The sequence below is a fragment of the Ranitomeya imitator genome, chromosome 4 (assembly GCF_032444005.1).
Source record: "Ranitomeya imitator isolate aRanImi1 chromosome 4, aRanImi1.pri, whole genome shotgun sequence".
In the NCBI taxonomy this organism is placed as follows: domain Eukaryota; kingdom Metazoa; phylum Chordata; class Amphibia; order Anura; family Dendrobatidae; genus Ranitomeya; species Ranitomeya imitator.
In genome coordinates, this window is record NC_091285.1 from 393590424 (window position 1) to 393662512 (window position 72089).

Here is a 72089-nt window from a genome sequence, read left to right on the forward strand (position 1 = left end):
CTACCAGTAGCCATCAAATGTGTATGAGGGTGTCCTGGTTCTCACCTAGCTGAATAAATTTGGGAAAGAAAAGTATGTTATGCAATTTTCAATATGCTTGATTATGTTGATTTTGAAGGCCACTATACACTATATTTATTTATAGTGTAGGGGATTTATTATGATGGAATATAGGCTGAACTGGATGGACAAATGTCTTTTTTCGGCCTTACTAACTATGTTACTATGTTACTATATATATTAAATTTGTCTTAACCTACCTATATTGGCTAACTGTCTAATATGTATGGGGCCATCAAATTCTCCCTCAACAGATGATGTCAGGGAAGAGATCGATTCAACCCATTAGATTTCGAAATTCCGATCCTTTGGATCTCTCTTAGATAAGCAGCTACTAGAGGAGTCTGACAGCATCTCTCTCAGAGTTGAACATTCCTGTGATTGAGAAATAGCTGGTAAAGTTGGAATATATAGCTAACGTCTAGATTTTTTTAGTTACAATGTACAGACAGCCTTAAGACTTCCATAAACATCAGATTACAGTTGGGCTGCCAATATTGAAAGAATGGGCCAAGCATCTAATGTGCATGAGAACTTTTTTCAATCTCCCCTGACTGATCATGTTAAAGACGATAAGGGTAGGGCAGTTTGAACTCAAACACTTGACCCTTTTGTTTTTTGGAAGATAAGCTTCTGCCAAGCTGTCTGGCAGTGTCTTTTTCCACTTTCTCCATTGACAATACATGAACACTCAATCAAGCCAAATGTTCTTATCTATGGGAAATTTGCAAGAGATAGCTGTTGGCTATCTTGGGTTTGGATGTAGCGTTGAGCCAACAGCTAGTGCAGCGCCACAGAGACCTGGTCGTTGCAGTAATGTTGCTCTGCCACTAAGGGGAGTGATGATATGTCTGATGGCACTAAAGGAGTTCACCTGACCAGGTATCACAGTCACACACTACACTTCACACTCCGGCCACTGTGGGGAGAAAAAGGTTCTATTTATTAGGCCACTCCTCACACTTTGGTAAAACTGGGGGTTGGATAGGAAGTTAGTGAGAAGCTGGCTGGGTTTTGTCCAGGCAACATCCCGTGGCAGGGGGTGTTGCGGGGAAGATTCAGAGGGGTCCCTATCAGGCGTGGGAACCTGGCAGTGACTTACCGACAAGGACAGATCGTTACAGAGCCGCGCCTGCACTACCTTGCGGCGGCATCTAAAGGAAGGACACGAAGTGAAGTATATTGTGGAGAAGTGAGAAACGAGATCAAAGCACAAAGGAGAACCAGTAGGAGTCGTGCCCCGAGATCGGCAACATCATACTGAGGCGCGTAGCCGGTGGCCAGAACGCCGAGGAAGTAACTGACTCCAAGCATTACTTCAAACAGAGGCAGGACAGTTGATTATAGGTTGGCTGTCTAACATACATCACCTAAGAAGACATAGGGGGCAAGCGTGGAGAGGGGCATCTCTAGGGTCCCAGAATAGCTCCGAGCCTACCCGTCATACGGGTGCGTCCTAGCCATAACAAACTGGGGGACGAAGCAGAACATCAGAATAGAAATGACAGTTGTGAGGACTATCCCGAATGCTCAGCAGGGAAGGACTACAACACACAGGTGCTAGTTGGTAGGCACTGATTTCCACCTGCAAAGGGAACTCTGGATGTGCCTTCGGACCGGCCGGTCTCAGACAGCCCTGTTAACAGTGCTCTGGATTGAGGATCCTGAAGTCACCAGTAAAGAGGTAAAGAGACTGCAACCCTGTGTCCTCGTTATTAACTGCGCCTCACACCATCACCACCTACGCCACTGGGAAGCCCTGGGGATCTACTTCACCTGTGGGAAGGTATACCATCTAGCTGCCTTTCCATCACCCCAGTGGACCCCAAGCAGCGTCGGTCACTCTGACGGAATACCACAGGTGGCGTCACAAACACCTAACAACTTTTACCACCCTTTCATTGGGCGCCCCTTAGCAGGGTCACGGACCGGGTCCAGCCACCGTGACAATCCTAGGACTGAGACAGAGAGGACCGGTACCGAGAGAACCTGTAGCCCTGTGTCTGGGGGCGCTCCACTAGCCTTTGTGTATGGCCAGCTTAAATTGTAGCACATTATCCTCAAAGTATAGTAGGAATGCAAAGAAAAAGTAAAAAGATGCTATTTCCATTCAATGTTCTGTATTAACCTTGCTTAAATACCAAGGGTGAAGATCTGAAACAGCATATACATAATTAGTAGACCTATCTATATCTGGAGTAAATGATTAGAACAATGTGTCAAATTTAAAGGTAAATTGTATGGAGCATCAGTAGAAAAGGCAGCTTGGCAGAACAGAGTCTGAACACAATGCACATAGTCTAATAAACTTGCAGAGCAGCAGATTTCATTACAGATTAGAAAAAGGGACAGACATATAAAGGTTCCATGTACAGGCAAAGCAGCATACCAAACACCATTTGTGCAAGCTTATGCAACAAATTAAAATATCAAGCCTTCAAACTGATTTTAACAATTTTGTCAGCTTTATTGTCATTCTATCATGTGCCCTCCTTTGCCTGGCAGATAATATAGTGTTTGCAACTTTGTTAATTTACACAGCCTTTAAATCTAATCTCGGAAGCCAGCCTAAAGGGTTTCTTCAGCCATTCAAATGCCAATATAATTGAAATTGTCTACAAAAGGCAGCCACGCAGTAATGAGTATTTCACTGTGCTGATTGCATGTCAGGGGTATGTGTGGAGGTGTGAACTGAATTAATTCTAGGACACCATATAGTTAAATCTCCCTAGCGTGGCTATGCACTAAACTTGTGTACAATATTTAATGTGTCCTCTATTCAATGATCTTCCAAACTAGCTGACACCCACCAATCTGCTACTACTGTGTCCTTTTCTAAGAAACCTGATTATTGTAAGTCCCCAAAGATAAAATAAAGTCTGGGAAAATTGGAATATGAATGTTTCCTTTTAGAAAGCAACAAAACAAATTAGAGTTAAAGAAGACAAAGTATAACAAAGAGACTTTTGTTGGAACTGTGACTTCCGTGTATAAGGCTGGTCTCTTGGCTCAATACTATTGTACTCTTTGCAGTGCCACATTGATCAATGGAGGGAAGTGATTTCACAGAGTGACTTATATCGGCCACTAGAGACCAGCTATAAAATACTGCCACTGTTTAAAAATGCTATTAGTGATGTAAATCTGAGAACATAAATTATGACATCAGCATGTTGGTGTGACACTCCTCTGTGACTTGTATATGGGAAGCATTTTCTATCGTGGCAGAACTTTCCCAGTAGGGCATTTGTATTAAAATATATATATATATTTTCCTGTCATTATTCCACACACTTGGAAGCCCCATTGGGAATGGATGGAGTGGCATTTGAGCATGCAATCTTTCATTCTATTTAAATGGGGATAAAAATGTCCAATTGTGCTCAATGGTGTGGATTTCCAGTAAAAACGTGGATAGGTGAAAACTTGTTTTCACTGGTGATCCCTTTAAGTTACACCTCCTTCACTACTAAATTTGATACATTTGCAATTTAATATTTCACAAGGTTTCTAGATGTGCTACTGTATTGGAACCTACTCCTGAGTCCTGAGCTGTCTCACAGTACGGCAGTTGCAGTGAATATGCTCCTTTTCCAGTTTAACGCCTTCACTACCTATGTTGTATAGGTATGTCATAAGTTGTGTGCCTCGTTTGATACGGGCTCCAGCGCTGAACCGGTAACTTTCTGGGCGTATGACAGATGATTTGATCAGCTGCCATGTGCCCCTAACAGCCGGGGATGGAATCGTGATCCACCCATGGTTGTTAACATATTAAATTCTGCTGTGAATTTGGGACAGCGTCTTGTATCTTTCACAAACCGGATGCATGTCACAAACCATGCCCATCGGCGCCCCATCACGTGACGCTGATGGGTTGGCAGGACATATAGGTTTCTGCAGAAGACCCAGGGCCGGTGTCAGCACCCGGTGCACCCGGGCAAGTGCTGTTGCCCTGAGCAGGTAGGGAGCCCACTCGCCGTCTGGGACACTGGTGCATTTTAGTGCCGGCCCCAGCGAGTGGACCCCCGCCTGCTCCGGGTCCCTGCACTTGCGATACTTACCTCTCCCGGTTCCAAGGCTGCAGCGTCTTCCATCCTCTGACTGTGACGTTCAGGTCAGAGGGTGCGATGACATCACCAGTGCGCGCCCTCTGCCTGAGCAGTCGCAGCACAGAGAGCAGAAAGACACCTACGGTGAGGAGTCCAGAGCAGAGCAGCGTCAAGAAACGAGAGGTATTTCATTTTTTTTGATATTTCTAGCAATATATGGGGACCATCAGAAGGGGCCCATATATGGAGCATTATATGGGGCTAATTCTATATGGAGTATCTTATGGGGCCAATAATATTGGGAGCATCTTATGAGGCCAATTCTATAGGGAGCATTATATGGGGCCAATATAATATGGAGCATCTTATGGGGCCAATTCAATATGGAGCAGTATATGGGGCCAATTACATATCGCCGCAGTATATGGGGCCAATAATATATGAAGCATCTTATGGGACTAATTATATATGGAGCATTATATGGGGCCCATTATACATGGAGCATCTTATGGGGCCAATTATTTTTGGAGCATTATACGGGACCCATTCTGTAAGGAGTACTATAAGGGCCCATTCTGTATGGAGCATTATATAGGCCCCATTCTGTATGGAGCAATGTATGGGACTCAGTATACTGTATGGGGCCAATCATATACTGTATGGAGCATTATATGAGGCCCATTATATATGGAGCAATAGATGGGGCCCATCATATACTGTATGGAGAATTATATGTGGCTCACTATACTGTATGGAGCATTATATGGGGTCAATTCCGTATGGAGAAATTTATGCGGCTCATTCTGTATGGAGCACTCTGTGGTGCCCATTATAGTGTATGGAGCATTACATGAGGCGCATTATTCTGTTTGGAGCAATATATGGGGCTCATTATTCTGTATAGAAGACTATGTGGTGTGAATTATACTGTATGGATCACTATATGGGGCCATTATACTGTATGGGGCAATATATGGGGCTCATTGCTCTGTTTGGCGCAATATATGGGGCTCATTATTCTGTATAGAGGACTATACTGTCCGGTTTCTGAGCTAATGTAGAATGTACAATAGATATCACTCATGTAATGTAAGAAGTAAGTGAAATCTTTGGCATTGTACTATACCTTTATTGCTGTATTGGTGCATTATGAATTGTGGTATGTGTTAAAGGGGCCCACTGGGACTCTTTCCCCCAGGGCCCATGAAAACCTGGAGCCGGCCCTGAGAAGACCCCAGTGCTTGTCATTACGGATCTCTGGATATACTAAGCAATCACCCCCTCCATGAACTGGCAGGCTGTGAGTGGTTGTCTTATCAGTATTTTTCACCTGTGTGGCCACCATCTTTACTACATGGCTTTGCTTCATCCTGAGAGTTCATTCGTTCAGAGACCTGGACAGGAAAGCACTGCTGCCCCTTACCTGCTGTATTGATTCTTGAATTTTTGGAGTATTTTTAGTCCTCTCTTTGTGGCTTTGCTATTAAGTTCATTGCAGATCTCGTATGAAGCTCAGATGGTCATTTTAATACACATAGCAGGGATTAAGTCATGCTATGTGTAGCACAAGCGCTCAGACAATTGCAGCTTCTAGTTTTGCATGGAGACTACTGAAGCAAGTAAAAGTGATAAAAAAACTTTTTAAAATATATTTAAAAAATTAAAAATATAAAGGTTCAAGTAACCCCATTTTGCATCATTAAAAGAACAATAAAAATACACATATTTGGTATCCATACATTTTAGTCCAAAAAAACTTTCAACCAAAGGTCCCACATCATAGAATCACACCCTGGATAAAACCCAAAGTCAGGAAGTGTCTATCAAAAATAGGGGATTGCCTAACAAACAGGCATTCCTCACATGAATTCAGCCTGTCTAACAGCCACAAATCACGCAGCTGCGGCAATGAAAACTAAATCTCTGAGCACGCCAAAATACTCGGAGACCACCCGAGCGTGCTCTGGGAAGCCCTGGCAACGAGTATACTTGCTCATCACTACAAATAACATAAAACAGATTAAAGAAAGATTCCTCATGTCAAAAAAGGGAAGCAGCAACACATATTATAGAATAAAAAAATACACATGATAAATTGTATCAATATGTAATTTAAACCAACTGTATTGTTCCATAGAGAATGATTCTGTGGTAATACTTGTTAAATTTCTATCAGAAATAAATCCGAAATAAATTAGGAATATCACAAGACCAAGTGCTGACGCGCGTTTCGTCCCCAAAGAATATAGGCGAAACACTTCTTGGTGAGGGACGCAGCTGATATTCCGGCTCCTATGGATTTTACTAGGTAAATCCTGACCATGGTGATTCATTGAACTCACATCCATTAGCACTTTGGTTTCTATGGGTGTGTTTCCTCCCATACTTTAAATACATAAGAGTTAAATATTTAGCCTTTTTTGCTATCTATGTGAAGATATGCACTGGCATAATTCACAATATGATATATTAACCCTATTTGCTGCATCTTATCGCTAGCATGTATTCTTTATTCATAACACTGCACTGTCCCATGGAGAGTGTTTATTGACATTTGTATATATTTTCTGACTGTTGGTTGGATTTATATATATATATCCCCTTTTGATTAAAAAGCACTGAAGTACCTTTTGGCAGTCAGCACAGTGATTGTGACCCTGTGAAAATATTATATGTACATTATTAGTTGACAGAAAACACTTGGTCTTTTGATATTCCTAATTCATTTTGTATTTACCCCTCATTGAAATGTAACATCCAGGGTGTTAGGGCTGGCGGATCGAACCAAACAATATTTAGGAAGATATACGGTGCGGTCGCAGCCCCGGGTCCACCGCGCAGAGATGACAACTGCTGCTCGGTAGATGGCGGTATAATTTGAACACACAGGGGTTAGCTCCACCCGGTATTTAAGGAGGTGAACCCTGTTGCGTCACAGGGGCGCAATACCGCAGAGAGAACGCTAGTGTTAGACCACAGAACTCTACCCCAAGGACACAGGGTTAGAGTCCCTCTAGACTCACTAGTGCTTGGCGCCGCAACTGCAGTGCCAAGAGTAAACTAAAAGCTAATAAATTTAGCGCACTAGGTGCATGCAGCGCCACTCTGGCGGACGCCACTAACTACCTTAACTAGGTCCTGGAAAGCGCACTGGTTGTGCACGGCGTTGCACTGGTGAACGCTGCTGAAATGATTCAGTATTTCGTGCTCTTGTGCTGGATGGCAGTCTCTGGCACTAGTCAGCTCCAAACACCCAACCACATACAACAACACTAGGGAAAGGGATCATTAGGAGCTTTCACCAGAACACATACAAGCATCCACAAACACACGATATTATGTTTATACTAGCGCATGGCCGAGCGGCCATGCCAACCTTTTATAGCTGTGTCTTTCTGGGTCCAATCAGGGTCGCTTCAGGAACTGAACATGTGACCCCTGACCTCCAATGAGAGGTCATCCCACGGGCATGCTGAGTTGACCGAAAGCAGGACTTTGTCCCTGGAGCATCTGCTTGACGCTGATTACTGCTAGTTACAATAGCTGAACCTGGGAGGACAGTAGTAACCAGATGCTCAGCATCAGCTTGAGCAAGATGCTGGGAGCAATGTCTCTGCTGAGCAGGCTCCTCTGCGGCTGGGGAACAATGGGAGACTACAGAGGACATGGTTTGAGATTCCCCCTATGCAGCTGTAGGAACTTGGACATGGTTTGAGATTCCCCCTATGCAGCTGTAGGAACTTGATACCTAGCACAGGGTCTGTTTCTAGAATACATATTTGGTATTGCTGCGTTCATAAATGTCTGATCTACCAAAATATTAAAACAATCTGATCAGTAAATGGCATAATGAGAAATAAAATCAAAATGTCAGAATTATGTTTACTTGTTTACTATAACATTGCAATAACAGGTGATCAAAACATTATACTAACCCCAAAATGGAATCAATAAAGACATCAGCTCGACGTGCAAAAAATAAGCCCCATCCAGCCCAAGATCCTGAAAAATGGAGTCGCTACGGGTCTCGGAAAACAGCACCATTTTATTTTTTCTTACAAATTTTAGATTTTTTTTCACTAATTAAATAAAAAAGAACCTTTACGTTTGGTATCTATGAACTCATAATGACCTGGAGAATCATAATGGCAGGACAGTTTTAGTAATAACAAAAAAACAATTGTGGAATTGCACTTTTTTTGGCAATTTCACCACACTTGGAATTCTTTTCTTGTTTTCCAGTCCTTTATATGGTAAAATCAAAAGTTTTGTTCAAAACTACAACTCGTCCCACATAAAACAAGCCCTCACATGGCCATATATTTTTTGTTATTGCTTTGTGTGACTTGTGTAGAACATGTTTGACAGAACATCTATAAGGATTAACAGGGGACAATAGGGGCAGTCAAAGATTGGGGGGGGCGCTATTTTTTGAGTTGCTTTTGTTTCTTGTGGCCAGGAAGGACAGTTATCGAGGGCCTTACAGGTATACCATAGTAGGCATTCTCATCTCCACGTGTGAATAGATAGATAGATAGATAGATATACACATATATATATATATATACAGTATATATATATATATATATATATATATATATATACAGTACAGACAAAAAGTTTGGACACACCGTCTCATTTAAAGATTTTTCTGTATTTTCATGACTATGAAAATTGTACATTCACACTGAAGGCATCAAAACTATGAATTAACACGAGTCGAATTATATACTTAACAAAAAAGTGTGAAACAACTGAAAATATGTCTTATATTCTAGATTCTTCAAAGTGGCCACCTTTTGCTTTGATGACTGCTTTACACACTCTTGGCATTCTCTTGATGAACTTCAAGAGGTAGTCACCAGGAATGGTCTTCCAACAATCTTGAAGGAGTTCCCAGAGATGCTTAGCACTTGTTGGCTCTTTTGCCTTCACTCTACGGTCCAGCTCACCCCAAACCATCTCAATTAAGTTCAGGTCTGGTGACTGTGGAGGCCAGATCATCTTGCATAGCACCCCATCACTCTCCTTCTTGGTCAAATAGCCCTTACACAGACTGGAGGTTTGGGGTCATTGTCCTGTTGAAAAATAAATGATGGTCCAACTAAACGCAAACCGGATGGAATAGCATGCCGCTGCAAGATGCTGTGGTAGCCATGCTGGTTCAGTATGCCTTCAATTTTGAATAAATCCCCAACAGTGTCACCAGCAAAGCACCCCCACACCGTCACACCTCCCCCTCCATGCTTCACGGTGGGAACCAGGCATGTAGAGTCCATCCGTTCACCTTTTCTGCGTCTCACAAAAACACGGTGGTTGTAACCAAAGATCTCAAATTTGGACTCATCAGACCAAAGCACAGATTTCCACTGGTCTAATGTCCATTCGTTGTGTTCTTTAGCTCAAACAAGTCTCTTCTGTTTGTTGCCTGTCCTTAGCAGTGGTTTCCTAGCAGTTATTTTACATGAAGGCCTGCTGCACAAAGTCTCCTCTTAAGGGCTCCTTTCCACTTGCGAGATAAACGTCCATGTCTCGCATGTGAAAATCAAGCTCTCATGCAGGCACCTGGGAGCGGAGCGTGCGGCTGCATGCATTTCTATGCAGCCGCACGCTCGGCTCTGGAGTGTCGGCGCCACTGCTTGTTTTTCACATGCGAGACACTGTCATTTATCTCGCAAGTGGAAAGGAACCCTAACAGTTGTGATAGAGATGTGTCTGCTGCTAGAACTCTGTGTGGCATTGACCTGGTCTCTAATCTGAGCTGCTGTTAACCTGCGATTTCTGAGGCTGGTGACTCGGATAAACTTATCCTTAGAAGCAGAGGTGACTCTTGGTCTTCCTTTCCTGGGGCAGTCCTCATGTGAGCCAGCTTCTTTGTAGCGCTTGATGGTTTTTGCCACTGTACTTGGGGACACTTTCAAAGTTTTCCCAATTTTTCGGACTGACTGACCTTCATTTCTTAAAGTAATGATGGCCACTCATTTTTCTTTACTTAGCTGCTTTTTTTTTGCCATAATACAAATTCTAACAGCCTATTCAGTAGGACTATCAGCTGTGTATCCACCAGACTTCTGCACAACACAACTGATGGTCCCAACCCCATTTATAAGGCAAGAAATCCCACTTATTAAACCTGACAGGGCACACCTGTGAAGTGAAAACCATTCCCAGTGACTACCTCTTGAAGCTCATCAAGAGAATGCCAAGAGAATGCAAAAGCAGTCATCAAAGCAAAAGGTGGCTACTTTGAAGAACCTAGAATATAAGACTTAATTTCAGTTGTTTCACACTTTTTTGTTAAGTATATAATTCCACATGTATTAATTCATAGTTTTGATGCCTTCAGTGTGAATGTACAATTTTATGAAAATACAGAAAAATCTTTAAATGAGAAGGTGTGTCCAAACTTTTGGTCTGTACTGTATATATACAGTATGTGTATAGTATATGTGCTTTTTTGTAATCTGTACAGTTAAAATGTTGTAAAATATATTATTCAACACATAGATATTTACTACTGTTGGAACTGCTACATATATCCTGCTTACATTACTTATATGACAGAGACCTAATTCCGTAAAATCACTGTTCTTTGTGTATTATTTCCAGTGTTTACTAAAACAGCAAATGTCCATTTAAGCTTAAAAGATAATGAGTACCGGCCTCGCCCAGGACTGGCCTAGACATCCATTTTGTTAGGAGTCTAATTTTCTCATTCTCTTACCTGTAGACCAAATCCATGGTGTCTCCTCTTAATTGAGGCAAATAACCAATGCTTACAATGGCAATTTACAAAAGGTGACTCCAAGTGTTAGGACTGGGGAGCTAATTGATTTGAAATGATAATGATGTTTACATTAAGCATCTAAACCCTGTCTATACCTTACCATTAAAAGGCGCAAATAAGTGTCATCTTCTCAGAAACAATTCCATTGTCATTTCTGGCTCATTGTTTTGTGAGCACATAAACATGTGGACGGGCTAATTAAATGGATTTTTAGGCTGAAATGTTGGAATATCAACTAGCTCTAAATCATGTTAATCCCAATCTCATTGTGTAGTCACACAGTTCAAAGTGACACAATGTCGACTTGTAGACTGGAACAGTAAAGCAGTGAGGTCAAAATGCAGACTAAGAAAAAAGATTTCTGAGGAAAGGAATAAATTGCTGTTCCTCGAACTGTTCCTCCAAACTTGTAGTTACTTGAAGTATAACCATGTAGGTTGCAATTCTTTATAGGTGATTCACTTCATACACCTACAGAATGCAGAGTGGAGGAGTGGGCAGGACGCAGCATGAATGATTGCTTAATGTACAGTATTTCATAAAGTTTGTGAGAAACCTTTCATTGCCATTGCACTTGTTCTTCATAGTCATGTCTTCCAAGTCTTTCACCTTAAATTGAATTTTTCACCAAGTTTTTTAGACCTCCTCTGAGAGAAGCATGATGTATGGGCAGAGACCCCGAGTCAAAAGATGTATCACATACTTCACTCTTTGCTGCAGTTTTGATAAAATCACTGTTCTTTGATTGCTGATCTATTTATGATCCCGCTCATACCACTGATTGACAACTTTTACGTATACTGTTCATATGCAGAAAGCCTCCAATCACTGGTGGAGACAGGGTTATGCAGAGCTAAGGAAAATGGAGGACTATATGGGAGCAGGTTAACTAGTCCTCTAGTGATAATCCGATGTTGATAAAACAGTAATTTTAGCAAAACTACAGAAAACAGACCAGTAAATGACACATCAACCTAAATCATGGTCTCTATATCTAAATTATGCCGCTCGCTGGGTATGTTGCAATAACTTGGTGACAGATTTTTTTTTGACAAGTAATCTGCGAGACTTGTGTCAAATAGACACAATTATCATAGACTTCACGACATAGACACATATAGATTGTGACTCACTTGCAAAGTTTTTCCTCTTCCATTTCCAAGAAAAATAAATACATTTATGAAAACACCATGTGCACCCCAAAATACTGTCATGAAATGATATTATTCGTGAAACCTTAAAAAGTGTTGGGTTTCAGAAAGCAATGAAAAAAAGGAAGGGTTGATTTGTTCACAAGGCCCCAAAAGCTACGTTCTTAATGGGAAAATTGAAAGGCCTGCATTACATTTTTTTAACAGACAGGCGCAGACCAGCCATATATCTAACCCTTCCCACAAATGAGCATAGCTACTGTACATTCAGATTGCAAGTGATTTCCCGTGATAAGGCGTACAGTTATATTTTATAGAAGACACAGGCATAGGGGATGTACCAACACCATCGGCAGCAGGAGTCAGCTCTAACACACTGGCTTGCTGGATCTGAGCTACAGCTGATCTAAGCACTTTACCCTCTCGTATGCTGTTGTCAATTGTAACATCAGCATGTGAGGAGATTGACAGATGGAGGTTCCTTTGGCAGCCTATCGGCACCCCGCAGCATGATCCCAGAGTACTGATGGGTAGCTATGTCAACACGAGGCCTAAGAATGCCCTCAGCAAGTTTTAATAGCAAAAAAAGTGGTTTATTTATGAAAAAAATAATTCCCCACATATTTGGGTCTATACTACTAAAGATTTTTAATAAATTATATGTACCCCAAAATGATGAAACTGACAATCACAGCTTATTAAAAAAATAAAATCTTTCTGTGACTGTGTCGCTGAAAAATAAATATAAGCTATGGCCCCTAGAATGCTGCAATGAAAAAGAGAAAAAAAAGTTTTTTCATAAATGTCAAAACTGGCTGTGATGTCATGGGGATATGGACAAAAACTGATTACATGTAAGCAGGCCCAATAGTTTCAACTCTAAAATACCCAGATATGATCTTTTAAATACATTTTGCTAAGACCTTTTCACTTTGTGCTTAAACATCTGCGTTTGGACCTTCCCCATTTAATCATGAAATATATATACCCTTACCTAATATAGATGTTGGAATTATAGTGGGAATTCATACTGCTTTTGCCAGAAATATTTAGCGAAAATATGAACTTGAGCAAAAATATTGTGACTTTTGGCATTAACACGCCAGTTTCAGCCACCTACGCCAACATGGGTTTGGCATTTCCTGGATGGGGCATGGTCACACCTGCCTGGCATACACTGCACTAGTCTTAATGAATTCCCTCCTATGTATTTTCTTCAGCTTAAAAAATTAGCAGCTAGAATAACTGACATCACTATATCTGGACAAGCAATATCCTTTAGAAGTTTTTGCCAAAATATTAGTAGTAATTTTTCATTACTTTTTTGAACTTTTTTTTTATAGTTGAGTAAAAGGTTTTGCAAGGCACTAGTCTAGCAACCATGTCAGTAGTCCGTAGTAGCCAGAGTAGAGCACTGAGGACCTCCTACTAGCTGTTGCAGCTACTTTCACACTAGCGTCATTTGGGATACGTCGCAATGCATCGTTTTGGGGAAAAAACGTATCCTGCAAAGTTGTCTGCAGGATACGTTTTTTTCCCCATAGAGTAACATTAGCAACGCATTGTGGCGCATTGCCACACGTCGCAACCGTCGTGCGATGGTTGCGTCATGTTGTGGCGGACCATCCGAACAAAAAAACGTTGCTTGCAACGTTCTTTTGAGCGTCAAGTCCGCCATTTCTGACAGCGCATGCGTGGCCGGAACTCCGCCTCCACCTCCCCGCAACTCACAATGGGGCAGCGGATGCGCTGGAAAAATGCATCCGCTGCCTCCGTTGTGCGGCGCTTCCATAGTATGCCTCGGTACATCGCCCCGATGCACTGCGACGGGCCGAGTACGACACTAGTGTGAAAGTAGCCTTAATGGTGCCTTTTGTGATTAGTAGGTGATGTCATGCATGCATCGGGCCACAATGTCAGAAGAGGTAAAGGGGATTCAGCAGGTAATAGAAGGTTTGCAGTGTGCTAGTGCAGCAGAAATGGACTACTGACATGGCTGCTGGACCAACATCTTGAAAATCTTTTTGTTCAACCCTACTTCTCATGCTTAGCAAGTAAAAGTATGCTCAATTCAGATTATTATGCTATATAAACTTTCTTGCTACTTTATAGATGTTTTGCTTACAAATTCTTATTATTTATAAAGTAGCAGACTACTTTGGCTTTCTTTAAACTGGATTCACGCACAGATTGGTTTTCACAAAGGATCACATGGTTGGTTGGTTTTCACAAAGAAGTCCCAGAATGCATACATTTGTATCATGAACTTATTATTTAAGGTAGAGACTTCCCGAATACCCTAATTATTTATTTAATTAGCTTATTTAATGTAATGATTTAATTTATTTAATTAGTTCCTTAATTTGAGTGCCGAGAAAAAGCATTTATTAGGGCCCATTAAAGGGCTCTAGTTTCTCAGGACGTATCCTTATAACCAGGAAGGCCTTCTGTTTTTTCAATAAATTGTATTTTCTAAGAAGCTTAAGGAATGACTCCCTCTTGATTAAAGAATAAAAATTAATTATCCTTATTCTTGATTCAAAACCACTTGAACAATTATAGGTCTGTGATTCAGTCTGATAAATGATTACTATTGATTTATTATAAAGCAGGCATCTATCGCCAATTATCAAAAAGTAAACCTGTGTTGGTTGGAGAGTAATAAAAATTAATTCAAGCTACACACCCATTTTGAAAATGTTTTTGAAATACATACAATACAAATGATTGATCTACAACTAGCAGCAACACTGACCTACCACAGAGAGATCTCACTTTTTATAGTGGTAATCATGAATGGCCTCACCAGCATTAACTCTAGATTTCACCTGCATACTTTTGTTATATGACAGTCGTCACAATCATAAATAGTGCAAACTTCAATATATGTCAAATCTTATATAGTGTTCACAGAAAGAAATATTTGCCAGAAGGTTTTAAAGATAAACCAACATCTGCACAAGTTCTTAAATCCCAATATCGATGCAGATGTTACCATTGTTATTCCGCTTTCACTAGTCTGCTACATTAAACATTTAATTAGTACCTTATAAAAGGTCTTTTTATGATCACAACATGAATGAATGCATGCCTATGTTATAGCTCCTTTAGACAAATTAACAGAAGAAGACAATTTTATTACTTCTTAACAGCAGTCATAAACCAATTCAGAGAGAAATGAATTCCCTTAAGATTCATCTGTCACCCGCACAGGGCTCATTCAATAATAGATCCACTGCTAGTATACCATAGTGTGCACTTTTTTGCTATTTAAATTCAACTTGTTCACATTAGTGTCTTGGATCCATTTATAACAGTCCTCCTGACTGTTAAGCCCCCGTCACACATAGCGAGATCGCTAGCGAGATCGCTGCTGAGTCACAAGTTTTGTGACGCAACAGCGACCTCAGTAGCGATCTCGCTATGTGTGACACGTAGCAGCGATCAGGCCCCTGCTGTGAGATCGCTGGTCGTGTCGGAATGGCCTGGACCGTTTTTTGATCGTTGAGGTCCCGCTGGGTAGCACACATCGCTGTGTTTGACACCTTACCAACGACCTCGTTGACAGGACGTCCCATTGAATCGTCATGAAATAGCATCGTTGTACAGGTAGCTACAGGTCACTACAGGAACACCGCATCGCTGCTGCGTCGTTGGGGAGATCGCCCTGTGTGACATCTCACCAGCGGCCACATAGCGACGCAGCAACGATCCCTGACAGGTCGTATCGTTGTCAGGATCGCTTAAGCGTCGCTATGTGTGACGGGGCCTTTATGCTGCATTCATTGTTAAAAAGATTCTGGTAAATCACCATAGAATAATAATGGATATTGTCAGGTTCCTCTAAGGGCTCCAATATTTTGAAAAGCTGCAGACTTCACAATTCTTGCATGTAACAAAATACCAGAACCCCAGCCATAAAGTATATATGATGAGTACAGAGTCTGAGGACAGCCCATAGCACTAAGTAGAATTAATGTTAGGCACATCATCTAGGTGTAAAAATAAGTACAGTAATACATTACATATGATGCAACTTCCCATGGTCTCATAATAAGCATCGTATCAAAGCCACCTCAATCTAGCCCTTTACAGGTAGTAAAATGTATTAATCTGGTGTGTTAAAGAGAGGAATACAAATAAATATAAGATGTCGATAAACAGCTATAAATGTAACAATCACATGCTGTGCAATTTTTTACCAATAATACATGTACAGATGTGGCAAAGGTTATCGTGACTCACTCGCTTGATAATTTGTTGCAGATGGAGTTTTCACTTAAAAGGATTAAGATAATTTAACACCGAAGAAGCCATTGATGGATGTCAAATTAAATATTGAATTACACCTTTTTGTTTAGTAATATCCATATGTTGTGCTATCTAAGTCATGGTAACCTTTGCTAGATCTGCAGCAATGATTTCAAGCAATTAGGGCCAGGACAAGTTACTTTGGTGCCCTAGTCAGATGTAATGTTGTGGTTATGTATTCATGTAGTATTAGACATTGAGGTGTTGTACTCATGCACTGCTGATAGCTATTGCTTGTAATAATGATGGTTCTGGTGCTGTATTCATCACCAGAGCCATCATCTGTAAAATAATACATCACCAGACACACCATCAATACATGAATACATTACCATAAACTACACCATAAGTAGGTGAATACATCACCAGAAACACATAAATATATCACCAGAATCACCATCAGTACATAAATGCATCACCAGAAGCACCATTAGTACATGAATACATCACTAGAACCACTATCTGTAAATAAATACAATACCAATACCATCATAAAGACATGTATATGTCACGAGAATACCATCAATACATGAATACATCATCAGAATCACCATCAGTATGTGAATACATCAAGGGAACTACCAACAGTGAATGACTACATAACCTAGCTTAGTATAGTGATCAATTTCAATGTCAGACCAGCCCCATAGACAATGCGCTTGTGTCGGCAAGTCGCTGGTACTTCAGCTCCCAGTGTTCTCCGGTGCACTGAAACCTTACACTACACAAGTACCAGTGACTTGCCAGCACCTGCACAGTAAGAACATGATGCCTATGCCCATAGAATGGCAGAACACTGAAGAGGAGAGAACTCTGGGAAATGGAATGTGCACGTGCAAGATTTCCAGATTAGCACCCAAAGTCACAGGGACAAAGTGACACTGTGGATGGCCTTACATAGAATAATGAATTGCAGAGGCAGAGTTATTTTCTGGGCCACATCCTTTCCATAGCCTGGAAGAACTCATTTACATAAAGTGATAAAAGCTGATTTATCCACAAGGCATCTGATATGAGGCATACAGGTAAGACTTTTTTCAGCAATCTTTAACCCCTTCATGACCCAGCCTATTTTGACCTTAAAGACCTTGCCGTTTTTTGCAATTCTGACCAGTGTCCCTTTATGAGGTAATAACTCAGGAACGCTTCAACGGATCCTAGCGGTTCTGAGACTGTTTTTTCGTGACATATTGGGCTTCATGGAAGTGGTAAATTTAGGTCAATAAATTCTGCGTTTATTTGTGATAAAAACGGAAATTTGGCGAAAATTTTGAAAATTTCGCAATTTTCACATTTTTAATTTTTATTCTGTTAAACCAGAGAGTTATGTGACACAAAATAGTTAATAAATAACATTTCCCACATGTATACTTTACATCAGCACAATTTTGGAAACATAATTTTTTTTTGCTAGGAAGTTATAAGGGTTAAAATTTGACCAGCGATTTCTCATTTTTACAACAAAATTTACAAAACCATTTTTTTTAGGGACCACCTCACATTTGAAGTCAGTTTGAGGGGTCTATATGGCTGAAAATACCCAAAAGTGACAACATTCTAAAAACTGCACCCCTCAAGGTACTCAAAACCACATTCAAGAAGTTTATTAACCCTTCAGGTGCTTCACAGCAGCAGAAGCAACATGGAAGGAAAAAATGAACATTTAACTTTTTAGTCACAAAAATTATCTTTTAGCAACAATTTTTTTATTTTCCCAATGGTAAAAGGAGAAACGGAACCATGAAAGTTGTTGTCCAATTTGTCCTGAGTACGCTGATACCTCATATGTGGGGGTAAACCACTGTTTGGGCGCACGGCAGGGCTTGGAAGGGAAGGAGCGCCATTTGACTTTTTGAATGAAAAATTGGCTCCACTCTTTAGCGGACACCATGTCACGTTTGGAGAGCCCCCGTGTGCCTAAAAATTGGAGCTCCCCCACAAGTGACCCCATTTTGGAAACTAGACGCCCAAGGAACTTATCTAGATGCATAGTGAGCACTTTGAACCCCCAGGTGCTTCACAAATTGATCCGTAAAAATGAAAAAGCACTTTTTTTTCACAAAAAAATATTTTAGCCTCAATTTTTTCATTTTCATATGTGCAACAGGATAAAATGGATCCTAAAATTTGTTGGGCAATTTCTCCTGAGTACACCAATACCTCACATGTGGGGGTAAATCACTGTTTGGGCACATGGTAAGGCTCGGAAGAGAAGGAGCACCATTTGACTTTTTGAATGAAAAATTATCTCCATCGTTAGCGGACACCATGTCGCGTTTGGAGAGACCCTGTGTGCCTAAACATTGGCGCTCCCCCACAAGTGACCCCATTTTGGAAACTAGACCCCCCAAGGAACTTACCTAGATGCCTAGTGAGCACTTTAAACCCTCAGATGCTTCACAAATTGATCTGTAAAAATGAAAAAGTACTTTTTTTTCACAAAAAAAATTCTTTTCGCCTCAATTTTTTCATTTTCCCATCGGCAATAGGATAAAATGGATCATAAAATTTGTTGGGCAATTTCTCCCGAGTACGACGATACCTCATATGTGGGGGTAAACCACTGTTTGGGCACTCGGCAGGGCTCGGAAGGGAAGGCGCGCCATTTTACTTTTTGAATGGAAAATTTGCTCCAATTGTTAGCGGACACCATATCGCGATTGGAGAGCCCCTGTGTGCCTAAACATTGGAGCTTCCCCACAAGTGACCCCATTTTGGAAACTAGACCCCAAGGAACTTATCTAGATGCATATTGAGCACTTTAAACCCCCAGGTGCTTCACAGAAGTTTATAACGCAGAGCCATGAAAATAAAAAAATAATTCTTTCCTCAAAAATGATTTTTTAGCCTGGAATTTCCTATTTTGCCAAGGGTAATAGGAGAAATTGGACCCCAAATGTTGTTGTCCAGTTTGTCCTGAGTATGCTGATACCCCATATCTGGGGATAAACCACTGTTTGGGCGCACGGCAGGGCTCGGAAGGGAAGGCACGCCATTTGGCTTTTTAAATGGAAAATTAGCTCCAATCATTAGCGGACACCATGTCACGTTTGGAGAGCCCCTGTGTGCCTAAACATTGGAGATCCCCCAGAAATGACCCCATTTTGGAAACTAGACCCCCAAAGGAACTAAACTAGATGTGTGGTGAGGACTTTGAACCCCCAAGTGCTTCACAGAAGTTTATAACGCAGAGCCATGAAAATAAAAAAAAAAATATTTTCTCAAAAATGATTTTTAGCCTGCAATTTTTGATTTTCCCAAGGGTAACAGGAGAAATTTGACCCCAAAAGTTGTTTTCCAGTTTCTCCTGAGTACGCTGATACCCCATATGTGGGGGTAAACCACTGTTTGGGCACATGCCAGGGCTCGGAAGTGAAGTAGTGACGTTTTGAAATGCAGACTTTGATGGAATGCTCTGTGGGCATCACGTTGCGTTTGCAGAGCCCCTGATGTGGCTTAACAGTAGAAACCCCCAACAAGTGACCCCATTTTGGAAACTAGACCCCGAAAGGAACTTATCTAGATGTGTGGTGAGCACTTTGAACCCCCAAGTGCTTCACAGAAGTTTATAATGCAGAGCCGTGAAAATAATAAATACGTTTTCTTTCCTCAAAAATAATTATTTAGCCCAGAATTTTTTATTTTCCCAAGGGTTACAGGAGAAATTGGACCCCAAAAGTTGTTGTCCAGTTTCTCCTGAGTACGCTGATACCCCATGTGTGGAGGTAAACCACTGTTTGGGCGCACGTCGGGGCTCAGAAGGGAAGTAGTGACTTTTGAAATGCAGACTTTGATGGAAAGGTCTGCGGGCGTCACTTTGCGTTTGCAGAGCCCCTGGTGTGCCTAAACAGTAGAAACCCCCACAAGTGACCCCATTTTAGAAACTAGACCCCCCAAGGAACTTATCTAGATATGTGGTGAGCACTTTGAACCCCCAAGTGCTTCACAGACGTTTACAACGCAGAGCCGTGAAAATAAAAAATCATTTTTCTTTCCTCAAAAATGATGTTTTAGCAAGCATTTATAATTTTCACAAGGGTAACAGGAGAAATTGGACCCCAGTAATTGTTGCGCAGTTTATCCTGAGTATGCTGGTACCCCATATGTGGGGGTAAACCACTGTTTGGGCACATGTCGGGGCTCGGAATTGAGGGAGCCCTATTTGACTTTTTTGAATACGAGATTGGCTGGAATCAATGGTGGCGCCATGTTGCGTTTGGAGACCCCTGATGTGCCTAAACAGTGGTAACCCCTCAATTCTACCTCCAACACTAACCCCAACACACCCCTAACTCTAACCCCAACTGTAGCCATAACCCTAATCACACCCCTAACCACAACCCTAATTCCAACCCTAACCCTAAGGCTATGTGCCCACGTTAATAATGATAATAATAATAATAATAATAATAATCTTTATTTTTATATAGCGCTAACATATTCCGCAGCGCTTTACAGTTTGCACACATTATCATCACTGTCCCCGATTGGGCTCACAATCTAGAATTCCTAACAGTATGTCTTTGGAATGTGGGAGGAAACCGGAGTACCCGGAGGAAACCCATGCAAACACGGAGAGAACATACAAACTCTTTGCAGATGTTGTCCTGGGTGGGATTAGAACCCAGGACCCCAGCGCTGCAAGGCTGTAGTGCTAACCACTGCGCCACCGTGCGGATTCGTGTGAGATTTTTCAGCATCATTTTTGAAAAATCCGCGGGTAAAAGGCACTGCGTTTTACCTGCGGATTTTCCTCGAATTTCCAGTGTTTTTTGTGCTGATTTCACCTGCAAATTCCTATTGAGGAACAGGTGTAAAACGTTGGGGAATCCGCACAAAGAATTGACATGCTGCGGAAAATACAACGCAGCGTTTCCGCGCGGTATTTTCCGCACCATGGGCACAGCGGATTTGGTTTTCCATGGTACTGTAAACCTGATGGAACACTGCTGCGAATCCGCAGCGGCCAATCCGCTGCGGATCCGCAGCCAAATCCGCACCGTGTGCACATAGCCTAATTCTAAAGGTATGTGCACACGCTGCGGAAAACGCTGCGGATCCGCAGCAGTTTCCCATGAGTTTACAGTTCAATGTAAACCTATGGGAAACAAAAATCGCTGTACACATGCTGCGGAAAAACTGCACGGAAACGCAGCGGTTTACATTCCGCAGCATGTCACTTTTTTGTGCGGATTCCGCAGCGGTTTTACAACTGCTCAAATAGAAAATTGCCTTTGTAAAACCGCAGTGAAATGCGCAGAAAAAACACGGTAAATCTGCCATAAATCCACAGCGGTTTAGCACTGCGGATTTATCAAATCCGCAGCGGAAAAATCCGCAGAGGACCAGAATACGTGTGCACATACCGAAACCCTAACCCTAACCCTAACCCTAGCCCTACCCCTAACCCTAACCCTAACCCTACCCCTAACCCTACCCCTAACCCTAAACCTACCCCTAACCCTAACCCTACCCCTACCCCTACCCCTAACCCTAACCCCTAATCCTAACCCTACCCCTAACCCTAACCCTAACCCTACCCCTACCCCTAACCCTAGCCCTAACCCTAACCCTATTCTAACATTAGTGGAAAAAAAAATTCTTTATTTTTTTATTGTCCCTACCTATGGGGGTGACAAAGGGGGGGGGGGGTCATTTATTATTTTTTTATTTTGATCACTGAGATATAATCTATCTCAGTGATCAAAATGCAGTTTGGAACGAATCTGCCGGCCGGCAGATTCGGCGGGCGCACTGCGCATGCGCCTGCCATTTTGGAAGATGGCGGCGCTCATGGAGAAGACGGACGGACCCCGGCAGGATCGGTAAGTATGATGTGGTGGGGGGAGCACGGGGGGGGGATCGGAGCATGGGGGGGTGGATCGGAGCGCGGGAGGGGTGGAACGGAGCGCGGGGGGTGGAACGGAGCACGGGGGGTGGAACGGAGCACGGGGGGTGGATCGGAGTGCAGGGGGGTGATTGGAGCATGGGGAGGGTGATTGGAGTACGGGGGGAGCGGAGCACAGGACGGAGGGGAGCCGGAGCAGTGTACCGGACAGATCGGAGGGCTGGGGGGGCGATCGGTGGGGTGGGGGCACATTAGTGTTTCCAGCCATGGCCGATGATATTGCAGCATCGGCCATGGCTGGATTGTAATATTTCACCAGTTATAATAGGTGAAATATTACAAATCGCTCTGATTGGCAGTTTCACTTTCAACAGCCAATCAGAGCGATCGTAGCCCCCTGGGCTAAACTACCACTCCCCCTGTCCCTGCAGATCGGGTGAAATGGGAGTTAACCCTTTCACCCGATCTGCAGGGACGCGATCTTTCCATGACGCCACATAGGCATCATGGGTCGGATTGGCACCGACTTTCATGACGCCTACGTGGCGTCAAGGGTCGGGAAGGGGTTAACCTGTATTCCCATATTAATAGGTTAGGTAGCTCAAATGATTCCCTTTAAATTGCATTTTCACTGACAAATTTACACTGAAAGATTATAGTGAAGGAAAGTTATTTAGAGAACTAGTTCACAATAAACTTTCAACATAGAAAAGGCAGCCGAACAACAAGATTGAGCAAAATGCTCAGCTAAAATGATCTTTTGTGCCATTTTTGGTGATATATTGTGTTGTATAAACAGGATTTGCACTGCCAAGAACAATGGCAGCCTATGAGCACTGAGTAACCCATTAAAGATTTTTAAGTTCACATCATTTACTACGATCTACCTACGTAAACAGGCTATGAAAAGACTGCGGAACAGTAAATGTTTACTGGTCAGAAGCTGTTTAATTCCGTAGATTGGTCCATGTAAACAGACCCTTATGCACGCTATAGGTAGAGAAAAACTTAATGCATTCTTCATTATATACAGGACAAAGACAAGCAAGCGCCACTTAAAAAAATCGTTGCAATTACCTTGTAACATTAATTTAATAAAGAAAATATCTGAATCAGTTTCAAACTGATGAAAAACTGATGCATTATAAAACTAATTTGTTCACATTGACTTAGCAAGCGGTGATGCAATCAGTTTTTTTAACCAGACCAATAATTTGTGTTGACTACATTTTTCGATTCAGCTAAAAATAGATTGCAGCCATATTACAGTCAAAAGGAAAATATTTTTGAACATTTTTGTTCCAATTAAAAATTATATATCCTGTACTCGATTATTTTATTTCCATTTTTGTCATCACAAAAACGGAAATAACTACTGGACGTGTTAACATGGACATAGTTTGGTGGAGAGAAATGGACAATAACACAGATAAAGATTTGCTTGCCCTGTAATGAAAATTAAACTCAATATCAATCAAATTAGACAACAGGGTACAGCGGATACAAAATATCTAAAGGGTAACAGTCATTCAGAATTGTTTAAACAAAGAGGGGAGAAAAAAGAGTAGGAGATTCCCATTGAGTTTCACAAGTCCTAATGGCTTCCTCTGGAGTCAGGAGATGTTTATTGAGGACTTTTGATTATTAAATAAATTTGATTATTAAAGTTTGATTATTATCGGCCACCTCATCTTCTCACTTCTATGACTGACAGGTCATTGATTTTTCAGTGATTTTCCTCCACTGGCTGAAATCTCAAGCTTACTGGGCATGCGAAGCAAACTACCAAGTGACGTAATGAGCTGAGAAATCAATCTGCGCAAGCGCCACCACTGACCATGCCAGCATCTGTGTGAGTTTGTGTCCTGGAGAGAGAGCAATAAAATAAGCAGTGATCTTTGTTGTAGACTGGAGGAAGGTTGGTGGTGCAAAAAACACTCAGACACACAGAAGACCAAGTGCAACATCCAGCCTCACTGCACTTGCCCCTCATTAACATAAAACTTTAATGGTTGATTACAAGAGAATGACAAAATTGGATTTCTTAAATAAGGTATCATTTTAATCGACTTCAAGGTGCCATTACAGTCATGTCTTTAGTTAAGAGTCCAAAATCCTGCTGACAAACCCCTTTAAATGGTTATTTACAACATTAGAAAGTATCATCTAATTTGGATCAGGGTTTTCAAATGCTTAAAGGGTTAGAAAAAATGCAGCATGTTCATTAAATTTGCGGAATCACGGGGATAGGCAGCATCAATAGTAAAAAGTTGGTCACACTTGTTAAATTCTATGTTTGACAAGTGTGACCAACCTGTCAATCAGTTTTCCAAGCGATGCTACAGATCGCTTGGAAAATGCTAGCATTATGCTAGCTAATTATGCTTGCAAAATGCTAGTTTTTAGCAGGAATATGCATGCCAATTCCGCATGCGATATAAACGCGGCAGGAGTTGCAGAATTGCCACGGAAATTTCCGCGGAAATTCTGCGACATGTGCACTTAGCCTTAGTCTCAATACTAATAGGTTTTTAACTTACCACCTATCCACAGTATAGGTAATAATTTGCTGATCATTGTGTATAAAGGGATAACTTGAAATTTTGGGAATAACTCTTTGATGCAATTTAGAAATCTTTATCACAGACAGACTTGCATAATTGGCAAATTGAACTCACGGCATTCAGCTTAGAGAAACAGAACATCAAGACGCTGCTGCTATAGGAACCGGAGAAGCTATGCCTCTCATTAAACAGACACACTCGCAGTCGTTACTGCCGTCAAGCTGCTCTCATTAAGGTGAACAATATATATAAGTAAACGAACAATAAAATGTTCCACCCCCACACTATGCCCTTATGCCTAGCTTGTATAGGGTGAGTTTTGGTAATGTACAATAAAATGCCAAGTGTGTGGTCTTTTGCAGCATTACATATGGGACAGTGGACAGGCAGCAATGAAATCCATGTTCCTTGGTATGGTTCTATATAATTTTTTTTTTTTAAATCTCCTATATAGTAATGTCTCAATTTTTATGTTTGCATAATTGTCACAGGTGACTGTTTTATATAATCAAACTACTATTAACGCCTTTAAATACTGGTTGATTTTCTATTTTTTGTGCTTTCTTTTTTTCGCACCCTTTTTTCAAGATCAATAACCTTTTTTCTGCCAATGTATTAATGAGGTTTTTTCTTTGAAGTACAAATTGGAGTTTTAAATCTCACAATTCACTTTGCCATATAATGTATTAAAAACTGGAAAACATGAGGTGAAATAGTTTTTTTGAAAACCATATTGCCAAGAAAAAATGGCCTGGAAATGTGATTCACCAGGTCAGTATAATTATGGTAATACCAAACTTATAATTAGGGATAAGCGACCCATGGAAGTTAGGGTTCTGGTACTCTACCTGAACTTTTTTCCATAGTTTGGTTTAGGTACCAGAATTGTGCCCAAACTTGAAGCAGAACCCAAATCTTATTGAGAATAACGGGGACTCCAACTTTTCAGCTGGAAAATTCTCACTCTCCTCGGACTTCCCACAGAAGGCTGAACATATCAAGGGACTTCCGTGAGAAGTCCACACAAACATAGCAACGGGCTTTCAGGAGAAGTTGGTGTTCGACATTTAGCACCAGACACTAACTGTCTGATATGAGCCCTGAACATGTAAGTTCAGATTTGCTTATCTCTACTTAGAAGATTTTATCTATATTTTAGCGGTTAAAATTTCAGAAAGTTAAAGAAAAAAAATATTTTTTTTTAATAAAAACTGGTATTTTCAGAATGATTTAGCTGTGTGGGTGTTTGATCATTGCAGGCCAAACTGTTAATTGTATAAATGTTAATGAATTTGATTTTTTGATATCACACACTTCTATAATTTAATTAATTAATTAATTAAGGGTTTCACTATATGAAACTAGTTGTTGACATTTTAATTCTATATTCTATTCACAGCAAAAGAGAAGAGTTTGGGGATTTTTGTGGAGCTGGATTTTTCTTTCTTTTCACTTCTATGGTAATGACAATTTCAAACAAACTTTAATTTTTTTTATAGCAGAAAGTGGAAAAGCACAAAAAACAGCATCAAACTGTTGACTGCAGTCTGAATTAGTCCTTAACCCCTTCCCGACCTTTGACGCCACGTAGGCGTCATGAAAGTCGGTGCCAATCCGACCCATGACGCCTATGCGGCGTCATGGAAAGATCGTGTCCCTGCAGATCGGGTGAAAGGGTTAACTCCCATTTCACCCGATCTGCAGGGACAGGGGGAGTGGTAGTTTAGCCCAGGGGGGGTGGCTTCACCCCCTCGTGGCTACGATCGCTCTGATTGGCTGTTGAAAGTGAAACTGCCAATCAGAGCGATTTGTAATATTTCACCCATTATAACGGGTGAAATATTACAATCCAGCCATGGCCGATGCTGAAATATCATCGGCCATGGCTGGAAATACTAGTGTGCCCCCACCCCACCCCTCCGATCGCCCCCCCAGCCCTCCGATCTGGCCGGTACACTGCTCCGGCTCCCCTCCGTCCAGTGATCCGCTCCCCCCCGTGCTCTTGTCCGCTCCCCCCGTGCTCCAATCACCCCCCCCGTGCTCCAATCACCCCCCCTGCACTCCGATCCACCCCCCCGGTGCTCCGTTCCACCCCCCCGTGCTCCATTCCAGCCCCCCCGTGCTCCGTTCCACGCCCCCCGTGCTCCGTTCCACCCCTCCCGCACTCCGATTCCCCCCCCCCGTGCTCCGATCCCCCCCCGTGGTCCCCCCCACCCCATCATACTTACCGATCCAGCCGGGGTCCCGTCCGTCTTCTCCCTGGGCGTCGGCATCTTCCAAAATGGCGGGCGCATGCGCAGTGCGCCCGCCGAATCTGCCGGCCGGCAGATTCGTTCCAAAGTGCATTTTGATCACTGAGATATAATCTATCTCAGTGATCAAAATAAAAAAAATAATAAATGACCCCCCCCCTTTGTCACCCCCATAGGTAGGGACAATAAAAAAATAAAGAAATTTTTTTTTTCCACTAATGTTAGAATAGGGTTAGGGTTAGGGTTAGGGGTAGGGTTAGGGGTAGGGTTAGGGGTAGGGGTAGGGTTAGGGTTAGGGGTAGGGTTAGGGCTAGGGTTAGGGTTAGGGCTAGGGGTAGGGTTAGGGCTAGGGATAGGGGTAGGGGTAGGGTTAGGGTTAGGGCTAGGGGTAGGGTTAGGGTTAGGGCTAGGGTTAGGGTTTCGGTCCTCTGCGGATTTTTCCGCTGCGGATTTGATAAATCCGCAGTGCTAAACCGCTGCGGATTTATGGCGGATTTACCGCGGTTTTTCTCCGCATTTCACTGCGGTTTTACAACTGCGATTTTCTATTTGAGCAGTTGTAAAACCGCTGCGGAATCCGCACAAAGAAGTGACATGCTGCGGAATGTAAACCGCTGCGTTTCCGTGCAGTTTTTCCGCAGCATGGGCACAGCGATTTTTGTTTCCCGTAGGTTTACATTGAACTGTAAACTCATGGGAAACTGCTGCGGATCCGCAGCGTTTTCCGCAGCGTGTGCACATACCTTTAGAATTAGGCTATGTGCACACGGTGCGGATTTGGCTGCGGATTCGCAGCAGTGTTCCATCAGGTTTACAGTACCATGTAAACATATGGAAACCAAATCCGCTGTGCCCATGGTGCAGAAAATACCACGCGGAAACGCTGCGTTGTATTTTCCGCAGCATGTCAATTCTTTGTGCGGATTCCGCAGCGTTTTACACCTGTTCCTCAATAGGAATCCGCAGGTGAAATCCGCACAAAAAACACTGGAAATCCGCGGAAAATCCGCAGGTAAAACGCAGTGCCTTTTACCCGCGGATTTTTCAAAAATGGTGCGAAAATATCTCACACGAATCCGCAACGTGGGCACATAGCCTTAGGGTTAGGGTTGGAATTAGGGTTGTGGTTATGGTTAGGGGTGTGTTGGGGTTAGGGTTGTGGTTAGGGGTGTGTTGCGGTTAGGGTTGTGTTTAGGGTTATGGCTACAGTTGGGATTAGGGTTAGGGGTGTGTTGGGGTTAGTGTTGGAGGTAGAATTGAGGGGTTACCACTGTTTAGGCACATCAGGGGTCTCCAAACGCAACATGGCGCCACCATTGATTCCAGCCAATCTCGTATTCAAAAAGTCAAATGGTGCTCCCTCACTTCCGAGCCCTGACGTGTGCCCAAACAGTGGTTTACCCCCACATATGGGGTACCAGCATACTCAGGACAAACTGCGCAACAATTACTGGGGTCCAATTTCTCCTGTTACCCTTGTGAATAAAAAAAAATGCTTGCTAAAACATAATTTTTGAGGAAAGAAAAATGATTTTTTATTTTCACGGCTCTGCGTTGTAAACGTCTGTGAAGCACTTGGGGGTTCAAAGTGCTCACCACATATCTAGATAAGTTCCTTGGGGGGTCTAATTTCTAAAATGGGGTCACTTGTGGGGGTTTCTACTGTTTAGGCACACCAGGGGCTCTGCAAACGCAACGTGACACCCGCAGACCATTCCATCAAAGTCTGCATTTCAAAAGTCACTACTTCCCTTCTGAGCCCCGACGTGTGCCCAAACAGTGGTTTACCCCCACTCATGGGGTATAAGCGTACTCAGGAGAAACTGGACAACAACTTTTGGGGTCCAATTTCTCCTGTAACCCTTGGGAAAATAAAAAATTCTGGGCTAAATAATTATTTTTGAGGAAAGAAAACGTATTTATTATTTTCACGGCTCTGCATTATAAACTTCTATGAAGCACTTGGGGGTTCAAAGTGCTCACCACACATCTAGATAAGTTCCTTTCGGGGTCTAGTTTCCAAAATGGGGTCACTTGTGGGGGGTTTCTACTGTTTAGGCACATCAGGGGCTCTGCAAACGCAACGTGATGCCCGCAGAGCATTCCATCAAAGTCTGCATTTCAAAACGTCACTACTTCAATTCCAAGCCCCGGCATGTGCCCAAACAGTAGTTTACCCCCACATATGGGGTATCACCATACTCAGGAGAAACTGGACAACAAATATTGGGGTCAAATTTCTCCTGTTACCCTTGGGAAAATTAAAAAATTCTGGGCTAAATAATTATTTTTGAGGAAAGAAAACGTATTTATTATTTTCACGGCTCTGCATTATAAACTTCTATGAAGCGCTTGGGGGTTCAAAGTGCTCACCACACATCTAGATAAGTTCCTTTCGGGGTCTAGTTTCCAAAATGCGGTCACTTGTGGGGGGTTTCTACTGGTAAGCCACATCAGGGGCTCTGCAAACGCAACGTGACGCCCACAGAGCATTCCATCAAAGTCTGCATTTCAAAACGTCACTACTTCACTTCCGAGCCTCGGCATGTGCCCAAACAGTGGTTTACCCCCACATATGGGGTATCAGCGTACTCAGGAGAAACTGGACAACAACTTTTGGGGTCCAGTTTCTTCTGTAACCCTTGGGAAAATAAAAAATTCTGGGCTAAATAATTATTTTTAAGGAAAGAAAACGTATTTATTATTTTCACGGCTCTGCATTATAAACTTCTATGAAGCACTTGGGGGTTCAAAGTGCTCACCACACATCTAGATAAGTTCCTTTGGGGGTCTAGTTTCCAAAATGGGGTCACTTGTGGGGGGTTTCTACTGTTAAGCCACATCAGGGGCTCTGCAAACGCAACGTGACGCCCACAGAGCATTCCATCAAAGTCTGCATTTCAAAACGTCACTACTTCACTTCCGAGCCCCGGCATGTGCCCAAACAGTGATTTACCCCCACATATGGGGTATCAGCGTACTCAGGAGAAACTGGACAACAACTTTTGGGGTCAAATTTCTCCTGTTACCCTTGGGAAAATAAAAAATTGCAGGCTAAAAGATCATTTTTGAGAAAATAATTTTTTTTTTTTTCATGGCTCTGCGTTATAAACTTCTGTGAAGCACTTGGGGGTTCAAAGTCCTCACCACACATCTAGATTAGTTCCTTTGGGGGTCTAGTTTCCAAAATGGTGTCATTTCTGGGGGATCTCCAATGTTTAGGCACACAGGGGCTCTCCAAACGTGACATGGTGTCCGCTAATGATTGGAGCTAATTTTCCATTTAAAAAGCCAAATGGCGTGCCATCCCTTCCGAGCCCTGCCGTGCGCCCAAACAGTGGTTTACCCCCACATATTGGGTATCTGCGTACTCAGGACAAACAGGACAACAATATTTGGGGTCCAATTTCTCCTATTATCCTTGGCAAAATAGGAAATTCCAGGCTAAAAAATCTTTTTTGAGGAAAGAAAAATTATTTTTTATTTTCATGGCTCTGCGTTATAAACTTCTGTGAAGCACCTGGGGGTTTAAAGTGCTCAATATGCATCTAGATAAGTTCCTTGGGGGGTCTAGTTTCCAAAATGGGGTCACTTGTGGGGGAGCTCCAATGTTTAGGCACACAGGGGCTCTCCAAACGCGACATGGTGTCCGCTAACAATTGGAGCTAATTTTCCATTCAAAAAGTCAAATGGCGCGCCTTCCCTTCCGAGCCCTGCCGAGTGCCCAAACAGTGGTTTACCCCCACATATGAGGTATCGACGTACTCGGGAGAAATTGCCCAACAAATTTTATGATCCATTTTACCCTACTGCCCATGTGAAAATGAAAAAATTGAGGCGAAAAGAATTTTTTTGTGAAAAAAAAGTACTTTTTCATTTTTACAGATCAATTTGTGAAGCACCTGAGGGTTTAAAGTGCTCACTAGGCATCTAAATAAGTTCCTTGGGGGGTCTAGTTTCCAAAATGGGGTCACTTGTGGGGGAGCGCCAATGTTTAGGCACACAGGAGCTCTCCAAACGCGACATGGTGTCCGCTAACGATGGAAATAATTTTTCATTCAAAAAGTCAAATGGCGCTCCTTCCCTTCCGAGCCTTACCATGTGCCCAAACAGTGGTTTACCCCCACATGTGAGGTATTGGTGTACTCAGGAGAAATTGCCCAACACATTTTAGGATCCATTTTATCCTGTTGCCCATGTGAAAATGAAAAAATTGAGGCTAAAAGAATTTTTTTGTGAAAAAAAAGTACTTTTTCATTTTTACGGATCAATTTGTGAAGCACCTGGGGGTTCAAAGTGCTCACTATGCATCTAGATAAGTTCCTTGGGGCGTCTAGTTTCCAAAATGGGGTCACTTGTGGGGGAGCTCCAATTTTTAGGCACACGGGGGCTCTCCAAACGTGACATGGTGTCCGCTAAAGAGTGGAGCCAATTTTTGATTCAAAAAGTCAAATGGCGCTCCTTCCCTTCCAAGCCCTGCCGTGCGCCCAAACAGTGGTTTACCCCCACATATGAGGTATCAGCGTACTCAGGACAAATTGGACAACAACTTTCGTGGTTCAGTTTCTACTTTTACCATTGGGAAAATAAAAAAATTGTTGCTAAAAGATAATTTTTGTGACTAAAAAGTTAAATGTTCATTTTTTCCTTCCATGTTGCTTCTGCTGCTGTGAAGCACCTGAAGGGTTAATAAACTTCTTGAATGTGGTTTTGAGTACCTTGAGGGGTGCAGTTTTTAGAATGGTGTCACTTTTGGGTATTTTCAGCCATATAGACCGCTCAAACTGACTTCAAATGTGAGGTGGTCCCTAAAAAAAATGGTTTTGTAAATTTCGTTGTAAAAATGACAAATCGCTGGTCAAATTTTAACCCTTATAACTTCCTAACAAAAAAAAAATTATGTTTCCAAAATTGTGCTGATGTAAAGTAAACATGTGGGAAATGTTATTTATTAACTATTTTGTGTCACATATCTCTCTGGTTTAACAGAATAAAGATTCAAAATGTGAAAATTGCGACATTTTCAAAATTTTCGCCAAATTTCCGTTTTTATCACAAATAAACGCAGAATTTATTGACCTAAATTTACCACTAACATGAAGCCCAATATGTCACGAAAAAACAATCTCAGAACCGCTAGGATCCGTTGAAGCGTTCCTGAGTTATTACCTCATAAAGGGACACTGGTCAGAATTGCAAAAAACGGCAAGGTCTTTAAGGTCAAAATAGGCTGGGTCATGAAGGGGTTAATATAAAGCTTACCAATAGAGATGAGCGGTGTTCAAGTCGAACTGTTCGCCAATTTCAAATTCGAGCTGTTTTGGGCGGTGTTCAAGTCGTTCGTCAAACCCGAACAATTTGCTTAAAATTCAGCTGTTCGAGTTTCTGTTCGATAACTGTTTGTTCACCAAAATCATAGCTTGAGTTGTACACTAAAACTGTTTATCATTGTTAATAGATTGTTTCAGTGTATAGTGTGTGTGGGGGGGGGGATAGATCTGTGCTGAAACAACGCCAATCTCCATTTTTTTTCTTTCCCGCATTTACAGTGGGGCGGTGCAGTCTCTTAGCCTATCAGCAGTGCGCACACACACAGCAATGAGCATGTGATGCACACAAGCAAGGGCATGTGTCATTGGCTGTGTATGTCACATGTCCTCCTTGCCCTATAAGAACCAGCCATTTGCCCCGTCGCCACCATTTCCTCACTGCTGCAGCTTAGTGTTAGACGGCACCACTGCTGCTTTGGGCGCTATACAGACTAAGAGTGTTTTTTTGGAGCAAATTGTCAGATAGGTTTAGGGAGTCGGGAGGAGTCGGGACTAGTTGTAATATCAGCCCTTTTCAGGGTAGGTTACAGCAGTTCATAGCACTGTTTGCCAGGCAAGTCTGTGCCAGTGCTGTGCAAGTGTTTGTCACAGCATTTGGTGTAATCTAGCTCAGCCAAACCTTTTGGGCTAGTAGCATTGTCTGATAGTGATCTGAGTAGCCCGCCTGTGAAGCTAGCTACACCGCTTGTGTATCTCAATTTTCACTGCATCTAATCCAGTTATTAGTTTTGGGCCTAGGAGCAGTGTCTGCACGTCAGCAGACTAGCCTGCCTGTGAAACTAACTACACCACCTGTGTATCTCTATTTTCACTGCATCTAATCCAGTTATTAGTTTAGGGCCTAGGAGCAGAGTCTGCACGTCAGCAGAGTTGCCCGCCTGTGAAGCAAACTATACCGCCTGTGTATCTCTATTTTCACTGCATCTAATCCAGTTATTAGTTTAGGGCCTAGGAGCAGAGTCTGCAAGTCAGGAGACTTGCCCGCCTGTGAAGCAAACTATACCGCCTGTTTATCTCTATTTTCACTGCATCTAATCCAGTTATTAGTTTTGGGCCAAGTACCACAGTTTGGCCACTCAGTTCTGCTCGGTTTTCATCCATCGGTTGTTGTGCCAACAACTACAGATAGAGAGTTGCCAATTAGTTAAGCACTAAAATGAGTGGCAAAAGGCCCGCTGCTGGTGGAAAGGGGAATAGGCGTGTTGGAAAGGTAAAAAAAAGGTTGTGTCCGTGGAGTAGGTGGTAAAGCAACAGTAACATCTGCAGAAGAAAGACCATCTTCCAGACAAAGTACTTCTTTTTGTGGACAATCTGATATGATCCCTTTCTTACGACCATCGCTACAAGCATAGCCAAAAATTCCAGATGAGGCACAAAAACAGCAGGTGCTTGACCGGATATCAAGTGCTCATTCAAGTGGGCTCTCCTCCATGTCAACTTCAACATCACAACTACTCCAGTCCTCAGAGTTGTCACCCCAATCGCACTTGCTTCCTCACAGCTCCCAAGTCTCCAGCTGCCCGTCTGAGCATGGGGTAACACACATGGTTGAGTCTGTAGAGCTGTTTACGCATACTATGGCCTGGGAATCAGAGGTCTGCTCCAGAGCTTCTGTGAATCCAGACGAGGAAATGATCTGCACTGATGCCCAGAATCGTTGCGAGTCGGATCCAGGCCCAGATGAAGAACGTTCTGAGCATAATGTAGACCCTCGTTCCCAAACTGTAACTCCTGTTGGTGGAGACAATGAGGAAGATGATGATGAGACTGAGATACCTGATTGGAACAAAAACTTGACTTTTCGGTCGGGGCAGGAAGAGGTTGGCTCTGAGGACGAGGGGTGTGAGAACACACAGGATGATGATGACGAGGTTGTAGACCCCACTTACTGTCAACCCCCAGTCCACCAGTCCATGAGGTCAGCAGAGGAAGTGGAGGAGGATGCTAGAGACGAGTCTGACGACGAGGTAATGGTGCGCCTTCCTGGACAGAGACGGAGTACTGGACGCACGTTAACAACTGCATCCTCAACCCCAACTGTGCCTCAGACCAGAAGTCAGGGTGGCTCTTCAGGTCGCACGGACTTTAAGCCTTGCATAGCCTGGGCATATTTTGACATCGCAAAGGATGACCCAACTCATGTTGTCTGTAAGATTTGTCAACAAAATCTCAGTAGAGGCCAAAAAATCACTAGCTTGAGTACTTCATGCATGAACCGTCACATGGTTATGAGGCATAAGTTACAGCGGGAAGCTCTCTGTGCTACAATGCGGCCTAGTGGGCCGGATCAACCACCGTCTGCCCCATCAAGTGCATCCGCATCCTCTTTATCCTCTGTGACTGTAGGGACAGCAGTCGCACATGGTTTTGGATGCAGACTTTCCACATCTTTACCCGCAACAGTCAGTGTGATTGGCAGATCGTCAGGACATTTGCAAGTGGAAACACCTGCTGGTGTTGAGCGCTCTCCGCAATCGACACCACATTTTGATCAAGGCAACATAACATCTCCGCTGCACCTTCTTCACAAACCATCAGTTTGCCCCCCCGGGACACCCTACTCAACTCCATCTAAGCACGGCAGCCAGCCCTCAGTCCCTCAGATGTGGACAAGTAAAAGACCATTTCCTTCTAGCCATGACAAAGCTAAGAGGTTGAATTTCTCCATCTGCATGCTGTTGACTACAGAAATGGTGCCTTTCCTTCTGGTGGACACAGAGAATTTTCGAGACGTTATGTCCGTCACAGTGCCCCAGTACCAGATGCCCAGTCGCCACGACTTCTCAAAGAAATCTGTGCCTGCACTACACCAGCATGTCACACACAACATCACCGCTTCCTTGAGAAACTCTGTGTGTGACAGGGTACATTTCACCACAGACACTTGGACGAGTGGACATGGACTGGGGCGTTACATGTTGGTGACTGGGCACTGGGTAACTACAGCGACATCAGGAGAAGGGGCTGCTGTCCAAGTCTTGCCGTCGCCACGAGTTGCTCGTCGATCCTCTGTATCTAGAAGTTCCCCCACTGCTTCTGCCTCCTCAATTTCCTCTCGGTCCTCCACCTACACCCAAAGCCAGTTTGGTAATGCCACCCACGTTGTAACTGCGCAGAAGGAATCCTGCACACCTCCTCACTATGCTGTCACCAGGGCTGAACGGCATCAGGCAATGTTTACATTGAAATGTCTTGGAAATGTCAGTCACACAGCTGAGGAGTTGTGGTCAGCTCTGGAGACCAAGTTCCATCAATGGTTGTCTCCATTCAACCTGCAGCCAAGGAAGGCTGTGTGCGACAATGCTGCAAACCTGGGTGCGGCCCTTCACCGCGGCAATGTCACACACGTGCCTTGTATTGCTCACGTTTTCAACCTGGTTGTCCCGCAATTTTTATCCCACTATCCCGGACTAGATGGGCTTCTGCAGAGGGCACAGTAGCTGTGTGCTCACTTCCGCCGTTCGCATCCCGCAGCTCGACGACTTGCATCTCTACTGAAGTCATTGGGCCTGCCAGTTCACCGGCTGAAATGCGATGTGCCCGCACCGACGAACCCTGGTGCAATACGTTATGATGTATAGCCTGGGCCAATGAGATCAAGAGGTGGGGCAAATCACGCTGCAGGAGTGGTCTCAGATCAGGGACCTATTCACCCTTGTGCACAGTTTTGAAATAGCGACGAAGATGTTTATTGCTGACGATGCCATTATCAGCATGACCATTCCGGTCATCTACATGCTGGAGCACACCTTACACAGTGTTCGGAGTCAGGTAGTGGAACAAGAGGACGAGGAGGAGGAACAGGAAGAGTCGTATGCGGAAGGGATCATATCTCCAAGGTCAAGAAGGTTGGCAGCACCAAGGCGGCTGGCATTGGAGGCTGGGAGAGAGGGATTACCGAGGGCGCATGGTAGCAGCCAAACTGTTGAGGAAGGTGCAGGAGGCAAGGAAGAAGTGGAGGACGAACTGGCACTGGGCATGGAAGACTCATCAGATGAGGGAGACCTTAATCAAATTTCTGTTGTGCGAGGTTGGGGGGAGAGGGCTGACGAAGGAAGCATGATTCCCACCTTGCCACCACCAAGACAACAAGGACTTGGTCCTCCTGGATGCGTAAGACACATGAGTGCCTTGTTGCTGCACTACCTGCAACATGACCCTCGGATTGACAGAATCCGAAGTAATGCCGACTACTGGGTTGCCTCACTCTTAGATCCCCGATACAAAAGCAAATTTGGTGAAATAATTCCTGCCATATAAAGGGATTCACGCATACAGAAGTATCAGCAGAGACTGTTACAGAATCTAACATCTGCTTTTCCACAAAACACCAGTGGTGCACGTAGTCAATCTCTGAGTTCTAACTTGCCAACCATGGGACTATCGAGTCATCACTCAAACCGTAACAGTAACATCGTATCTGGTGGTAACAGCAATTTTTTCTAATCGTTTCAAGATTTTTTTAGACCATCCTTTGCAAGGCCACAGGAGACAAGAAGTCTGATGCACAGCCAACACCTAGAGAGGATGATACAAGAGTATCTCCAAGTTAACATCGATACCATGACTGTGGAACTGGACCCTTGCTCATTTTGGGCTTCCAATCTTGAAAAATGGCCTGGGCTCGCCACTCATGCCTTGGAGATCTTGTCGTGCCCCGCAGCCAGCATTCTCTCTGAACGTGTGTTCAGCGCTGCTGGTGGTGTCTGACAGATAAGACCACTCAGCTGTCCAGTGACAATGTAGACAGACTAACGTTCATCAAGATGAACAATTCCTGTATCTGCAAGGACTTTTCTACCCCTGTGTCACCTTGGGGAGGCGAAAAGCTTGATGATTTTTGAAAATCACCTCACCAACCGTTTTAAACAACTCTGGCGAAATTGATGCCACTTAAGTGGTGTCTGTGGCCGAATTTTGGGAAAAAATGGAGACTCTTTTATTTAGTCCCCTTGCTGAGTTTTACATGACGATGCCATCGTCAATTCCAGGTGGGTGGGGTCATCTGCAGAGTTGTTTCCTCATACTATGGCCTGGGATTCAGAGGTCTGCTCCAAAGCTTCAGTGTCTGCTAGTCAGCAGAGTAGCCCAGCCACCCACCGCCTTTTTACCTAAGTACTATTTTTAATGGCATCTGGCCCCGGAAATTTTTTTTGGCCTAGTAGAATTTGGTGCTACTCAGCAGCATACTTCACCCATGAAACAAGCTACACCACCTGTTGATCTAATTATTAATTTTTAACTGCATCTAGCCCAGGAAATAATTTTGTACCTAATAGCATTTTGTGCTACTCAGCACAGTACCCCACCCATGAAGCAAGCTACACCGCCTGTTTACCTAAGTACTATTTTTTAACGGCATCTAGCCCAGGAAATCCTTTTGGGCCTAGTAGAATTTGGTGCTACTCAGCAGCATACCCCACCCATGAAGCAAGCTACACCGCCTGTTTACCTAACTACTATATTGTAATGGCATCTAGCCCAGGAAATCCTTTTGGGCCTAGTAGAATTTGGTGCAACTCAGCAGCGTACCCCACCCATGTAGCAAGCTACACCGCCTGTTTACCTAAGTACTATTTTTTAACGGCATCTAGCCCAGGAAATGCTTTTGGGCCTAGTAGAATTTGGTGCTACTCAGCAACATACCCCACCCATGAAGCAAGCTACACCGCCTGTTTAACTAAGTACTATTTTTAACGGCATTTGGCCCAGGAAATCCTTTTGGGCCTAGTAACAATTTCTGCTACTCAGCAGAGTCCCCCACCCATGAAGCAAGCTACACCGCCTTCTTTCTTTATCAATCTAACCCCTCGGCTCTGGTTTGTCCACTCTCCTTCCAGCTCTCTCCTTCTCACAGGTGGACTTCTGCGTGTTTTCACACTGTGGCGAATCTTTTGGGCCCAGGCATAAGAAGTCGTCAAGGTAATGGATACTATGTGCCGCCTTACAAACGTCCATGACGACATATTCGAGGAAGCAAATAAAGACCTCAACTAGTGAGCAGGATATGGAGCACCCCATGGGCAAACAGCGATCTATGTAGTATGCTCCTTCACAGAAGCAGCCCAATGGGAGGACACCATTTGGAGGCACAGGTAGTAACTGGAATGCCCCCTCAATGTCTGTTTTGGCCATTAGGGTGCCCCTTACCAACTTCTTAAATGGAGTTTTTTGTAATTTATTGTAGTCATCAAAATAAACGTTTCGGCCTCAATGCTTGGCCTTCTTCAGTAACAATTTCCATAAGGAAGATATAGAAGCGTCCCTTGGACGTGATGTGGGATGTACGGCACTAGTGCAGTATGAGCTGCACGAGGTAATGAAGTCTAGATTATAGTGTCCACAGTTAGTTATCAAGAGACCAGTACCGGCTTGTGCTAGCGCGATGCGGTATCCAGCGGTGGATACCGCGTCGCACTAGCATAAGCCGGCACCGGTCTCTTGATAACTAACTATGGACACTATAACCTGGATTTCATTACCCCGAGCAGCTCATACTGCACTAGTGCCATACATCCTACATCACATCCAAGGGACGCTTCTATATCTTCCTTATGGAAATTGTTACTGAAGAAGGCCAAGCATTGAGGCCGAAACGTTTATTTTGATGACTACAATAATTTACAAAAAAACTCCATTTAAGTTGAGTGCCTAAGTTTATCTTTCACTATATACAGCTTTGGGCCCTACTAAGGCACCATTTCCAGATAGTGCACACAGTTTTCTTCTATACCTTACCAACTTCTTGACCCACCTGATTGCCTCGTCAAAGGAGGTACAGTACATAGTACTGTACTTGGTTCCGCGTCGATGTTGTCGTTTACTGACCTGCCCCTTGGATATGACAAATGGTGGATTAGTCTGAATGTATTGGGTTCATTTTTTGGCACAACTCCCAACGGGGGTACCACTACGTCTTCTAAGGAAAGTGTTCTAAATGGACCCGCCGCCATTCTACCTAAAGTTATTTCTTTTTTAATTTTTTTTGTCAAGACGTCTGGGTGTTGGTAGAGTGAGTTTACATTTTTACTCCAGCCTTTCTTGATTTTAGAAGGGCATGAGATGCCTATACAGTATCTGTGTCTCCTCCTCCTTTTACTCCTCCACCTCTTTTCTTTTCGAATGACTATATGTAGTTGTGACTTTTCCATGTGTTTGTTCTGTCTTCTGAGCAGTTTGTCAGCTTTTGGACACCTTTTAAGGTGTTTTCTATGTGTTTTCCATGTGTTTGTATGTGTTTGTGTTTGCCTGCCATTGGTTTCAATGGGGTTCGACGGTGTTCGTTGAACGTTCGACGAACATTTAGGCGAACACGTCCCTGTTCAACGAACCGAACCCGAACACTAGCGAGGTGGCTCAACACTACTTACCACCTGATACTAACCTAGGTGGTGCATGAAAAATGTGTTGAAGACAAAGTATGTTCAATATTAAGAAAAAAAAACACAACTCACCATTGCTTCTTAAAAAAGGTTAATGTTCTTTATTCCATGAGGCGGGATAATCCTTTAACATGCAGGGGGAGTGAGGAAGTAAAGGAGGACAACAGCCATTTTGCGCATATCCCAGCAGTTCTGCGGGTACAAACATAATGATATGAACAACCACCTCCCTTATACCAGGTGTACATGTGGTATACGAATGCAATCAGCTGACATAAAGACATATACAGTTTTTTATAAAAACATAGACAAATCAGACCTGTCATTTAGCCCCAATGGTCCATTGGCACTTGTTTTAATAATCCATTTTGCTTCTCTTTGTAAGAGGTACTTATGATTTCCACCTCTCACTAGAGAATTCAACTTTTCAATGCCTGCAAACAGCAGGGTGTTTGGATCTGCTTTGTACTGTTCCACTACATGCTCAATTAGCCTGCGGGACCCTTTCTTAGCAACAGGTGAGTGTAAATGTTCCCTGAAATCTATATATGTAATTGTCTAAGGGGCACTTCCGTATGTCTGTCTGTTTGTCTGTCTGTCATGGAAATCCCATGGCTCTGATTGGTCGCGGCCAGCCGGCCGTGACCAATCAGCGACGGGCACAGTCCGGCCGCGAAATGTCTGCTCTCTACTCCCCTGCAGTCAGTGCCCCCTTCATACTTTCCCCCCCAGTTAGCGCTGCCACCCACATAGCGTTTTAGCAGTCCGTTAATCTGACTGCGTTACACCGCGGCATAAAGCGGTGTAACGCAGTCTGTTAACACTGCTATTAACACTGTGTGATTAACTTTTTTACTATTGATGCTGCCTACGCAGCATCAATAGTAAAAAGATATAATGTTAAAAATAATTTTAAAAAAATTAAAAACTGTGCTATTCTCACCTTCCGCCGTCCATCTGGGTAATTTCGCAAAGCATCACTGGGAACGGAAGCTGGCGGAAGCCTCGCCACTCGCGCACATCAGTGGACACCGGAGGGTGAGTATATAGCTATTTTTTATTTTAATTCTTTTTTTTAACAGAGATATGGTGCCCACACTGCTGTATACTACGTGGGCTATGTTATATACTGCATGACTGATATATACTACTTGGGCAGTATTATATACTGTGTGGGCTGTGTTATTTACTGCATGGGCTGTGTTATTTACTGTGTGGGTTGTGCTATATAATACGTGGCTGCTATATACTACGTGGCTGCTATATACCACGTGGCTGTGCTATATACTATGTGGCTGCTATATACTATGTGGCTGCTACATACTATGTGGCTGCTATACTGTATACTATGTGGCTGTGCTATATACTATGTGGCTCTGCTATATACTACGTGGCTGTCTGTGTTATATAGTATGTGGGCTGTGTTATATACTACGTGGCTGTGCTATATACTATGTGGCTGTGCTATATACTGTGTAGCTGTGCTGTATACTACGTGGCTGTGCTTTATACGACATGGCTGCTATCTACTATGTGGCTGTGCTATATACTACATGGCTGCTTTATACTATGTGGCTGCTATATACTATGTGGCTGCTATATACTACTTGGCTGCTATATACTACGTGGCTGTGCTATATACTACAGGCTGTGCTATATACTATGTGGCTGCTATATACTATGTGGCTGTGCTATATACTGCGTGGCTGTGCTATATACTACGTGGCTGTGCTATATACTACATGGCTGTACTATATACTACATACTACATGGCTGTGCTATATACTACGTGGCTGTGTTATATACTACGTGGCTTTACTATATCCAGCGCCCCGAACCCCCGACATCCTGCGACCAATCAGCAACAGACGCAGTCCAGCCACGAATTGATGTGGGATTTAAACCACGCTTTGCTGATTGGTCGCGCCCGGCCGTGACCAATCAGCGATATTGGCATGGGATTTAAACACTGCTTCAGTGATTGGTCGCGCACAGCTGGCCGTGACCAATTAGCGATATTGGTGCAGGATTTAAACACCGCTTCAGTGATTGGTAGCTCATGGCCGGCTGCGATCAATCAGCGATATTGGCACGGTATTTAAGCACCGCTTCTGTCATTGGTCGTGCCTGGCCAGCTGCGACCAACCAGTGACAGGCGCAGTCCGGCCGCGAATTGGCGCCAGATTTGAACCACGCTTTGCGATCGGCCAGCTGAGCTTGACCAATCAGCGATATTGGTGCGGAATTTAACCCCCACTCACAGCGCGACGTACATACATAAATACATATTCTAGAATACCCGATGCATTGCAATCGGGCCACCATCTAGTCAATACATAAAGGACAAATTATTTTGCCTAAATAAAAGTAACCAAAAGGGCAAAAATTAACACTTAAAATACATTTTGATCTGCAAGTTATAAAATCCCTGACTTCACGTAATACACGGCCCTTTTTCAAAGGATTAGTAGTTAAATGCTGATTGCAAAAAAAGCAACTTCTGCATTTGAAATTACCTTTGGGACAGTATCTATCCAGGAAGTTATTAATATCAGGATAAATTCTGTGTTTTACTAATATACCCCCAATATATTGACAACGTTTGAATGATACAATTGATCTATCCCTTGCTAGATTATTAAGATCTTTGTCATTTTCCAAAAAATGCCAATTTCTGTTTATCGCTTGCCTCAAAATATTATCAATAGGGCTGTCTTTAAAATTGAACATAAATCTCTCACTAATGGTCTTGTTCTTACCTGGATAATTACCCAATAAATCATATTGTGTGTAATTTTTAGCTTTATTAAAGGCATTGTTTAACATTTTTTTTAGGATAACCTCTTGTCAGGTGTCGAGTTCCTGCCGCTGCACAGGAGGAATCTCGAACCATGTCTTCTTCGATCTCCCATTCTCCTCCAGTCGCAATGGAACCTGCTCAGCAGAGACATAGATCCCAGCGTCTGGCTCAAGCTGATACTGTGCGCTTGGTTACTGCTGCCGATCCAGGCTCTGCCTTTGTAACCAGCACTGATCAGCAGCGAGCAGGCGTTTCTGGGACTAAGTGCAGCTTTTCCCATACTGATCATGCCCACGGGATGACCTCCCATTGGAGGTCGGGAGTCACATGCTCAGGTCCTGTTGTGGCTCCTATTGTACCATCTGGAAGGTCCTGGAGCGCTACTTCTATAAAAGGTTCACATGGCTGCTCGGCCATGTGCTAGTATAAACTTGATAACATGTGTGTGTAGATGAATGTCTGTCGATGGATGAAAGCTCTTTAATGATTCCCATTCCTAGTGTTGATGACTGCTCGCAAATGGTGGAAGCTACCTAGCGCCTGACAGTGCTACCTGCACAATTAGCACACGATTCTGCGTCTATTTGCAGTGCCTGCCTGTTCGTCACCGTGCACAATCAGTGCGCTTTCCTGACAGCCGGTCAGTGTAGGGTGGAAATTCCCACTTAGACTCAGAATCTGACTCAGGGCGTCCTCAGGCGTGGGCTCAAAAGCCACCGAGGGTCAGAGTGAGTCCAATCACCAGTTTAGTGTGGGTGATTCATAGGGATCCCACTAGTGTCTTTCAGCTGCACCCTGTGACTGTTAACAGGGCGCAGCGTATTTACGACGACTCTCTGAAGCAACAGAGTTCGCTTCCATTCACACTGGGTGAGGTCTAACCCACGTGTGAGCAAACGTCCATCAGCCATTACTCAGCAGCAGGTGTCATCTCTGCACGGTGGATCCCGGACTGCGTACGCACCTCATATTCTCTAATATCATTATTTGGTGCTTTCCGCCAGTCCTAACACCTCTTTCTCTGAAATTATTAGTCAATTCCTCTGATTATCTAAAAAAAGAAGCATCTGTATTTTTAATTTTCCTTAATCTTAGGTATTGGCTCTAAGGGAGTCTGGTTTTCACATGTCGGGGATGGGCACTATTGTAATGGAGTAGAGAATTAGTGGATGCTACTATTTATATGTTCATGTACAAGTCCAGTGATACCTTTACTTCATTAGTCTGTTCCTTTGTGGCTGAGATATCAGCATTTCAATTGATATTCAAATGAGCCTTTGGAAATATTTAAATATCAATTGAAATGCTGAACATACACTATAAATAGTAGCATCATGATGTGCATAATGATATTATTGACTTACCCTGGAATGTAAGAGATCATCATTAAATAAAAAAGCATGGAAGAACCCATTGCGATTTCTTCCACGTATTGTAAATATCTTACAGTATATAAAGCACACTGGTGCTTTTTTGATGGTGGTGAATAATGAAATTGAATCGCAATGGATGTTAACCCTGGATGACAAGCCTACAACCTGCAGTAACCACCAATTGACCAAACCGCTGCACGGCCAGCTCTACCCTCACCTACTGTATCCTCACCCATCCCTTGTAGATTGTGAGCCCTCGCGGGCAGGGTCCTCTCTCCTCCTGTACCAGTTGTGACTTGTATTGTTCAAGATTATTGTACTTGTTTTATTATGTATACCCCTCCTCACATGTAAAGCGCCATGGAACAAATGGCGCTATAATAATAAATAATAATAATAACCCCTTTACCCCCAAGGGTGGTTTGCACGTTATGGACCGGGCCAATTTTTACAATTCTGACTACTGTCCGTTTATGAGGTTATAACTCTGGAACGCTTCAACCGATCCTGGGATTCTGACATTGTTTTCTCGAGACATATTGTACTTCATGATAGTGGTAACATTTCTTTGATATTACCTGTGTTTATTTGTGGAAAAAACGGAAATTTGGCGAAAATTTTGAAAATTTCGCGCTTTTCCAACTTTGAATTTTTATGCAATTAAATCACAGAGATATGTCACACAAAATACTTAATAAGTAACATTTCCCACATGTCTACTTTACATCAGCACAATTTTGGAACCCAAAATTTTTTTTGTTAGGGAGTTATAAGGGTTAAAAGTTGACAAGCAATTTCTCATTTTTACAGCACCATTTTATTTTAGGGACCATATCTCATTTGAAGTCATTTTGAGGGGTCAATATGATAGAAAATACCCAAGTATGACACCATTCTAAAAACTGCACCCCTCAAGGTGCTCAAAACCACATTCAAGAAGTTTATTAACCCTTCAGGTGTTTCACAGGAATTTTTGGAATGTTTAAATAAAAATGAACATTTAACTTTTTTTCACAAAAAATTTACTTCAGCTCCAATTTGTTTTATTTTACCAAGGGTAACAGGATAAAATGGATGCCAAACATTGTTGTACAATTTGTCTTGAGTATGCCGATACCTGACATGTGGGGGTAAACCACTGTTTGGGCACATGACAGAGCTCAGACGCAAAGGAGCGCCATTTGACTTTTCAATGCAAAATTGACTGGAATTGAGATGGGATGCCATGTTGCGTTTGGAGAGCCACTGATGTGCCTAAACATTGAAACTCCCCACAAGTGACACCATTTTGGAAAGTAGACCCCATAAGGAACTTATCTAGAGGTGTGGTGAGCACTTTGACCCACCAAGTGCTTCACAGAAGTTTATAATGCAGAACCGTAAAAATAAAAAATAGTTTTTTTCACAAAAATTATCTTTTTGCCCCCAATTTTTTATTTTCCCAAGGGTAAGAGAAGAAATTGGACCCCAAAAGTTGTTGTACAATTTGTCCTGAGTACGCTGATACCCCATATGTGAGAGTAAACCACTGTTTGGGTGCATGGGAGAGCTCGGAAGGGAAGGAGCGCTGTTTTATGTTTTTAACGCAGAATTGGCTGGAATTAAGATTGGACGCCATGTCGCGTTTGGAGAGCGCCTGATGTGCCTAAACAGTGGAAACCCCCCAATTATAACTGAAACCCTAATCCAAACACACCCCTAACCCTAATCCCAGCAGTAACCCTAACCACACCTCTAACCCAGACACACCCCTAACCCTAATCCCAACCCTATTCCCAACCGTAAATGTAATCCAAACCCTAACCCTAACTTTAGCCCCAACCCTAACTGTAGCCTTAACTCTAGCCCCAACCCTAGCCCTAACCCTAACCCCAGCCCTAACCCTAGCCCTAACCCTAGCCCTAAAGGGAGAATGGAAATAAATACATTTTTTAAATTTTTTAATTTTTCCCTAACTAAGGGGGTGATGAAGGGGGGTTTGATTTACTTTTATAGCGGGTTTTCTAGCGGATTTTTATGATTGGCAGCCATCACACACTAAAAGATGCTTTTTATTGCAAAAAATAGTTTTTGCGTTACCACATTTTGAGAGCTATAATTTTTCTATATTTTGGTTCACAGAGTCATGTGAGGTCTTGTTTTTTGCGGGACGAGTTGACGTTTTTATTGGTAACATGTTCGGGCATGTGACATTTTTTGATCGCTTTTTATTCCGATTTTTGTGAGGCAGAATGACCAAAAACCAGCTATTCATGAATTTCTTTTGGGGGAGGCGTTTATACCGTTCCGCGTTTGGTAAAATGGATAAAGCAGTTTTATTCTTCGGGTCAGTATGATTACAGTGATACCTCAATTATATCATTTTTTTATGTTTTGGCGCTTTTATAAGATAAAAACTATTTTATAGAAAAAAATCATTATTTTTGCATCACTTTATTCTGAGGACTATAACTTTTTTATTTTTTTGCGGGTCAAGATGACGCTTTCAGCGGTACCATGTTTATTTATATCTGTCCTTTTGATCGCGTGTTATTCCACTTTTTGTTCGGCGGTATGATAATAAAGTGTTGCTTTTTGCCTCGTTTTTTTTTTTTTCTTACGGTGTTTACTGAAGGGATTAACTAGTGATATAGTTTTATAGGTGGGGTCGTTACGGAGGCGGTGATACTAAATATGTGTAATTTTATTGTTTGGTTTTTTATTTAGATAAGGAAATGAATTTATGGGAATAATATATATATTTTTTCATTATTTAGGAATTTTTTTTGTGATTATTTTTACACGTGTGGAATTTTTTTTTTTTAACTTTTTTACTTTGTCCCGCGGGGGACATCACAGATCGGTGATCTGACAGTGTGCACAGCACTCTGTCAGATCACCGATTTGACCTACAGTGCAGCAGGCTTCACAGTGCCTGCTCTGAGCAGGCTCTGTGAAGCCACCTCCCTCCCTGCAGGACCCGGATGCCGCGGCCATCTTGGATCCGGGCCTGGAGCAGGGAGGGAGGTGAGGAGACTCTCGCAGCAACGCGATCACATTGCGTTGCTGCGGGGGGCTCAGGGAAGCCCACAGGGAGCCCTCTCCCTGCGCGATGCTTCCCTGTACCGCCGGCACACCGCGATCATGTTTGATCGCGGTGTGCCGGGGGTTAATGTGCCGGGAGCGGTCCGTGACTGCTCCTGGCGCATAGTGCCAGATGTCAGCTGCGATAGGCAGCTGACACCCGGCCGCGATCAGCCGCGCTCCCCCCATCCCCCGTGAGTGCGGCCGATCGTGCTGGACGTACTATTCCGTCCTTGGGAAGTAGGGCCCACCCCACATGGACGGAATAGTACATCCATTGGCAGAAAGGGGTTAAAGTAATAGTAAAAAATGGGAAATTGTAACAGAGGCTTATAAAAAACCCACATCAACTAATTTTCTACTCCATTACAGGCTTCAGATTTGCGAATAGTTCCAAAGGCTCATTTAAGCAAATCTGAAGCCTGTCAGTCCAGACCCAATCCCAGAAAAGCGTTGCCTCTTCTAACTTGACTGACAGACTCTTTGGTATGTGATTTCAGGCAAAAGGAGCAGTCAAGGAGGTGAATACAGTGTTGGACAAGGAATTGAGCTGGAGTGACAGAGGCTTCAGACATACAACTAGTTCTTCAGCCTCATTTGCATATCAGTGCAAAATCTGATTTCTCAATAATAGAGGAATGGACTGGCCATGTAAAGGTATAGTTGGACTTGTCTTTGAAAGAGCTACATGCTCATAGAAAATTGTTGGTGTGTAAAATCCTGCTGACAATTTCTATCTAATAAAACTAATAAGATTCTGAACCCAGAAAGAACAGTCTTCTAAACAGTTTATTAGGCTTCTATGTAAATAAGATACTTTTAGTAAAATGTATGCATCTTGTAAGACCAGTTACACAGGAAGAAATGGAACAGTGATGTTTATACAGTATTTTGCTGAGGCATGATACTGGAGCACATCACATTGGTTTCAGTACAGAACAAATGACTGCCTTATAAGCTGCCTCCATTCTTCGTGTTTTTGTTTTATGTTTTCATTTAGCAACTTTCAACTTTCTGCCTTCATTCTTCAGATTTTTTTCTTGCCCTGACTGCAACCACAAGAAGGTAAATGCTGTGACAGAGTCAATATTCCTGGTTTACACCTGAAATGCCTGCACAAAATGTACAAAACCCATACTGACAGCACACAGAGCATTCTGAAGTGATGAGTATAAGAATCACTGAACCACGAATTCAAGCTGTCATAGTACATCTACATGTAGAACAGTAAAAAACATACTTTTTTTGGTTACATGATATATGTGAAGGTGAAACTTCAGTACTTTCATGTTGATCACAGCTACTCAAGCAAAGGTAAAGGTTTGAAAAAACCTGGGGAACTAAATTTTATCTGTAGTGAACTTATCTACAGTGAGCTTAGATAATAATCGTCATTGAGACTATAAACTCAGTATAGCCATATAAAAATTTTGATATAGCATCCTTTAAGGCTTTACATTACAATTAAAAATATATTTTCAATAATTAACCCCCTCCCCACATGGCCAATTTTTGTTTTGTTTTCGTTTTTTGTTTCGTCTTCTTCCAAAAGCCATGACTTTTTTATTTTTCGGATGACAACATTTATTTTACCACATTTTACACATTTTAATGTACTGGAAAGTGGGAGAAAAATTCCAAAATCCCTAGTACAATTAAATTGAGGACACACCCACCCACCCCTCACAATTCTGACATTGTTTTATTGGGGAAATTATTTTGACAGCATAAATTGTGTGGTCCGTATGACCTGGCAATGTGATTCTCTTCATTAGTATAATTGTGGCGATACCAAACCTGTCCATTTTTTAAACATTTTTAATGGAGGAAAAATGGGGTGACTTGAACTAGTTTTTCATACATTTTTTTTAAATTTTGATTGCATTTATTAGGCTGGCTTCACACTTGCGTTTTTAAACGCATGCGTTTGGGAAAAAAAAGCATGGTAAAAAAACGCATGTAAACGCATGCACAAAAAAACGCATGCGTTTTTATATTAATAAACCAGAAAACACACTGATATGCCACCCTCCACCATAAAGGTGATAAAGGGGATCCTAACACTAATCCTAACCCTAAAGGGATCCTAACCCTAACCCTAAAGGGATCCTAACCCTAACCCTAACCCTAACCCTAAAGGGATCTTAACCCTAACCCTAAAGGGATCCTAACCCTAACCCTAACCCTAAAGGGATCCTAACCCTAACCTTAACCCTACCCCTAACCCTAACCCTACCCCTAACCCTAATCTCTTTATGGTTAGGGTTAGGGTTAGGGGTAGGGTTAGGGTTAGGATCCCTTTAGGGTTAGGGTTAGGATCCCTTTAGGGTTAGGGTTAGGGTTAGGATCCCTTTAGGGTTAGGGTTAGGGTTAGGATCCCTTTAGGGTTAGGGTTAGGGGTAGGGTTAGGATCCCTGTAGGGTTAGGGTTAGGATCCCTTTAGGGGTAGGGTTAGGGTTAGGGTTAGGATCCCCTTTATCACCTTTATGGTGGAGGGTGGCATATTAGTGTGTTTTCTGGTTTTTTAATATAAAAACGCATGCGTTTTTAATGCAAACAAACGCATGCACAAAAAAACGCATGCGTTTCCATTGACTCCAATGTATTTTTTGGCCCCCAAAAAACGCATGAAAACGCATGCGTTTTTATGTGTCCAAAAAACGCCCCTCAAAAATACTACAAGTTGCATTTTTGAAAATGAACGCATGCAGTAAAAAAACGCATGCGTTCAAAAATGCATGCAAACGCATGCACAAAAAACGCATGCGTTTTCAATGTTAAATATAGGGAAAAAAACGCATGCTTTTTTTGTGCAAAAAACGCTGCAGACAAAAACGCAAGTGTGAAACCACCCTTAGTCCCCTTAGGTGACAAAAACCTGCCATCATCTGATTGCTTGTGATAAACACAGAAACAACACAGTATTGCTTCATATAGTAAAAATTGGGGTTTCCTTTAAAGACCAATCACAGGCTGGGTTATAAGGGAGCTTCATAATGACAGGCATGGAGGTCTTCAATAGATCCCTTGCTGTCATAGCAACCCATTGGCGCCAATGGGTGCCAGAATGACACACCCCCATGCTAGCATGCTGTATTTAACAGGTTAACAGTCAAAGGCAAAGTTCCACTGCACCCTTGCGGCTGTTAGATGAGGGTTCTGGCTCTATCACACAGCCATTACATGCCTCAGAATAAACGTCAGAATAAACCACTTAGAGCTGAATGTGTAATAGCAGAACTTGTGATGAGCTTTATAGTTTTCCTAATACTACAGCTCTGCTCACCAGAACTGTCAGTCAAAGAATAGTCCCCCACCCTACCAAAAACCAGATAACGATGAGACTGCATAGCCATGACCTGATCAAGAAACAACTTGATGATGCCTCTTTAATTAGAGATATTCATCATAAAGTGGGAACAGAGCTATGGAACAAAAATGAAGTGAGGATCATATGTATTAGAAGAGGTTCAAACTCGACACACATTCAGCTGTAAGCACGATTAAATATTCTCTTTTGTAGTAAATTTGTAATAGAAGTATAGCTGCAGCTGGCTCTAAATTTCTATGAAGAAGAATTTACGTTATGGCATAGTCTAAACTCCCTCCCCACTGCACTGCCCCTTATATATTAGTAGGACTGACCATCCAGTCGTTGTCTTAGTTCCCAAGCTGAGTTTTTTTTCTCAGGCTCTATGATTACAGGGTTAATGTTCCTATAAACAGATACCAGTAACCAGCATGGTGTGTGCATGCATGTCTGTGCATATACATAGAAATTCTTATCAGCACAGTAGCTCATTGCATGCTATTTTTAATGGGTTCATAGTTGGCATGTGGTGGAGATATTACAAGGACATATACTGTACCTACTCCATTACAGTGTCAGACAAACTGTAAATGGGGTGCACGACAGGGCTGGTAAGGGTTCATCTCATTTTACAGTTAGAGCAGTCAGACTGTGTAATGCCCTAACACAGGAGGCAGTAATGGCAGACACTATAACAGATTTTTTTGATACACATAACATTGCGGGTTATAGTTAAATTAGTGACAAAAATGTACAAATGGTGGAGGAAGGTTAAACTTGATGGCCCTAGGTCTTTTTTCAACATATGGAATTATGTGACTAAAAAATGGCTGAATAATAGGAGATCATGTGGCTACATTGTTATATTGTTACATTATACTGCCAAGAAAATCACATGACACTTGCATGACACTCGTTCTACTTTTCTGTTCCGATTTCAGACCATTTTTTATTACGGTGATGGGCATGTGCCCCAAAATAGGCTTCTGATGTGTAGAGCCTAGTCGCAAATGCAGTGACATTACTGAGAAGAAGAAAAGAAAAAGGCTGGACAGTGGCGAGAGCAGCAGTAGGTGAGTATAATAATACTTATCTAATATATAATTGCCTAGAATACTACTTCCTGCAATTTGTGCCAACTTCCGTGGCTTTGTCCGGAGCTAATGTCCGGAGCTAATGTCCGGAGCTAATGTCCGGAGCTAATGTCCGGAGATTAATTGCCTAGAATACTACTTCCTGCAATTTGTGCCAACTTCCGTGGCTTTGTCCGGAGCTAATGTCCGGATCTAATGTCCGGAGCTAATGTGCGGAGATAATGTCCAGAGCTAATGTCCGGAGCTAATGTCCGGAGCTAATGTCCGGAGCTAATGTCCGGAGATAAGTGACGTCAACAGTGTCCAGTGTCTGATTGGTTGCCGCCTGCTGCGAGCGACCAATCAGAAACGTGCCGTACTGTGACACACTCCGCCCGCCATTTTGGTGTGATTTTTGAATTTTTACCTCACAGCAAGTTTCTACTGCGTGGAGGCGGGCCCAGTGATGTTGCTCTTCAAGCTCCTGCCGAATTTCGTCAAAAAAATGATAATACCATTTACCAAAACTATATATATTTAGTTGTGAAGTGGTTCAGTGACATTTTCACACCAATTTTGAACTTTTGTTTGGTGTTTTCTCCATATACTGCCTATTATTCACTGACTGTTATACTGAGAGACTGCCGTTTATTAACCTCTTCTTTGCCACATTGGGTATATTGCTCTATTATTTGCCACATAAGGACATTGTCCATTATTGCCCAGCAATTTCTCTGCAATATAAACTGCCTATTTATTAATATCTGCATTCCTGCAAAGAACTATTGCCTATTATTAACTGGCTATTTTCCTACTACCTGACACTGCCTCTTATTAACCTGTTGTTTGCCACCACCACGCTTAAAGCTGTTTAGCTTAGCCAACATGAGCTCTAATAGTAAGGATACTAATGACACAGAGCCCAAAGCTGCTGATGGCGCACGTAAGATTAGGTCTGATAGAAAGTATACTAATAATGCAGAGCAAAAAGACGCCGATGCCGCTGCCATTTTTTGTTCTTTCTTACTATTATTTATTAATTGTATTATTCTTACATTTGAATAAATAAAGTATATATGGATTCTAGACTCCCGATTCTTTAGAATCGGGCTGCCATCTAGTACTACATAGAATGCATATATACCCATATTTAATTAATAAAAAAAGCTTAATGGGAGTGTTTCTTTAAAGGTGCATGTAAAAGAAGGATTTATATTTTTTAGCTTATCTTCTAAACTATAGAGCATGTACTTTTTCTTTTCCAGTATGCAGGATGCTTGGTCCCTGCGATGCTGTTCCTACATGAGAAAATAATGTATTATTTCTATTAGGTAGTGTACTTTCTGATTTATTAAAGGAACATGATAGGTAAGGGTGGTGCTTGGCACATGGAATCAGAGAACATCAAATATGGAATTCCTGTTGAGTCTTTTCCCTTTAGACTGCCATGTATATGTTTCATCCAGAGAACATTACTTTGAAAGAAACCCTGACATTATTGCTATTAATTTTTGCCATCGATGTAAAGAGCATTTATAATGTTGTTTTTTATTATAATCACTACCTAAATATAGAGTAAATATAGTGCATTTTCCTTGACTCGTGTATTTTTATAGAAGCATAGTGAAGAAAATACCAGTTCTGGTGATTCTCTCCTCTGGTATATGTAAAACTGGAACCTAGGGTGATACTGAATATCCAAATAGAAAAGAAAAAAATGTGTAAAAAAATATGGCAGACAGTTCATACATTTCACTAGCATGGTATTCCATTACCTCAGACAGTGACAGCCCACACTTTTAAACATTGGATTTGGTTTAAACGTGTCACATTGTATATGCAGTCCAATCTGTGCAGAGCATTGCATAGAGCAGGACCAACTGACTAGAAGGATGAGTCCAGTGGGTGGTCCTACTCAGTGACTGACAGCTGTCTCTGCATGCACAGTCATTCAGAGCAGACTACGAATCACTCAGCAGGACCTCCGACTGATACAAACACCAGGGATTTCAATGAACAAATCCCCCCAAATTGAAAACCAATCTGATCAGCTCCCCTTGCTCTATAACATCTTGCCTGCTGATTACATGCCATATTCAATATGGCAGGTTTCCTTTAACATTTCCAAAATGAAGACAGTTAGTGAAACAAAAACTAGAGTTAGAATAGAAAAAAAAATTAAAAACAGGAAAATGTGTACACTGAGCTAAAGTTAGACTGGCCTAACAGGGTACCAAAGCATTGTCTGTTGTGTTACTGCTCGAATCCCATTCCAAACATCTGAACTCACTGTATATGCAACAATTTTAAGACAACTGCTTTCAGGTTTGCCAATTACTTTTTCCCAGTTTATATTTTTGGGGGTTGATTCACAAATGACTTATTTGACCTGATTGATGATATGTCCCGTGTGTACAATAATGACAGCAAAGTTTATTATGCAATTATAATTAATTCAATTTTTTTTTACCATAATCAGGTTCCTCACATCATGTTTCTCATACGCTTTATGCATCTAATAGCCCTCTGTGTCTGTACTGTTACATACTTAAGCTGGCCCGAACAACAAAAGCAATTGTTACCATCCACCTCTCGTGTCTCCCCTTTTCCCCATAGTTTGTAAGCTTGCGAGCAGGGCCCTCACTCCTCCTGGTATCTGTTTTGAACTGTATTTCTGTTATGCTGTAATGTCTATTGTCTGTACAAGTCCCCTCTATAATGTAAAGCGCTGCGGAATATGTCAGCGCTGTAAAAATAAAATTATTATTATTATTAATTATAAGAAGTAGATGTGGAAATGTTCTGTGTAGATGGAGTGTGGTCCTTCAGAATAATTTCTGCTTGTGGGCCCAACGAACCTCAATTAGACACTGCAGGTAGCATAGATGCAAGTTTATGAGCAATCCATAAAAATCTACAGCATACGCCAATCGTTATTTTAACTATTGACAAATGGAGGGCAAGTGCTCCAAATGTGTTGTTTGTGTAGAACAAGAAGGAATGTCCATAGAGAAATCAGACACCTGCACAGGCCAATGTTAGAAGTGGAGTGGATCAGAGGTGTTTTTTTCTTGCAGGGCATAGATTAAATGCTGCTTGGATAAGAAAACTTTTTTTTACTTGTGAAACAACTTCACATTTTTGTATCGTTTTATCTTTGCAAATAAATCACCTAAAATAGTTTCATTTATACTCAAATTTATCAGCTTCTCCAGATAAGCTCATGTGGCACAAGGATCGATAGATCTTTAGATGCAGTGTTTTACATTTCTTTGCAATATTCTCCCTTTGGAATGAAATGTGAATTTACATCAGATGTGTTGAATTCTCATTTGTGTGTTGTTGTGTTGTGTTTAGAGAGGATAACGTCTTGTACAATGGTTTGGTAATCTAGAAACGTTTTTCATCTATATACATAGACTAATTGGTAATTTAAAAGATAATAAATAATGGGTCATTCTAGCAAATATTACACAAGTAGGCCAGATATAGAAACTCAACTAGCCCTGTATCATATACCATGCTCAGTAATATTGGCCATTGGCTCGATAAGTTTTTTATCCTGAGTTCACATTTTGTTGTAGTGCTTTGACATAAAGTTTGAGAAAGTTGCTAAACATAAAATGACTAATACGGTAGACAGTGTTAAGACAGTCTAAAAATGCATCAGACTTATTATTATCCAATATGAGCCACTGTGATAATTTTAGCGAATTTTAACACTCTCTAGTCTAGAGCCCAAAATACATTTAATGGCTGTTTCTGATCTATGCATTGGCGAATTGTTTGGCCAACAACCATCTTAGCAGACCCTCCCATAGACAGAAGCGCTCGTGTGACCGAGTGCTCCTGTGTTCTCTGTGAGAGAGTTACTGACCAATGTGAATTATCTCCAAAAGATCAGTGCGATAAGCAGTCCAAAACTGAACATGCCTGATTGCCATCTTCCCCAACCTTCTGTTGGCCAGTGTTTACATGCACAATTTATTTTCGGCTGAACTCTTTGATATCAGCCAAATAGGCTGTCAATAGTCTAATGTGTATGGGGGCCTTAAAGGAGTTGCCCGAATTTGTTAAAACTCTGCAGACTTCTAAATCCTTAGAGTGTGTCAGGCCGCTGCAATACAGGTAATTGCAAGCCACTAGATGGCAATAGAGTGGAGGGAGGACTGCACACAGCAGGACCAGACCAGCAATGCAGCTGCAAGGCCGCCGCCATGTCACAGAATAGTCAAGACAAGCTGGGTCAAATATTAGACTGTAGAGCAGTACAAAGGGAATATGCAAACACAGAGTCAATAACAAGCCAAATGGGTCAGTACCAGTCAGGAGCAGATATGCCAAAGACAAGAGACAAAACAACAGGTCAGGGTCCAAGCCGAGATAAAAAAACAGAGAGTCAATACACGAAAGGGGAACACAGAGTCAGAAAGGGAACGAGGGATAAACAGACACAGGTTCAGTAAGCAAGCAGCAGGACAAATCAAGGCAAATGGGGCAGCTACTCATGCAGTAGGCTGAAGCTATAACTGACATGGTCTGCAGGACACAGCGGGGATAAATAGCAAACTTGAGACCAGACTGAGGCTGAGAAAATTAACCCCTAGCATGACCAGACCAAAAAAAGGGGAAGACAGAACTCAAAAACTGGTCTGGATCATGACAGTACCCTCCTCTCGAGGGGGGCCACCGGACCTCCAGGTTTCCCAGGATAACGTGAATGAAATGCCTGAACTAATTGATCCACATGGACAGTTTGCACCGGGACCCAGGATCGCTCCTCAGGACCGTAACCCTTCCAATGAACCAAGTACTGAAGTGAATAGCGGATCATGCGAGAATCCACATTCCGCTCCACTTCATACTCAGTCTGATCATTCACAAAGACAGGTGACGGAAGGGATGGAGACTCAACAGAGGGAGACACAGATGACTTCAGGAGGGACTTATGGAACACATTGGGGATCCAAAGTGATGGAGGAAGGCGCAAGCAAAAGGTAACAGGATTGACAACCTCAATGATTTCATAAGGACCAATAAACCTAGGACCTAGCTTAACAGAAGGAACCTTCAACCGTATATTCTTGGTAGACAACCATATCTTAACCCACCACCAAAAATACTGGCCCTGAAGACCGTTACTTGTCCGCAAAATGTTTATGATTGTCCTTAGCCTCCACAATGTTCCTCTGGACCTCCCTCCAAACCTCCTGCAACTGCTGAATAGCTGAATCAGCCCCAGGAAACCCAGAATCCAGCCTAGAGAACTCCCTAAAATGAGGGTGAAAATCGTAGTTACAAAAGAACGTAGAGGTGCTCGTGGACTGATTGATCTGATTATTAAATGCAAACTCTGCCACTGGCAACAAAGAGCACCAATCATCCTGCTGGCACGTGGCAAGACACCGCAAAATTTGTTCAAAAGACTGATTGGTCCTCTCCATCAGACCATTGGTCTTGGGATGGTAGACCGAGGAGAAGGCCAGACTAATACCTAATCTTTTATAAAAAGCCCTGCATAATTTGGACACAAGTTGTACCCCTCTATCAGAAACAACATGGCACACCATGCAACAGCAACATGTTTTCAACAAACAACCTCGATAGTGTTTCAGCATTAGGCAGGCTTGCCAAAGGTCAAAAATGCACCTGTTTACTAAATCTGTCCACCATCACCCAGACCACAGTTTTGCCATTGAAAGGAAGGAGATCACTGATAAAGTCCATGGACAAATGAGTCCAAGGTCTATCCGGATTTGCAATGGCACCAATTCCCTGGCCGGCTGGTTATGGGAGCTGTTAGCACAGGCACAAGTATCACAAGCCGACACAAACACGGTGATATCAGAGGCCATAGAGGACCACCAAAACAGCTTAGCAATAGCTCTTTGAGTGGCTGAGAATCTAGTATATCTAATAAGAGCAGAATCGTGGAACTCCTGGAGTACCCTTAACCGGTACTGGAAAGGGACGAAGAGCTTGTTATCAGTCAATGACGGAGGAGCAAGAAACTGAGTCTCACGAATCTCCCACTTCAATTCTGAGGACACTGCTGCCACAACCACCCCATGCTGAAGAATGGAGGAAGGAGGTTTTGGAGGTAATATCAGATCCAAGCTACGAGACAAGTCATTGGCCTTGACATTTTTGGAACCAGGTAATGAGAAAATGAAAGTGTGAAAAAAAAGACCACCTTGCCTGTCTAGGAGTTAAACGTATAGCAGACTCAATATAGGACAGGTTATTGTGGTCAGTAATCACCATGATCTGATGAACAGCCCCCTCTAAAAAGTGCCTCCATTCTTCAAAAGCTAACTTTATGGCCAACAACTCCCGATTCCCATCATCGTATTTTCTCTCAGCAGAAGAGAATTTCTTAGAGAAAAAGGCACAGGGTCTCAGATTAGTCAAAGTGGTGAGTCCTTGGGACAACACCGCCCCCACCACCACCTCCGATGCATCCACCTCAACAATAAATGGTTTAGACAGATCGGGCTGGATCAAAACAGGAGCAGGCATGAAGCATTCCTTAAGTGAAGAAAACGCTGCCACTGTTGGAGCTGACCAGTTTTTGAGATCATTTCCTGTAGTAATTGGCAAACTCCAAAAAACACTGAAGACCCATCAGGTCTCTGGGTTGCACCCAATCCACAATGGCCCATACCTTCCCAGGGTCCATATAAAACCCCTTAGCTGACAGAATGAACCCCAAAAAGGACAGCTCCTGGACAAAAAGTGAACATTTTTCAGGGTTAGCAAAAAGAGAGTTCTCCCGTAACCTCTGGAGAACTGCGCGTAGATGACCGATGTGATCTTGTTTGTAAGATGAGAATACCAGGATATCATCTAAGTAAACCACCATAAAGCACCCAATGAAATCAGAAAATACATGTTAATACAATTCTGAAAGATGGCTGGTGTTAGTGGGACCTAAGGGCATAACCAAATTCTCAAAAAACCCTCAGAGGTGAGAAAAGCCATTTTCCACTCATCCCCTTCCCGAATACGGAGAAGATTATATGCTCCCCTGAGGTCCAATTTAGAAAACCACTTGCCTCCAGATAATTGGTTATACAGATCAGGGATGAGCAAGAGGGAATAGATATTTCTCACTGTGCTCTTATTTAATTCCCAAAAATCGAGACACAGGCATAAACCACCATCTTTTTTCTTTACAAAAAAGAAACCAGCTGCCACTGGAGAGACAGAAGAATGGATGTGACCCTAATGTAAGCTTTCAGAAATATACTCTTTCATAGCGGTACGCTCCGGGCCGCAGAGGTTGTACAGATGGGCCTTGGGCAATTTAGCACCCGGAATCAGATTGATAGGACAATTAAATGGGCAGTGGAGTGGTAAGATCTCGGCCTCCATTTCGAAAAAAACATCCTCAAAATCCTTCAGGCACTCCAGAATACTCTCCAGACTTACGGATGACACCAGTACAGAGGTAAGACAACCTTTAATACAATTAGGTCCCGAGATTCCCAGTCAATCACAGGATTGTGTAACTGTAACCAAGGAAATCCCAACACCTCCCGCAGAAAGGTTGTCCAGAACAAAACATGAAATATGTTCCTGGTGCAAGGTACCCACCTTAAGGAGGAACTCCTCTGAGACAAATTTAATAACATTCTCAGCCATCCTTGTTTTGACAATGGCCACAATATGAATAGGAGTCTCAAGCCTAACTGTCCCTAACTTGCACTTGGTCATCAAGTTAGTGTCAATAAAGTTCATGGACGACCCGCAGTCCACGAAAGCAGAAGTGGGCATGAAGCAGTTCCCATAACAAAGTTCCACTTCCAGCAATATTTTATGAAATTTAGAAAAAGGTAGCTGAGACTTAGGCATTTTCCAACACCTTGCTAGTCGGTGGGCAGGAGGGACAGTCCTTTTTCCAATGTCCAGGTTTCCCACAGTAGAAACACAAATTTATTTGTGTCGCCATCTCCTCTCTTTCTCCCTGAAGTTGATGGCCCCTACCTCCATAGGTTCAGAAGGTGGCATAGAAACAGAAGTAGTAGGAAGCAAAGGAACCTCTCTCGCAGCCTCCAATCCATACGGATAGCCTGAGTCATGGCCTCCTCCAATGATTTGGGTGCTGGATGGAGAGCCAGAGCATCCTACAGGTGATCCGACAGTCCTCTCCTGAACTTACACCTTAGTGCAGAGTGATTCCAGGACACCTCAGTGGATCATCGTTGGAACTCGGAGCAATACCATTCGGCTGAGAGCTTACCCTGAAAGAGACCGATGATAGTGTCCTCTGCCACTCTGACCCAGTCAGGTTCGTCAAAAATAATTTCTAAAGCCTCAAAAAACCAACAGAACTACGTTCAGGGGCAGATGCAGGTAAAGAGAAAGCCCACGATTGAGGTCCCTCCCGAAGTAAGGAAATAATTATCCCCACCTGCTGACTCTCATTACCAGAGGATCGGGGTCTAAGAGGAAACAGCAACTTACAATTCTCCCTGAATGTACGGAACTTCTCCTTTTCTCCAGAGAAGGTATCTGGGAGCCTGACCATAGGTACAGGGGAGTGCAGCGAAACATCAACAGTGTCAGAGTGCTCACAGACAGATTGGGAAATAGATACCTGAAGAGATTTAACCATCTCAGAAAGCTCCCTCTGCAGTTGGTTATGAGACGTGGCCAGAGCCCTATGTTTCACATAGACAAATCTTTCATCATCTGTGTCAAACTAGACATCTGATCTGCAAAGGTATGGAGTGGATCCATAGAAAGAGAAGCAGAGAAAAAAAACTGTCTGTTTGGTCAGGTATAATGTCAGGCTGCTGCAATACAGGTAATTGCAAGCTCTACTAGGTGGCAATAGAGTGGAGGGAGGACTGCACACAGCAGGACCGGACCTGCAATGCAGCAGCGAGGCCGCCACCAGGTGGCAGCAGAATAGTCAAAAACAGCCGGGTCAAACATTAGACTGTAGCGCAGTACAAAGGAAATAAGCAAACACAGAGTCAATAACAAGCCAAATGGGTCAGACTCAGTACCAGTCAGGAGCGGATATGCCAAATACAAGAGACAAAACAACATCAGGGTCCAAGCCGAGTCCAAAAAAAACACAGAGTCAATACACGAAAGGGGAATACAGACCTGGAAAGGTAAGAGGGGATAAACAGACACGGTTTCAGTAAGCAAGCAGTAGGACAATTCAAGGCAAACGGGGTCAGCTACTCACGCTGTAGGCAGAAGCTATAACTGACAAGGTCTGCAGGACACAGCGGGGATAAATAGCAAACCTGAGACCAGACTGAGGCTGAGGAAGTTAACCTCTGGCATGACTAGGTGAGAAAAGGGGAAGACAGGATTCAAAACCCGGTCTGGATCATGACAGAGCATACGTACCACACACTGCCAGGATTCTCCAGTGTCACTGTTAAGACTAGGTGGTCACATGATAGCAAGCATGTGATTTGCACACATGTGATTACATGCCAAATATATGTGCTTGACCTCATGCATGTCTAGTCAGAATATGGCCGTAAGTATGCAGATCACATATGTGCAAACCGCCTGTTCTCAGCAGCGACACTGGAGAATAATGACAGTGAGCAATGCAGAGTCTGCAGTCATAGATTGAGTGCAGACTTTTACTACTAGACCAAACAACTCCTTTAAGCCTACACTGTATAACAGTTAAACAAAATTAAGAAATCTGTCCTATGTTCTTTTTTCCTCTCTATCTGCATAAGTACAGGTCCTTCTCAAAAAATTAGCATATAGTGTTAAATTTCATTATTTACCATAATGTAATGATTACAATTAAACTTTCATATATTATAGATTCATTATCCACCAACTGAAATTTGTCAGGTCTTTTATTGTTTTAATACTGATGATTTTGTCATACAACTCCTGATAACCCAAAAAACCTGTCTCAATAAATTAGCATATCAAGAAAAGGTTCTCTAAACGACCTATTACCCTAATCTTCTGAATCAACTAATTAACTCTAAACACATGCAAAAGATACCTGAGGCTTTTATAAACTCCCTGCCTGGTTCATTACTCAAAACCCCCATCATGGGTAAGACTAGCGACCTGACAGATGTCAAGAAGGCCATCATTGACACCCTCAAGCAAGAGGGTAAGACCCAGAAAGAAATTTCTCAACAAATAGGCTGTTCCCAGAGTGCTGTATCAAGGCACCTCAATGGTAAGTCTGTTGGAAGGAAACAATGTGGCAGAAAACGCTGTACAACGAGAAGAGGAGACCGGACCCTGAGGAAGATTGTGGAGAAGGACCGATTCCAGACCTTGGGGAACCTGAGGAAGCAGTGGACTGAGTCTGGTGGTGGAAACATCCAGAGCCACTGTGCACAGGCGTGTGCAGGAAATGGGCTACAGGTGCCGCATTCCCCAGGTAAAACCACTTTTGAACCATAAACAGCGGCAGAGGCGCCTGACCTGGGCTACAGAGAAGCAGCACTGGACTGTTGCTAAGTGGTCCCAAGTACTTTTTTCTGATGAAAGCAAATTTTGCATGTCATTCGGAAATCAAGGTGCCAGAGTCTGGAGGAAGACTGGGGAGAAGGAAATGCCAAAATGCCTGAAGTCCAGTGTCAAGTACCCACAGTCAGTGATGGTGTGGGGTGCCATGTCAGCTGCTGGTGTTGGTCCACTGTGTTTCATCAAGGGCAGGGTCAATGCAGCTAGCTATCAGGAGATTTTGGAGCACTTCATGCTTCCATCGGCTGAAATGCTTTATGGAGATGAAGATTTCATTTTTCAGCACGACCTGGCACCTGCTCACAGTGCCAAAACCACTGGTAAATGGTTTACTGACCATGGTATTACTGTGCTCAATTGGCCTGCCAACTCTCCTGACCTGAACCCCATAGAGAATCTGTGGGATATTGTGAAGAGAAAGTTGAGAGACGCAAGACCCAACACTCTGGATGAGCTTAAGGCCGCTATTGAAGCATCCTGGGCCTCCATAACATCTCAGCAGTGTCACAGGCTGATTGCCTCCATGCCACGCCGCATTGAAGCAGTCATTTCTGCCAAAGGATTCCCGACCAAGTATTGAGTGCATAACTGAACATTATTATTTGATGGTTTTTTTGTTTGTTATTAAAAAACACTTTTATTTGATTGGATGGGTGAAATATGCTAATTTATTGAGACAGGTTTTTTGGGTTATCAGGAGTTGTATGCCAAAATCATCAGTATTAAAACAATAATAGACCTGACAAATTTCAGTTGGTGGATAATGAATCTATAATATATGAAAGTTTAATTGTAATCATTACATTATGGTAAATAATGAAATTTAACACTATATGCTAATTTTTTGAGAAGGACCTGTATATACTGTATATTTATATATATAGAAATTTTTTTATTGATATAGATGTTTGACCCACTACTTAGAATAAAAATGAAGGTTACTGGTGTTTTAGTAGATGCTCTGCTAAATGTAATTGGACTGCTAGAATGGGTCTTATTATATAGCAGTATTTAGCAGAGATGGCCCTTAGTAGCTCACATTATGCTGATCGTCTCTGAAGAGCTGCAGACGTAAACTGAATTGTATGCATTTATTTCAGAAGTGAGCATCTGAGTCTGTGTTACAGCTACCTGCGAATGTAATTTACAGCTTTTCAAGTGTAATTTAATTTTCCTTTACTCATTTATTTTCTTTTTGTTTATCTCTGTTTGAGTTATCACCGAAATACACATTTTAATTGTATTGTACAATTTTCAAACATCTCAGGCTTTTGAACATTTGCACAGCATTTTCATTCAACCTACCTTCACTTCCGTAAAGAAAAAAAAATCATTGATTCAGGACTTGGCAGGTTTTGCAAAACTAAGGGAAAACTTTATGCAGTATTTTGAAAGATTGCAACTGAAGTAAAAACATAGAAAATTTTTTTTTATAAAAACTTCTAATCTGAAAGTATTACAGAATTTGGATTTTCTCTGTCATGGTTTTTATATAATATATTAGGGATCATCATAAATTTTACATCTAAAGATATCTACAAATGTGTCATATTTGTGGTAACTGAGAATCTATTTCATACATATATACTTTTTGTATGGGGTGAATATGTTCTTGAAGCAGAATTCTCCAGCCTTTTATAAATTGTAAGACTTTTTTGCATAATATAAATTGTTGCATATAATTAAGCAGAGTTGGTTTTCAGCAATATCTGGCTGGTGGACTTGAGCCCTAAAAACTGGTGCCTGCAACCTAACATCTCCAGCACTTCCTTTGATTAGACAGACTGGGGTGAGGTCATATTTGTGTCTTGTCACAACAATGTCATGCCAGGCCAGTTAATCAAAAGAAGAGCATTGGATACATGGAGGTAGGACGCAACTTTTATGTCTCACGTCCAGCTGCCAAAGATTACTAATCTGGTCACTGGACTGGTTCTTGTGAATCGATTCACACCAACTCTAACAATATTTTTTTCCGTTTAAATACTCAATTAAAAAAAATAATAATGACATAATTAAAGGGTTGTTCACTACTAGGACAACCCCTTCTCATTCTGAATGTTTAACCTTGTTAACACAAAAATTCTTATAGTCACCTCGCGTGTGGTGTTGACAATTGTGTTCCCAGGGTTCACGTGAGGTAGTTATGTCACATGAGCCCTGCTCAAAATCTGCTTCACTGTTTCCTCCATTGGGCGCAGGGCTTGCGTGACATAGCCTCATGTGAGCCTTGAGAATGCGAGTGCTGACACTGCTGGAATGGCATCAGTCCAGGAGGTGAGTATAAGTGTTTTTTAGGGATGAACAATGTTAGAGGTCGAGTTCCTGCCTCTGCACAGGGGGAATCTCTGGCCATCTCTGCTGCGGTCTCCCATTCTTCTTTTGCCGCAGTGGAGCCTGCTCAGCGGAGACGTCGATCTCAGCGTCTCGCTCAGTCTGACTCTGTGCTGAGAGTTACTGCTGCATTTCCTGCTTCCGCCATTAACCCCTTCCCGACCCATGACGCCACGTAGGCGTCATGAAAGTCGGTGCCATTCCGACCCATGACGCCTATGCGGCGTCATGGAAAGATCGCGTCCCTGCAGATCGGGTGAAAGGGTTAACTCCCATTTCACCCGATCTGCAGGGACAGGGGGAGTGGTAGTTTAGCCCAGGGGGGGTGGCTTCACCCCCTCGTGGCTACGATCGCTCTGATTGGCTGTTGAAAGTGAAACTGCCAATCAGAGCGATTTGTAATATTTCACCCATTATAACGGGTGAAATATTACAATCCAGCCATGGCCGATGCTGAAATATCATCGGCCATGGCTGGAAATACTAGTGTGCCCCCACCCCACCCCACCGATCGCCCCCCCAGCCCTCCGATCTGGCCGGTACACTGCTCCGGCTCCCCTCCGTCCAGTGCTCCGCTCCCCCCCGTGCTCTTGTCCGCTCCCCCCGTGCTCCAATCACCCCCCCGTGCTCCAATCACCCCCCCTGCACTCCGATCCACCCCCCCCGGTGCTCCGTTCCACCCCCCCGTGCTCCATTCCAGCCCCCCCGTGCTCCGTTCCACGCCCCCCGTGCTCCGTTCCACCCCTCCCGCGCTCCGATTCCCCCCCCGTGCTCCGATCCCCCCCCCGTGCTCCGATCCCCCCCCCATCATACTTACCGATCCAGCCGGGGTCCCGTCCGTCTTCTCCCTGGGCGCCGCCATCTTCCAAAATGGCGGGCGCATGCGCAGTGCGCCCGCCGAATCTGCCGGCCGGCAGATTCGTTCCAAAGTGCATTTTGATCACTGAGATATAATCTATCTCAGTGATCAAAATAAAAAAAATAATAAATGACCCCCCCCCCTTTGTCACCCCCATAGGTAGGGACAATAAAAAAATAAAGAAATTTTTTATTTTCCACTAATGTTAGAATAGGGTTAGGGTTAGGGTTAGGGGTAGGGTTAGGGGTAGGGTTAGGGGTAGGGTTAGGGTTAGGGCTAGGGGTAGGGTTAGGGCTAGGGGTAGGGTTAGGGCTAGGGGTAGGGGTAGGGGTAGGGTTAGGGTTAGGGCTAGGGGTAGGGGTAGGGTTAGGGCTAGGGTTAGGGTTTCGGTATGTGCACACGTATTCTGGTCCTCTGCGGATTTTTCCGCTGCGGATTTGATAAATCCGCAGTGCTAAACCGCTGCGGATTTATGGCGGATTTACCGCGGTTTTTCTGCGCATTTCACTGCGGTTTTACAACTGCGATTTTCTATTTGAGCAGTTGTAAAACCGCTGCGGAATCCGCACAAAGAAGTGACATGCTGCGGAATGTAAACCGCTGCGTTTCCGTGCAGTTTTTCCGCAGCATGGGCACAGCGATTTTTGTTTCCCGTAGGCTTACATTGAACTGTAAACTCATGGGAAACTGCTGCGGATCCGCAGCGTTTTCCGCAGCGTGTGCACATACCTTTAGAATTAGGCTATGTGCACACGGTGCGGATTTGGCTGCGGATTCGCAGCAGTGTTCCATCAGGTTTACAGTACCATGTAAACATATGGAAACCAAATCCGCTGTGCCCATGGTGCAGAAAATACCACGCGGAAACGCTGCGTTGTATTTTCCGCAGCATGTCAATTCTTTGTGCGGATTCCGCAGCGTTTTACACCTGTTCCTCAATAGGAATCCGCAGGTGAAATCCGCACAAAAAACACTGGAAATCCGCGGAAAATCCGCAGGTAAAACGCAGTGCCTTTTACCCGCGGATTTTTCAAAAATGGTGCGAAAATATCTCACACGAATCCGCAACGTGGGCACATAGCCTTAGGGTTAGGATTGGAATTAGGGTTGTGGTTATGGTTAGGGGTGTGTTGGGGTTAGGGTTGTGGTTAGGGGTGTGTTGCGGTTAGGGTTGTGTTTAGGGTTATGGCTACAGTTGGGATTAGGGTTAGGGGTGTGTTGGGGTTAGTGTTGGAGGTAGAATTGAGGGGTTACCACTGTTTAGGCACATCAGGGGTCTCCAAACGCAACATGGCGCCACCATTGATTCCAGCCAATCTCGTATTCAAAAAGTCAAATGGTGCTCCCTCACTTCCGAGCCCTGACGTGTGCCCAAACAGTGGTTTACCCCCACATATGGGGTACCAGCATACTCAGGACAAACTGCGCAACAATTACTGGGGTCCAATTTCTCCTGTTACCCTTGTGAATCAAAAAAAATGCTTGCTAAAACATAATTTTTGAGGAAAGAAAAATTATTTTTTATTTTCACTGCTCTGCGTTGTAAACGTCTGTGAAGCACTTGGGGGTTCAAAGTGCTCACCACATATCTAGATAAGTTCCTTGGGGGGTCTAATTTCTAAAATGGGGTCACTTGTGGGGGTTTCTACTGTTTAGGCACACCAGGGGCTCTGCAAACACAACGTGACACCCGCAGACCATTCCATCAAAGTCTGCGTTTCAAAAGTCACTACTTCCCTTCTGAGCCCCGACTTGTGCCCAAACAGTGGTTTACCCCCACTCATGGGGTATCAGCGTACTCAGGAGAAACTGGACAACAACTTTTGGGGTCCAATTTCTCCTGTAACCCTTGGGAAAACAAAAAATTCTGGGCTAAATAATTATTTTTGAGGAAAGAAAACGTATTTATTATTTTCACGGCTCTGCATTATAAACTTCTATGAAGCACTTGGGGGTTCAAAGTGCTCACCACACATCTAGATAAGTTCCTTTCGGGGTCTAGTTTCCAAAATGGGGTCACTTGTGGGGGGTTTCTACTGTTTAGGCACATCAGGGGCTCTGCAAACGCAACGTGACGCCCGCAGAGCATTCCATCAAAGTCTGCATTTCAAAACGTCACTACTTCAATTCCAAGCCCCGGCATGTGCCCAAACAGTAGTTTACCCCCACATATGGGGTATCACCATACTCAGGAGAAACTGGACAACAAATATTGGGGTCAAATTTCTCCTGTTACCCTTGGGAAAATTAAAAAATTCTGGGCTAAATAATTATTTTTGAGGAAAGAAAACGTATTTATTATTTTCACGGCTCTGCATTATAAACTTCTATGAAGCGCTTGGGGGTTCAAAGTGCTCACCACACATCTAGATAAGTTCCTTTCGGGGTCTAGTTTCCAAAATGCGGTCACTTGTGGGAGGTTTTTACTGGTAAGCCACATCAGGGGCTCTGCAAACGCAACGTGACGCCCACAGAGCATTCCATCAAAGTCTGCATTTCAAAACGTCACTACTTCACTTCCGAGCCTCGGCATGTGCCCAAACAGTGGTTTACCCCCACATATGGGGTATCAGCGTACTCAGGAGAAACTGGACAAAAACTTTTGGGGTCCAGTTTCTTCTGTAACCCTTGGGAAAATAAAAAATTCTGGGCTAAATAATTATTTTTGAGGAAAGAAAACGTATTTATTATTTTCACGGCTCTGCATTATAAACTTCTATGAAGCACTTGGGGGTTCAAAGTGCTCACCACACATCTAGGTAAGTTCCTTTGGGGGTCTAGTTTCCAAAATGGGGTCACTTGGGGGTTTCTACTGTTAAGCCACATCAGGGGCTCTGCAAACGCAACGTGACGCCCACAGAGCATTCCATCAAAGTCTGCATTTCAAAACGTCACTACTTCACTTCCGAGCCCCGGCATGTGCCCAAACAGTGGTTTACCCCCACATATGGGGTATCAGCGTACTCAGGAGAAACTGGACAACAACTTTTGGGGTCAAATTTCTCCTGTTACCCTTGGGAAAATAAAAAATTGCAGGCTAAAAGATCATTTTTGAGAAAATAATTTTTTTTTTTTATTTTCATGGCTCTGCGTTATAAACTTCTGTGAAGCACTTGGGGGTTCAAAGTCCTCACCACACATCTAGATTAGTTCCTTTGGGGGTCTAGTTTCCAAAATGGTGTCATTTCTGGGGGATCTCCAATGTTTAGGCACACAGGGGCTCTCCAAACGTGACATGGTGTCCGCTAATGATTGGAGCTAATTTTCCATTTAAAAAGCCAAATGGCGTGCCATCCCTTCCGAGCCCTGCCGTGCGCCCAAACAGTGGTTTACCCCCACATATTGGGTATTTGCGTACTCAGGACAAACAGGACAACAATATTTGGGGTCCAATTTCTCCTATTATCCTTGGCAAAATAGGAAATTCCAGGCTAAAAAATCATTTTTGAGGAAAGAAAAATTATTTTTTATTTTCATGGCTCTGCGTTATAAACTTCTGTGAAGCACCTGGGGGTTTAAAGTGCTCAATATGCATCTAGATAAGTTCCTTGGGGGGTCTAGTTTCCAAAATGGGGTCACTTGTTGGGGAGCTCCAATGTTTAGGCACACAGAGGCTCTCCAAACGCGACATGGTGTCCGCTAACAATTGGAGCTAATTTTCCATTCAAAAAGTCAAATGGCGCGCCTTCCCTTCCGAGCCCTGCCGAGTGCCCAAACAGTGGTTTACCCCCACATATGAGGTATCGACGTACTCGGGAGAAATTGCCCAACAAATTTTATGATCCATTTTACCCTACTGCCCATGTGAAAATGAAAAAATTGAGGCGAAAAGAATTTTTTTGTGAAAAAAAAGTACTTTTTCATTTTTACAGATCAATTTGTGAAGCACCTGAGGGTTTAAAGTGCTCACTAGGCATCTAAATAAGTTCCTTGGGGGGTCTAGTTTCCAAAATGGGGTCACTTGTGGGGGAGCGCCAATGTTTAGGCACACAGGAGCTCTCCAAACGCGACATGGTGTCCGCTAACGATGGAAATAATTTTTCATTCAAAAAGTCAAATGGCGCTCCTTCCCTTCCGAGCCTTACCATGTGCCCAAACAGTGGTTTACCCCCACATATGAGGTATTGGTGTACTCAGGAGAAATTGCCCAACACATTTTAGGATCCATTTTATCCTGTTGCCCATGTGAAAATGAAAAAATTGAGGCTAAAAGAATTTTTTTGTGAAAAAAAAGTACTTTTTCATTTTTACGGATTATTTTGTGAAGCACCTGGGGGTTCAAAGTGCTCACTATGCATCTAGATAAGTTCCTTGGGGCGTCTAGTTTCCAAAATGGGGTCACTTGTGGGGGAGCTCCAATTTTTAGGCACACAGGGGCTCTCCAAACGTGACATGGTGTCCGCTAAAGAGTGGAGCCAATTTTTGATTCAAAAAGTCAAATGGCGCTCCTTCCCTTCCAAGCCCTGCCGTGCGCCCAAACAGTCGTTTACCCCCACATATGAGGTATCAGCGTACTCAGGACAAATTGGACAACAACTTTCGTGGTTCAGTTTCTCCTTTTACCATTGGGAAAATAAAAAAATTGTTGCTAAAAGATAATTTTTGTGACTAAAAAGTTAAATGTTCATTTTTTCCTTCCATGTTGCTTCTGCTGCTGTGAAGCACCTGAAGGGTTAATAAACTTCTTGAATGTGGTTTTGAGTACCTTGAGGGGTGCAGTTTTTAGAATGGTGTCACTTTTGGGTATTTTCAGCCATATAGACCCCTCAAACTGACTTCAAATGTGAGGTGGTCCCTAAAAAAAATGGTTTTGTAAATTTCGTTGTAAAAATGACAAATCGCTGGTCAAATTTTAACCCTTATAACTTCCTAACAAAAAAAAATTTTGTTTCCAAAATTGTGCTGATGTAAAGTAAACATGTGGGAAATGTTATTTATTAACTATTTTGTGTCACATATCTCTCTGGTTTAACAGAATAAAAATTAAAAATGTGAAAATTGCGAAATTTTCAAAATTTTCGCCAAATTTCCGTTTTTATCACAAATAAACGCAGAATTTATTGACCTAAATTTACCACTTCCATGAAGCCCAATATGTCATGAAAAAACAGTCTCAGAACCGCTAGGATCCGTTGAAGCGTTCCTGAGTTATTACCTCATAAAGGGACACTGGTCAGAATTGCAAAAAACGGCAAGGTCTTTAAGGTCAAAATAGGCTGGGTCATGAAGGGGTTAAAGTCAGTGCTGGGCAGCGACGAGCAGACACTTCTAGGACTAAGTCCTGATTTTCACGTTCTAAGCATGCCCAGAGTAAGATCTCTCAGTGGAGATTGAGGGTCACATGATCAGATACTGCAGCTAAGGTCCTTGAAGGTGCTAGGACTAAATCCTGCTTTGCACTCTGAGCATGCCCAGGGCAAGATCTCTCAGTGGAGATCTAGGGTCACATGCTCAGGTACTGCAGCAACTCCATTGGTCCTTCTTTGAAAGGTCCTAAACGTGCTGCGGCTATTTAAGACCCGCATGGCCGCACGCCCATGCGCTAGTATTGACTATTGTTATCGTGTTTGTGTTGATGAGTGCACGTCGTTCCTTAAAAAACACCATCCCTTGTGTATGACTGTTCACGTAAGGTGTATGGCTGCAATCTAGCGCCCGGCTGAACTCACAGCTTTAACACACGAAGCAGCGTCTAACTGCTGTGACCGCCAGTGCAGCGCCGTGCGCTATTAGAGCGCTTACCTTACCCAAGTCTGGGTGGTTAGTGGCGTCCGCTAGTGTGGCACAGCATGCACTTCTGTGCATAATAGTTACCTCTGATACCTCAATTGTGGTGTCGATCGCCAGAGGTCTACACTAACTCTAATCCTGTGTCCTGGGATAGAGTTCTGTGGTTCCTTGCTTGCGCTCAGTGTGCGGTACCGCGACCCTGTGACTTAACAGGGATCGCTTCCTTCACACAGGGTGAAGTTAACCCGTGTATGTAATCACATTGTTCCGCCATATAGTACCGCCATTCACTTAGCAGCAGGTTCTTTCCTGCATGGTGGATCCCGGGTGGCGAACGCACCAATCTTACTTAATAAATATATTCGATGCGTTCCGCCAACCCTAACACAATACTAGCACCAGGGTCTGGCTAGTAAATGGTGGACATTCAGCAATCTTTGCGGTATATCCAGCAGCTGGAGGGTAGGTTGGCGGCTCTCAAGAGCTCAACCTCAGCTGTGGATGTTACCGCAGTTGCTGTACAGGCTGCTAGCGTGGCTGCAGCAACCTTGTCCACTGCCACCCCTGTTCCGACATTATCTCGCCTCCCGCTGCCAGAAAAATTTTCTGGAGATAGCAAATCTTGTAGGGGATTCGTGAGTCAGTGCTCTATTCACCTCGAGCTCCTGGCTGCACGTTTTCCTACAGAGCGGGCTAAGGTGGGATTTATTGTGTCTCTCTTGTCGGACAGGGCGTTGGAGTGGGCTACGCCGCTGTGGGAGCATGGTGATCAGTTGATGCGGAGTTCTCCGCTGTTCCTGAGCACTCTGAAAAAGTTCTTATTAGGACCTCAAGTCACCCATGACACAGCGCTCCAACTACTGGCATTAACTCAGGGTGAGTCCTTGGTCAGCCATTTTTCCGTCTGCTTCCGTACTTTAGCTGGAGTGGTCGGATAAAGGCCTTATCCCCATATTTTGGAGGGGCCTGGCTGACCACGTTAAGGATGCTATGGCCACTAGGGAGATTCCTGCCACACTGGAGGAGTTAATAACTGTCTCTACTCGAATTGACCTCCATTTTAACAAGCGGATGTTAGAGCGAGCCCAGTGTAGGCAGAGGTTTCGGCTGGCTCCCACCTTCGCCAAACCTCAGGAATCTCCGGTCCAGGTTCCTGAGTCACATGAGGCCTTGGAAGTGTCACGAGCGGGATCTAAGTCCCAGACCGCTTGTGCACTCAAGGTCTGTCATGTTTGCCAGCAGTCAGGACATCTTGCTACCATATGTCCCCAGCGGTCGAGGAAACGTCAGCGTCTAGTGGTAGTAGGTGGAGGTACACTAGACATGGTGACGTTTGC